This window comes from Centroberyx affinis, unplaced genomic scaffold (genome assembly GCF_046629955.1).
Source record: "Centroberyx affinis isolate AG114_WGS23_722 - 3 ecotype Tasmania unplaced genomic scaffold, CSIRO-AGI_Caff_v1 ptg001249l_1, whole genome shotgun sequence".
In the NCBI taxonomy this organism is placed as follows: Eukaryota; Metazoa; Chordata; class Actinopteri; order Beryciformes; family Berycidae; genus Centroberyx; species Centroberyx affinis.
In genome coordinates, this window is record NW_027279760.1 from 254,866 (window position 1) to 316,480 (window position 61,615).

At 40.3% G+C, this 61,615-nt stretch overlaps 4 protein-coding genes across 4 annotated transcripts in view; 2 read left to right on the forward strand and 2 right to left on the reverse strand.

Moving 5' to 3' along the window:
* LOC139648712 (SWI/SNF complex subunit SMARCC1-like) overlaps positions 1-4,373 on the reverse strand; it is a 33,023-nt gene extending 28,650 nt beyond the window's left edge. The window contains exons 1-5 of the mRNA XM_071524921.1: positions 4,152-4,373; positions 1,977-2,096; positions 1,687-1,772; positions 1,012-1,093; positions 366-458 (exon numbers count right to left, since the gene is read on the reverse strand). Of these exons, the coding sequence (XP_071381022.1) occupies positions 366-458; positions 1,012-1,093; positions 1,687-1,772; positions 1,977-2,096; positions 4,152-4,337 (567 nt within the window). The 5' untranslated portion in view covers positions 4,338-4,373. The remainder of the gene's footprint in view (positions 1-365; positions 459-1,011; positions 1,094-1,686; positions 1,773-1,976; positions 2,097-4,151) is intronic.
* Positions 4,374-19,841: 15,468 nt separating this feature from the next.
* On the forward strand, positions 19,842-25,629 carry LOC139648716 (fucolectin-1-like). Its single transcript, XM_071524926.1, has 5 exons — positions 19,842-19,908; positions 21,278-21,572; positions 23,962-24,116; positions 24,566-24,845; positions 25,479-25,629. The coding sequence occupies exons 1-5, from the start codon at positions 19,842-19,844 to the stop codon at positions 25,627-25,629; spliced, it is 948 nt and encodes a 315-aa protein (XP_071381027.1).
* An 11,106-nt stretch (positions 25,630-36,735) lies between these two features.
* LOC139648715 (uncharacterized) lies at positions 36,736-43,117 on the forward strand. The gene is made up of 5 exons (XM_071524925.1): positions 36,736-36,802; positions 38,275-38,569; positions 40,097-40,251; positions 40,700-40,979; positions 42,967-43,117. Exons 1-5 carry the CDS (start codon positions 36,736-36,738, stop codon positions 43,115-43,117), a joined length of 948 nt encoding a protein of 315 aa, XP_071381026.1.
* Positions 43,118-47,126: 4,009 nt separating this feature from the next.
* Positions 47,127-60,412, reverse strand: LOC139648717 (protein C-mannosyl-transferase DPY19L1-like; the record flags this gene model as incomplete). The annotated part of the gene is made up of 13 exons (XM_071524927.1): positions 47,127-49,958; positions 50,142-50,267; positions 50,964-51,063; positions 51,217-51,391; positions 52,018-52,137; positions 53,225-53,249; positions 54,245-54,324; positions 55,934-56,005; positions 56,534-56,635; positions 57,521-57,601; positions 58,061-58,120; positions 58,482-58,568; positions 60,302-60,412. Coding segments are annotated over 13 exons (1,317 nt in total), but the record flags the coding sequence as incomplete, so codon positions are not given.
* Between the last annotated feature and the right edge of the window lie 1,203 nt (positions 60,413-61,615).

Below are 61,615 nucleotides of genomic sequence, written 5' to 3' on the forward strand. Positions count from 1 at the left end.
CAAACTGAGCGGAGCGGAGCGGGGGGCTTGAGCGAGCGCAGTGACGAGTGACACACGTCAGGCAGGGTCGTCCGCGCACGCTCACCTCTGCCTCTGGGCTGGGTTGCCAGGTACCACGACACATATCCCCCACAGAAACTGAGAAACACCCATTTGATTTGTATCACTATGGAATCGGGAGATTAACGGGAGAAATTACCAATCGGGAGAACAGCGGGAGAAAGGGTTAAAAATAGGGAGACTCCCGCGAAAATCGGGAGTGTTGGCAGGTATGGTTTACAGTGACAGACAAGCCTGCTCTACTTGAATGACAGCAGAGACAAATCCTGTCATTGGCCAGTCTGTCCTAGCAGGGCGGGACTCACCTGGTGCCTCTTGATGATGTCTTTGAGCTTATTGGCCTGTTTCTGCTCGATGTCCGCTGACAGGAAGACAGTGGGCCGAGTCAGACAGTTATTCTGGAAACAAAGAAACATTAGGTCAGACTGGGCCACAGGTAGCATTTCACCCCAAGGATTAATAAAAAATGTTGCCTAGGACTTTACATTTAAAATATATACATTTAACCTTTTACCACACAGGTGTATTATATCGATACGATATATTGAAATTCAATATATCGCAATACAAAAATGTATCATGGGTCAGAAAAATAAATTGCAATATTAGCTACATTTTATTCTGGTGTAGTAATCACAAATGAGATGATTTGGCCATCACAATTTCACAAACTCTCCATCCAAATTAGATTATCTGTACTTTGTAATGACATTTTTAAATTGTTGTTTACAATCTGGTAAGTCAATCTGGCTCAGAAATAAACACAATTCTGCACAATAAGATTATGTTGTCTTTGAAGTTTTATTTATTACATCATATCATGGTTGTCTCGAATCATGAACCCCATATCACATATCGAATCATATTGTGAGATAAGCATATCGTCCCACCCCTAACTAAAGGTTATATAATGCTGAAAATAGAACTTAAGTGTATTTTGCAGATTCATACCTGGACCAGGGTCTTCTCTACATTTAAGAACATCTCAACGTTCCGGTCCATCCTGGACGGGTTCTGGAGGTCGAACCGACGCCTGGGGATGGAGGAGAGAAAGCAAACGCTCAGATGTGGTTGCAGGTTTCTGCTGATCAAATCCCATGGCGTTCCCACAACTTTAAGCAAAATTTCCATCACCAGTACTTGCAAGCATCTGTGTTTAAATGTTCAATTTTTGGTAATTTGGTAATAATGGAATTTAAGATGCCAAGTCTTGTTTTGGCTTGTTACAACTATCATTTGGGACCGACATAATCAGGAAAATTATTATTTAGGTTATTATTCTTTCCAAGCCAGACCTGACAACATAAATAAAAAGTATTATTACTACTAATATTATTACCACTACTGCTACCACTACTATAAAAATTCTGAACAAACTTCTATGACATTTCCAAAATGTTTTGGATATTTTTTCATTATTTTCCAGAACCATTCCTGGCGTGAATACCAAAGTCTTCAAATTCTATGACTTTTCCTGGTTTTATAAGAGCGTGACAACTCTGTAGCAAGAGGAGCAGCTACTGAGCCGTGACAGAGCCTGTTTGTTGACATGTCAGGAGTGTGTGAGGGAGTAAGTGAATGCCAACACCAGCCCTGTCTACGCAAGTTAAACACAACCCGACTCACCAGCCCTGCTCGCTCTTGAACTTGTAGACCGACCCCAGGATGTGACAGAGAGCACCTCCTGCCTTGAAATCCAGGAAACTCTTGGCCTGAGGAGAGGAAAGGGAACATCAAGCATTCAGTGTAAAAAATAATTTAACTAATTATGAAAAGGTGTACAAGCGATAAGTTTCAATGAAAATCAGAAAGTATAAATGTTGTAGAGGACAAACACCACAAACCAAGACATTTCTAAATACTGTTATGATGTGTGTGCGTGTGTGTGTGTATGTGTGTGTATCTAATGTCCTTACAGGTAGCTTGGTGAGAGCAGGGTTGTTGACCCTGCGTCCGAAGGCGTCCTCCTGGAACTGAAGCAGCTGTACCACCAGCCCACCCAGGGACTTACTGGAGGGGGAGTCGTTCTGGACATACTGGGACCAGACAGAGAGAACAGCATTAACACAGAGCAATGAACACAGTTACACACACATCTAGTCTGGGGCTGCCTTTTAATTAGTCCGATTTATCACAATTTTAGTTTGCACAACTGAAGGAAAGTTTGATCTACACTGTTAGATACCATCAATTAATGATATTCAAAGCATTCCGGGAGTTATTTTGTGGTGAAGCGTTATTTACTTTTTTGGTGAACTCACTTTCAACGCAACCTCTGCTTCTACTTCAGTTAGTGACTTTCTGCGTTTCTCAGAAAGACTTTCGCCAACCCCGAGACAATGGGCCTGAACTTGCTGCATTCAGCTGTGTGTTTTACGTGTAGGTAGAGATGGCAAAATAGTGATGGCAGTAGCACAGGAAGACCAAGAGAGCGAGAGGTTTTCCAGCGGAGAAAAGGTCGGCCACGGTCCTCACTCAAACCACAACACTGTGTTACAGCTGCACTGCATTATGGTCTATTGAAGCTACTGTTGGTGGAGGAATTTGGTATCTCTGCCTCTTCAACGATGGATTTCTCCCTCTATGATTATTGAACATCAGTTCAAAATCACAGGAATAAGAAAAATACGCCACCAAACAACAGAATGGACCCACTTTTTTAGGGTGGATTTTTCCTTGAATGTTGGCGTTATTGGCAATACTGAAGCATTTCATTTAGGCTGTCTGCTGTAGCTGAAATTAATCCCCCAAGCCCCTTCCACAGGGAGGTCAGAGGTCAGGGCCAGCTACAGAACAGCACCCCTGGAGCTGGTAGGGTCTTGCTCAAGGACACTTCAGCAGGACGGATGCTTGCTGTCGCAAGGCCTTTCAGTTGAAGGACCATCTCCCTGATCACTACACCACCCTGCTTCCCAATGATAATTTGACAATGGCTGCAGATAATTTTTCCTCCTCCTCTGGCACAGAGCTAGAATAACGTAAGTCTGGCTATGTGAAAATAGAACAGGCCACACTGAGGAAAAAAGGCTCACACACTAGATAGTCTATTTATAACAAGGACAATGTCAAGGAGACCCACTTCTAGCCTTGAACACACCCACACACAAACACACACACCTCTTACTGAAAGAATAAAAGGTTCACACACACAGTTAGCGCCCTTCCAGCCACATGGCTTGATTCTATTTATATCCAGCCTCAGTAACTGAAACAGCTAGCCATGCTGGATAGGTAAACAATATACTTCCTAATTCCATCCAAGACACAGCGTTTATGCTAATTTTATTATAATTGATTACAGTCTCTTTTCTTCAACGTCACTTATACGAACATTAACGGACAGACAGAGGGCCAAAGTGTTTCAGAGACTTTGTAGTGAGAATGAAAACACAGTTAGCCAAGGATCATTCTTTGTTTGGCTAGTGGGCGAGAGTAGGCTGCACACTGTCTGGTATGCTGCTGTGTTGACAATACTCAACATTGCCTACTCCTCAGCAAAAATACACACTCCCCTTGCAAAACACACAGAGTTACGGTTTTTTTTAATACGAACGGGACTGTAAACAGAAGCTATATATATTATAATAGTCGTTTAACTGCTTGGTGTCTCGTGACTAACGTTAAGCTACATCCATGGATTTTCCCTGGCCTCGGGCAATGCTAATAACTTAACCCACAGGGAAATTTCGCTGAAATTGTGCGCATTAAATAATGTTAAAATCTTTTATGTTGGATAACTACAGCCACTCTGAGCTGGCCCGCTCGTTTGTAAACATTACCCTAACATGTATTGGTGTCCTCGGCCCGTAACGTTACTGAATGGGCAGCTAGCTAACAGTTAGCCGACTGCTAGCTAACCAGGTTCACCCCGGTGATGTTTGAGCCCTTCAATTTTGTGATATTTCTTTACATGGATATGCACTTGCTTCATATCAGCGATCCCCCACAAACAAAACCACCCGTCTGAACCAACAACCAAGACATATAATTTGATTTGGCTAGCTGAGGCTAGCTAAGATAACAGCGCTCCATTGTGCCAGGGGACGCGGGCCTTCATAGAAATCAATGGAGGACCAGTGCTGCTTGCTAACCTTTTTGTAGTGCTTCCCGATCCACAACCGCACCGTCTCCAGTTGAGATACCGTTTCTGAACTCTCCCAGAATTTCGAGGACGGGCCCCCGTCTTTCTTGCGTCCCACTGCGGTACCGGCACCGACTGGGCCGGTTGCCGGTCCGCCTGAGCCCGTTCCGCCTGCTGTAGTCGCCGCTGTCGCCATTGTGTTTTGTCCGCTGCGTTTTCTTTCTCCTCAACGGCGTCCCTCACCGTGCAAGTTTTCGAATGATATTGCGCAGCCGCAAATGTGTTGATATTTTTCAACTCTCGCGATAAAAATGTGCTTATGGGAAATGTAGTCTCTGTAGTCTCTAAAACAACCTTGCTCTAAGCTCATCAAGCAAACCAAAGTAACCAAAGTAAGTTTTGTCATGTCTTTAATATTTCTACCTTCCACATTCTCGCCCTCTTTTTTCTCTGAACACACACATATGCACACACCCTCCCACTTATGTTTTTGTTATTTATGTTTTTATTGCTCTGTGCTCTTCTGAGGGAGTTTCTGAGGGATTTTTTCCCCAATTCACATCTCTCTTTGTCATCTTGATTTTGTTTTTGTTCTTAGACATTTTCATAAGCCTCTTGCAGTTTCTTTGTGTCATTCCACAGTTTGTAGTTTCTAGGTTTCTTATGTCCTTTTAAGCGTTTTATACTGTATCTGGATGTGCAAGTGAACTAAATCTATTAAACCTCTGGGCAGAGGGCAAGGTGTGGCAGCTGCAGCAGATTCATCCGGTGGGTCAGGTGTCAAATCTGTTGTATCTGTTTGTTGGCACTATTCACTCATCCTGGCTCAGTTCCACTGGGCTGCTTGCATCCAGTGATTGTCCTCATCTGGCTCCACACTTCATTAATGTTGTGCTGATGTGTTTTCCTTTTCAGCTTCATTGGTACATTCCTCAGTAGCCTCTGTCCTTGTCAGTGTCCCTGAAGGCTATTTATGCTTTATGCAGTGTCTGCACAATATGTCAAGGCCTTTGTATGAAGGGTTACAGTGCATGTCTGATAAAAAAAAAACAACAAACAAACATCTAAAACATTTCTAGTTCCTGGTTGGCACGTCCTTTTCAGGAAATATAAATAACATTATTGTAGGTTCCCCACACTGTATCATTTATTGGGGCAATATTTATCATTGAAATTTCATAGGTTATCTTTAAGCGGATTAGGATCTAATATGTTCAGAAAGGGCATGTCATTGGGTCTATCTAATATAAACTGCACAGTTAACTACTTTCTTGGAATGACCTGAGCAACTCATGCAGCTTGTATGTGTTATTCGTCTTCATAATTATTGTGTGAATATTATCAGCTGGCGGTGACACAAGGATATTGATTTTTTACCCATAATTCTTTCAACTAAGCATCAGTTGCAATAAAATGTAATGTTAGATGATCATAGGTAACTGAAAAGTTCCAGCAAGACTGACGAAACAACATGGTTCGAGCAATGGAAATTATTTAGAACAATGGAAATAATACCAAAAATGCTAGGGGTAAAGGTATTATGCACAGTATTGCATGGGTAATATCAAAAACAGTGTGCTCAAGACTGAATAAGGTGTGTACCACTGTATATAGAAAATCAATAGAAAAACTGAAAGATGTCTGACACTCACTCTTGTTACTGCAGAATATTTAATTGCTCAGCATGAGGTTACAGATGTTTCAGCCTAAAGCTTTCAGTGTAAAGGTGAGAAGAGGCAACAACCTCTATGTGTAGAATCAGTTACACTCCTGATAATTGCCAGTCAGTGGAATAATGTATTGCATTGACTGATCCGGCAATCGTTGCATTTTTGGTTGCTACATGCCGCCATGTTGGAAGAGTGACAACAAAACAAAAGACAACAAAACTCCTTGAAAAACAAAGAATTATTGTTAGCATTGTTGGATTGTTTTTAGCATTGTACCATCACACAGAAATTAGATATTTTCTTTGGTCAGGGATATGATTTACCTGGCACCTTATCATGCTCAGGTAATATACTATTCTCTATAATCTATCATAGTTTATCTTTATGATTATTGGGTGATCCGATCAGGAAGTGCATTGTGAAATGACTTGAGGATTTTAAACACTGAGTCTTATCTGTTGCCAACAACAGTCAGCACGTGAGACACGTTTCTCCAAACAAGAATAACACAAAAATAGCAGCCGTTTGCATGCTCAACTAACCTTACCTGTATAAATAAAGGTTTGCACACAGTGAAATGTTATTATTTAGTAAGGCTCACTTCTAACATACACAACCAAATAATATTTCTTGTTTCCTGGAGTCATATTTTGGTTTTGGAACTACAGTCTGTGTCAATGCTGGTAAACTGACAACCTCAGATTCATACCTACAACCTCACAGAAGTATTCAAAAAGTTAGTGTGATTCTGGGTAGTGACAGAAATGATCTGCAAATTTCTAATACATACAGCGCATGTAAAACAAAAACCACAAATTGTTTTGACTTTGGCAACACTGCTGAAAACAGCAAAGAAATGTATCCGTGCTAATTCTTGTAATTATTTCCTTTTGGCAGGAGAGAACCTGGCACTCCAAGGAAAAACCACACAAGGGAGTCGTGTCAGCAAATGGGCACGGGCCTCCTGCACTCACACACAAAGTGACAACAACCCCTGGTGGGGACTGGACCTGCGCAAAACCCATAACGTGTTTTCCATTTGCATAACAAACATTGCTGTTGCACCACAACAACTCAATGGATCTGAGATCCGCATTGGAAATTCCCTTGAAAACAATGGCAACACCAATCCCAGGTAGTTTATGGGTTTACACTGTCTATGTTTACACTACATAGACATGTGAGACATCAAAACGTGCGGCTTATTGAGGGGAAGTGTGCTATTACTTTTCTAAGAGATTCGTCATGTAGTTTTTGCGATATTCGCGATTAAGTGCAATATTTTTGCCCCATTGACTTACATGGGATTTTGCATAAAAGTAGCTGTAGCTCAGAAACCATAAGAGCTACAGTTCCCAAACTGGGTAGATAGGTAAGTATCCCCTTCTACTCTGGTCTAAAAAACTACACCAGTTGACCTAATGGTGGCGCTATAACAGCCGTCTTTATGTTTTGGTCCATAACTTTTGAACCGTAGTGTGTAGAATCAAAATTCCAATCAAAATTTTCCCTGGATTCCCTGGGTCATTACGCATCTACTCATATAGGCCATGCCCATTTCCGCCCAACTAGATTTTCCGCCATTTAGAATTTTGTCCAAAACAGTTTTTTCGCTACTCTTCCTACAAATCTTGTCCAATCTTCACCAAATGTGCCACACAGCATGGCTGGATCATCCTGCACAAATGTGCCGATTTGTTTTTTGATATTCCGTAACCGTTTTGATGTTATTGGCTTCCAAAATTTGATCAAAAGTTGTAGGCGGGGCCTATGTTTTAAAAAATTGGTATAACTCATGAACGCATTATGCTATCCCATCTAAATTTGGTACAATTGTGCACGTGTCATGTCTCAGCCAACGTGTAAAATTTGGTGTCATTTTGCCAATTGGGGGCGCTACAGCAACCTTTTAAAATATAGCCGAAAGCGGCAATTGCGGGGTCCAAGCACAATTTGAAAAGACAGACAAAACAGAAGGTAGAAAGACACACAAAAGCTGACAGGTTGTGAAGATCGGACACACTATTAGTTAAGGCTTAGCACCAGCTTTTGTGTTGGCCTGTGACTTACGTAAAATTCATCATTTCATTGCAACCACATTGTTGAAGTTATTCACAATGGCCAGACTTTCTATTAGAACACATACCGCTTGTTCTTGACAACTAATGACTTCAGAAAGGACAAGCCCACAACTTTGAGCCCACAACTTTCCACACAAGAGGCAGACACTTTACCTACTGAGCTAATCTCCTGTTACAGGGTTACTGAGGAGAAAATAACTAAAGGGAGTGATAAAGTATTGTGATACTGCAGCCTATGATTGACAGCGCCTATCACTTTATAAAACATTGTAGTACTCTCCATTAACGAATAAAAGAATACAAAGTCACATGGGCCAGAAAGCCGCTGTTGCACTGATCTCTATGGGTTGAAAGGTCTGGCCACACCCCAATCAGTGATGCCAATCAGGTATCTTTTTTCAGTCAAGGCGAGTTGAGCCGGTACCACGCGGTGGAAAAGCGGCATTTGTCAACGCCTACACTCTCAAAATAAAAGTGACACAAGTACTCCTCTGTGGTGCATTAATGTTCCTCACAGTACAACTTGAGTTGTTTATGGATCAATAAGCAAAACTAGATAACTGTGTTCACTTACCCATAGTTAAACCCTAGTACACACAGCAGGACAGGCCAACCGGACGAATAATAACCGAGGTGCTGTAGCAGTTTAAACTGCCGAGCTGCAACTGGACCGCAACAAGTCCGGATACGCAAACGGAGCGCGTGCTGCGGAGCTCTGGGGTGACTGTGCTGTCTGTCCAGCAGAGGAGTGACCAAGTCAACTTTGCTCAACTCCCAAGTCGACTCTCATGTTTTGAGGCACAAGTCTCAAGTCAAGTCCCAAGTCTAAATGTAGATTACCAAGTCAAGTCCAAGTCAAATCCATGTCATTAATGTCAAGTCTCAAGTCTAAATGTAGAACAGCAAGTCAAGTCAGAACAAAGAGTCCAGTATCAATTTAATATCTTAAAGAAAACTAAATATCTAGGACTTTTCAATGCAATATGGTTTTAATAGGATAAAAACGTGGTAAGAGCATCATGAGTTTGATTTCTATAATCAGTTTCAACTTCAATAAATTCAATCATTCCATACAAATTCAGAACACAGAATTTAAATTCAGTCGTCTGCTGGAACAAATCTCATCACTTTCAATCTAAGTCATTTACACAAACACAAGATCTCAAGTCAAGACTTTAGAAACCTTTTCAAGTCATCAAAGTACAAGTCTACGGAAGAGGATTAGGGCCACATGTGAAAAATGTATTTGAGTTCTGACTTTAATCTCAGAATTCTGACTTTAAGAGTTTAACTCAGAATTCTGACTTTAAACTCAGAATTCTGACTTTAAACTCAGAACTCAAATAAATTTTTCACATGTGGCCCTAATCCTCTTCCGTACAAGTCAGAGTCAAGTCCCAAGTCACCAGAACCCAAGTTAAGTCAAGTCTCAAGTCTTCTCTTCATGCATCAAGTCAAGTCTTAAGCAATTCAAACTATGTGAGTCTGACTTGAGTCCAAGTCGTGTGACTCAAGTCCCCACCTCTGCTGTCCAGGACTTTACATGCCCCGTTTTTCCTGCTAGCTAAAGTTTGCTTCAGCAGCTGAGGCTTGTTGGTGATTTACAGAAAACCCCACCATGCCACTTTGCTGTCAGGCTGCTCTGCACAGGATCGTCTTTTACAGATTTGGGGTGAAAAGTGCTGAGTGGGTGATAATTTGCTGTGATGTAGCTCATCATCTACAGAACACAAACAGTACGGCAAATCTTTAATGCTCAAACATTTCACAGAAGAAAAATCAATGTTGTCCTTTACAGAGATATCAAAATATAAATCATCATTATAAAGGAAACAGATTTGAATGATGAACCTATATGGCTATGCTGCAGGGAGTATGAGTGAGTTAAGGAGTGAGTGTGTGTGTGTACGTGTGTGTGTACATGTTTGTGTGTGTGTGTGTGTTCCAAAAACTGTGCAACATTCTAGCATCTACATTCAAGCAGAGAAATCAAAGATACATGTGATGATGTCATCAGTTAGTTGCAGGGTCCTTCGCTCACGACCGTAACGGGTTCGCCTGTCTCCCTGCAGAGAAATTACACACAACATATATATCAGTTGATGTGGATTCACTACAACTGTGTTTACATGTTATATGTAATGTAATTATGTAATATAATTTAGATATAGTTCAAGTTCAATACTTTATTGCCATTTAAAACACTTAATACACATAGAACACAAAGCCATGAGGTAGAAGCAATACAATACCATAAGCAAAATAAAACACCACGACTAAAATACCATAAAAAGAGAAATATGTACCATGGGGACTAAAACACCCACTATACCCGTCATATTGCACACTCCCTTAGATCTGACAAACCGTCTGTAGTGCCTCAGTAGAAAAGTTCAGGAGGCGGACAGCCTCTGGGTAAGTGCTATTTCGGGGGAGCGTATCTATGTTCCCAGGGTCCTATGTTCCCCAGTTCAATATTCTGTTAACACACATTAACCCTCCTATTGTGTTCAGGTCAAATTTGACAAGTTAAAATATTTCAAAAATATTATCCAGTTTTTTTTATTGGAACAAGGTTTCAAAACAGCTATATAAACACAACAAAACCAATGGTTATCATTTTATTTGATTTTTAAGGTCTCTAACCCTAACCCTAGAACTGGGGAACAGAGGACCCTTTGTCATGTTCCCATTATGTGCCGTATAAATCTGGGGAACATAGGATCCTAGGAACATAGGACCCTGGGAACATAGGAATGACTCCCTATTGGGAAACCTACAAGTTCTGGTCTTAATGCTACTGAGTCTTTTAACCGATTTTTAACCGATAACAGTGTCGCAGGACTTCAGTGCATAGGATTGAATTGAATTGAATTGAATTGAACACGTGCCATGGGTGTGTACAGGATCTGTGCTTGTTGAGCATTGGCCCTGAGTCACACGGGCACAACAGCTCCTCTTGCATGCCCATATATTTATAGGAGGATTGGAATGAAAAAAAAAATCCATTAACACCAAAAACCAAGCCGAGGACACTAAGGACGTTTTCACACCAAGTTTCAGCAGCTTTTCATTTTTTTTTAAACCAGCTTGGCTAAAAGCGGCCTTCACCCCCTCCCACTCCTGAAAAAACCTCTCATAATGGCGATGAAGCTACCTTGTGAGTGAGAGCAGTGAATGATCTTAGTTATATCTAAGAGTTATATCTATCAGAAGAGAGTTAATAGAAAGCTCAGGATATTCTTCAGGACCCCCTGCACCTTCTCTTCTCTTCTCTCTCCCTGCTTCAGGTTCAGGTTCAGGCTCCCTAAACGTTGCAGTAACAGATTTCGGCGCTCTTTTATCCCTGAGGCAAATTCAGATTACATCTGTAACTGCAGTTTGGTGTGTGGAACAAGGGCCTGTTCCCTGCTTATGCATACTGAGGGGGAGGATGTAGGCCTACAGCTTTTTGTTGGATATAAACTGATATTGTGTGATACTGTCTGTGTTTTGTAATATGTGGATATGTTCCCTTGATGTTTCCGTGTATTGTAACTGCTTGCTGCGAATGGAATTGCCCCATTGGGGATAATAAAGATTTCTCTACTCTACACTTCTGCTGGACCAGCTTTGTCCGCTCAGCCTAGTCTTGTCCACTCTGGTCCATCATCCAAAATGCTCCAACATCCATTTCTCTTGGAGGCAGGAGTCTGTTTGAGTCTGCATGGAGTTTTTAGGCGAAAGAATTTAAGATGAACAATGGACTTTTCTATGTAAACAGTGTGGATTTGTTTACATTCATAATTTCACTTGTACAGACAGAATGTATGTTGTTAGACCCCAGTGACTCTGATGAATACATTTATTACCATCAAAAAAGTTCAGAAAGTCTTCATTTTTAATGTTTACAAGGCTACAATGTTTACATTACAGTGCAGCGGCTTGGAGAGGAAGCTCCACCTTTTCATTTGATTGACAGTCAAAGTTGCAGCGTTTCAGGTAAACATACCAGCTGCTTCACCCATCAGCATCATTTACTAGAATTTCCAGCTCAATGTAGTAACATTGCTAGACTAGCTAGCAAGCTAACGTACCAGTTGAGTAAAAAAATGCTACAGAATATTTCCTCTGACTTCACTTTTCTCCACCGATCCAAAGCTTCTCCATTATTATACACTCTCCTTTATCCAGGAGTTTTCTCCACTCAACGTTACCATCGGGTTTTCCTTTCTCAGCTGTGTCTCTTTCTTCTGCCACTTCACCAGCTCTACTGGTGGCCAAAAACTCTGTTGTTCATTTTTAAGGATTTATCTAAGATTCTTCTTTGCTAAGAGTGAGCAATATGAACCGAATTATCACTGTAATGTTCCTTCATCTTCTCATGATTTCCCCTCAAATTTGGTTAATTCTAGTGGTCAGTTACTACTCAGTTGTATTCCCAGTCTCAGTAGTATACTTCCAGAACCAATTATCTGTCAGACTGAACCCTGCTCATTTTCCTAACCATTAACCATCTTACTGCTGTAACAGTAGTTGAAATGCTCTCTGTATTTGGTTTGGCTGCTCTACACAGGATCATGTTTTACAGATTTGGGGTGAAAAGTGCTGAGTGGGTGATAATCTGCTGTGATGTAGCTCATCATCTACAGAACACAAACAGTACGGCAAATCTTTAATGCTCAAAGATTTCACAGAAGAAAAATCAATATTGTCCTTTACAGAGATATCAAAAAATAAATCATTATATAAAGGAAATAGATTTCACTTATGAACCTATATGGCTATGCTGCAGTGAATATGAGTGAGTTAACAAGTGAGTGTGTATGTGTACATGTTCAGGTGTGTGTGTGTGTGTGTTCCACAAACCGCACTACATTCTAACATCTACATTCAAACAGAGAAATCAAAGATACATGTGATGATGTCATCAGCAATCCTCACAGGGTCCCTCTCTCACGATGGTAACATCGTTCCCCCTGCAGAGAAATTATACACAACATATCAGTTCTAAACAAGTTACAACAGGTCACAACGTCGAAGGACAGTGCAATGTTTTCTGTTGCTGGAGTGGAGTTTTTGGAGCCACACCCCACCAGGAGCCTCTGACCCCCAGGAGCCTCTGACCACCAGGAGCCCCTGACCCCCACAAGCCACTGACCACCAGGAGCCTCTGACCCCCCAGGAGCCTCTGACCCCCAGAAGCCTCTGACCCCCAGGAGCTTCTGACCCCCATGAGCCTCTGACCACCAGGGGCCTCTGACCCCCATGAGCCTCTGACCCCCAGGAGCCTCTGACCCCAGGGTCCACCGGGTCTCGCCCTCGGCCCCTGGGCACCGGGCAAATATGACTTATCTAAAATGCATGTGTATACAGTATGTAGCACTTGAATGAATGAAAGCACAAAGTGAAATAAATAAGGAATGTTGGGCTTGGTTCAGGCCGCGAAGCGTAGCTTGCTTCCTTTCGAGCCGTGTTAATGTTAACTGGACTGTTCACACCGATCCGCATTCTGCATCAATAGTTTCGGCGTCTTGTCTATTTTCGCCGCACCCAAATTTCAGGGGAAAACACCATGGAAATACACTGTAGAAGATGGCCAAATCTCCATTACATCACCACAGAAGCACAAAAATTAAATGATCAATTTACCAGTGTTGTACCACTGTTGTTCTTGATTAATCCATGAGCACTGATGCAAGTTTTAAATGCAACTTTATCTTATCTAGTTTTCAATTATCACTTGCTTTTTGAAAATTGGGTTTGTTATTGAATTGACACAAAAATAAGCAATAATACATGTTTAGGTTTGTTTATTTATAGGCTATGTAATTTATTTAAATAGAGAGAGAGAGTCCTATAGGTCCCATAGGCTCTCCTAACAATTGCCTGATCACAAGTCATGACTTTGTGAAGAAAGACAAAGTGAAGAAGATGGACGATAGAAAGTTAAGTTAGGGACTACAGATGTGAATTAGCTTGCAGCTATAATCTGGTACGGTGCATCAAATGGTGACATTTATGTTTGAACTGTACATTGTCCCTTTTAAATAAATAAAATAAATAAATAATCCCTGATGTGGAAACCTCAGCATTGTGTCTACATGGATAACAGTAAAACAGATGAGGTTTGGGATGTTGGAGCACAATGTTAGTAGCCTACAGCCTGTTTCCACTGGGTATTTCTTGGGAGGGGAGGGGAGGGGAGGCTCAGTGGTCCAAGGCGTGACATCCTGGGTTCGAATCCGGCCTGGGACCTTTGTCACATGTCATCCCCCTCTCTCTCTCCCAGTCTTTCTATACTTTCATCTGTCAAATAAAGGCAAATATGCAAAAAAAAAAAAAAATCTTTATTCACTTGCTCTGCCCAGATTTCCCCGGCTGGTCAGGGCTACAAACCGGTGACTTTCTGGTCGAGGGCCAGTTCTTGAACCTGCAGGCTGCCAACAGCCCATTGATCTGTCTGATGATAAGCACATACAGGTATGATTTCAGGTGCAGATGAATATAATATCCTGCTTGTACTCACTGGTTCTGGGCATTCAGATGACATGTGTTGGAGTAGGTGACTCCGTCGCTGCCGCACACCGGCTCGTAGAAGTCAGGGCAGAAAATGGCGGAGGGCTAGAAAACAACCAGTTACAATACACTCTCTATTACTGCAGTCACAACATTCAAGTTACCATAAATCAACAGATTCCACATGAATGTTCAACTTTGCAGATGAACTGCACTAGAAAGACATTTGTATGAAGGTTTCTTACCTCCATGTCCTCTGCAGCTGCAAGAGTGAGAGTAAAGTGTTAAAGGTCAGAGGAGCTCACCATAAACACTAATGCATTTCACTGTTATATCTGACAGTAGGATTCAGTGCGGAGCTTACCCACAGAGAGGAAAACCGCCACACACAGCAGCAGAACAGTCTTCCCAGTCATGCTGAGAGAAGCGGAGTTCAAAGCAGAGAGAAGAGAAGAGGCTGAAGTCTGCCGGTGTGTTTCTGCTCGGGCTGCGAAGCGTCTTGTGTCCTGTGTGTCTGTGCTGCCGCTCGGCGCTGTGGCGTCCTCATATACTGTAGAGGACGGAGCCCCTATTGTCGTCTCAAATAATGTGACCCTGATATCAATACAGCAGTTTTTTTTGGCTGTGATTTTGGCCGGGTCGCTCTATTGTTTCTTTCATAGGATCTCCCGACAGTGATCAACAGACTGCGGTCATATTCCATCACACAGCACTGGGCAACATGAGGAGATTTTGTGAAGAAGGAATCTGTTTACAGCCTCATTGTGACACAATTTAGTATCACTGAGAGGAAAGAACACTGTGTCTATCTATCTTTCTAGCTATCTATTTCAATTCAAAGGGGCTTTATTGGCATGGGAAACATACTATGAAGGTATTATTGGAGCAAAACAACTGAGCACCCGTGACAGTGGAATCACACGTGTATCAGTAAATTTGAAGTCACAGAGAAAAATGCTTTAGGAGTTGCAAACTTGTAGAATTTTTTTCTCTCCCACAAACACAACACAACAGTCTTCTCAAATTCTTCATATACAGGTGCACAAATCCTATTCTACAAATCACAAATTAAGAAACCCATACGCTCACATTTTTGCTACAGTTGCTGCAGTGAATACGGTGCAAAACACATTCACACACCCGTAATGTGAAGTCATGGACAAAATTTGCACATCCGCAAATCAGTATGTGAATTCATGCAATGAGAGCTGCACACCTGTAAAACTACTTTTCTTGGATATTTTTCTAGCACAAACACAAGTCAGTAACTACAACTACTTGAATCTGCCGCTACGAGTCTCAAATGTTGTTTTTTTGCTCACAAATGACAAGTTCTGTGCGCTCTGACTTTTGCACCATATATCTCAGTGAAATTTGGATTCGTACCTGTAGAGCCAGGGGCGGGCACTGTTCAGAGAGCACAGAACCCTTTTGGCCAATCAAAGGAGCTCGTTTGGGCACCTGCGCAGTAGTGTCTTTCTTGGCCCCGCCTGGCCCACATGAACGAGTCTTTTTTTTTTTTTTTCCACTTTCTTTATTGTACACAAGTTAATATACAAAGGTACAAACAGGTACATAGACAATAGAGACAAAGATCAAAAAAAATAATAATAACAAAAAAAACCCAACACATTTTACATTTTACAATGCCAGAGTTTATGTTATTATATTCGCTTATATTATATTATATTCGCTTAATAACTTTAAGGTCTTAATGGATTTTTTGTTTTTAACATTAGATAAAATGGTGCTATATTGTTTAAATTCATTACAGTTTTTTCTGAATGCTTAAACACTAACAGTGATTCTTGAAGCACTATCTCTGAAACCATTAACACTTGTAGCCAATACATTTACCAAGTGTGCCAAACTGAATACACATTCTCTGCTTTACACTCAGTTTGTAAATTTATAACACACTTTTTGCAAAACTGTAAACACAACTCACTGTTTTACACTCAGTTTGCAATTTACAGTAATAACACACTTCTAGCAACACTGTAAACTTATGGCCAGACCCACAAAGAAGGCGATATTTAGCCTATTTTTTTTCTGTTCTTTTTTTTTCTAGCACAAATGTTGTTTTCTTCTACTGTGCTTTTGTTGTTTGAGGAGTGTTACTGTAGAACATTTTGAGATAACTTTTCCCCTTATTTGTATTGACAGTGGCTATGTTTGGAATACACATCCATACTTTACACATTTGGATAGCTGTGTGTATGTGTGTTTACAGTTTTTTCTGAATGCTTACACACTAACAGTGATTCTTGAAGCACTATCTCTGAAACCATTAACACTTGTAGCCAATGCATTTACCAAGTGTGCCAAACTGAATGCACGTTCTCTGCTTTACACTCAGTTTGTAATTTTATAACACACTTTTTGCAAAACTGTAAACACAACTCACTGCTTTACACTCAGTTTGCAATTTACACACTTCTAGCAACACTGTAAACTTATGGCCAGATAGCCTATTTTTTTCTGTTCTGTTTCTAGCACAAATGTTTTTGTTTTCTTCTACTGCGCTTTTGTTGTTTGAGGAGTGTTACTGTAGAACTGTTTCTCACAGGGAGTCAAGATCATGCCACACATCGCTAGCCAGGTCCATGTCAAGGGTTTACTCGTGCTTAACCAGGTGAGGAGATTTATTTTGAACTTAATTTAGAGCATTTTCGGTGTGAGATGGTTCACATCGGTCACAGATAGTAATGACTTGGTAGCACCTTTTTCACCTCTACTGGAGCCAGTGCTTCACAAATTAAGTACTTTTCACCCTGTGCTGTAATCATCATCATGATGTATGCTAACTGTTTTCTGTAAGACACTGAGCCACAGAGACTTACTGCAGTTTCTTCTGTTACAGAAACTCCTGCTCTTCAAGAACCACTGACACTTCTCTGAAACTTCTTCATTTTTTTTTTTAGGTAAAACACTACATGCTATTTACAATTTCCTGAGCTATGAATACTATTTCATTTAACAGGGAGCCAACAATGGTAGTGATAATAATGCTGTGCATGTATACAGTAGCCTTCTTGTGTTTGTTTGATTTATGTTTTTGTTCTGATGCTGCTGTCAAGTTGTCTTTTGATTAAGTTGACGATTTCTGTTTTTAATATTGAGCTTATCATTGTTCCTACACACTGTCTGCTGCGCAATAGTATTTCATCTTCGCTGAAATAAAATACAGTCATTAAAAGAGCCCGCCATGTTGTCCTTTTCATATCATATTGGTCTGGATCATAAATTGGAGCCATGTTTTTATTTCAATAATGATCTAAAAGAGCTGCAGATTTGCTTTAAATCTACAGTAGTTTGAATCTTTCACAATTACTGATTGAAAGGTTAACACTGCACAAGACTGAATAAGGTGTATACCACTGTACAGAATGAAAATCTTGGTAAAAATAAAGGCTTTGCACACTAAAAGATGACTGACTATTGTGATTGAAGAATATTGATCAGCATGAGGGTGAGAAGAGCCAATATATATTCTATGTGTAGAATCTAGTGTTACATTATTATTACTACGTCTGAGGATGTTATTACATTATCCAGCAACAATTATATTAACAGGTTTATTTAAATTTGAACTCCTTTAGAGGGAGATTGTATTACATTTTGACTGATTATTACATTCCCTGACTATTATAACATTTTTGGTTGCTACATGCCACCATGTTGGAAGAGTGACAACAAAGCAAAAGACAACAAAACTCTTTCAAAAACAAAGAAAATGAACTAATTTTATGTGCAGTGCTGTGCTGGGTATTCATTGTAATGCTCCTCTTCCCTCTTTTATAGCATTGTTTTTAGCATTGTACCATCACACAGGGATGTACCTGGCACCTAATCATGTTCAGGTAATATTACTACTCTCAATCATAACTTATCTTTATGATTATTGGGTGATCTGATCAGGAAGTGCATTCTGAAATTACTTTTTTTACTACTTCAGATTTTCAATACTGAGTCTTATCTGTTGTCACCAACAGCACGTGAGACACGTTTCTCCAAACAGGAAGTATAAAGCAAAAATACATTTCACATACAGACATATTGAAAGTGTTTGTACCTTATATTGTTGCACTGTACATTGTACCAATGCCATATTGTACTGTGGGCAGAATAGCTTTCCTCTCGTTTGCTTGAGATGATGTAGGACAAAAGATTGTTCTGCCTATTACAAAACTAACTGATGGTCTTTGTTTCAAAAAAACATGTTGTCACGTCATGTTGCAAGACACTTTCTTCTTACAGTGAATAGTAGAAATAATTTTGTAAATGTAAAAGTAGCCCACTCTGTAAATAGAAGGCCTACATTTTATTCAATAAAATTATATTCAAGAGTATTTTGAATTGAGTCATTGTATTGGCAGTGGTAGCTGAAAGGTGAATGACGTAGAGGTTGAATTGGTTTGAATCCCAAAATGGCTGTCAAAATCTCAGAGGGTAAAGTGAATAAGAAATGGTTTCCCCTCCCTCAGCAATTAATGTGGTGAGATGCCCTTGAGCAAGGCACTCCACCTCCCAGTCTCCACAGCCATTCCTTTAGTATTTGTTGTTGAGAGTGATGGTGAGGTTGGAAATTACTGGGTGAGGAATAAGTGTAAACCTGAGTGTAAGTAGTTGCAGTACAGTATAGTGTACAGTAGTGTGGTGTAATGTAGTGTAATGCAGTGTAATTTAAGTGTAAGTCGAGTGGTTTATTCAAACTCTGGAGTGGTTACTCCTTTAGTTCAGTTTGTTTGGCCACGTGAGAACAATACCACTCAAACTCAGAGTTCTGGGATTTACTGTTGAGCCTTCTGGCGGTGTTGTGGACTCAGTTTATGATCTGTCTCACTATCATCAAAGTTGCCCATCCTTCATCTGGTTAATAACCAAAGTATGCCTTATCTAAATGCAGATAAAGCTCTCTGCTTTAATAAACAGCAGACGTCATGATGAGACTTGTGCATAAATACTCTTTGTGGTTGACATGGTTTGTCAAATTGTATTCATCAGGCTAAACAGTGGTCCTTACTCTTCTTAGAGTTCATTCATCGTGTCAAGGTAAGTGGTTGTAGCCTCGGGAATAGTTGCTTTCAAAACCACAATCTGGAGTTTTTTGTGCCTATTAGTTATAGCTACATACCCGTAGATTGTTGTTTCTTGATGACCACTAGTTTGTAGTTCTTCACCTCAACAACTACTGCTGGGATGCCCCTGAGCAAGGCACTAAACAAAATGTTAAAACAACTGGCTTCAGTACTTACTCAGTAGTTACTGGATCTACGATCTTAGTTTAACCAGTTAATTTTCAATTTTTACTGATAATGTTGTAATTGACATTTGTGGTACCTATTTGCTAGTTTCTAGTAATTGTTTTCATTACAATAATAGATGAAAGTAAGTCAGTACTGTCTGTTACTGTGCTGACCCTCTGCCTTGTCTGTCTCAACTAGAATAATGAAACACAACACAGTTTTCATTTTGCTGCTTCTCCTGGGAACATGCATGGCTTCCATCACTTTAAGTAAGTTTGATCTTTTAATATGGTGTCTTTGCTATAAAATATCACCTGGTATAGCTTTCAGTACCAGAGAGCTCTAATCATGGCATGTGATTGATTAAAAAATACTATTATACCACTATGACATGGTATGCAGTTGCGTAAATCTCCTAGCAACTACAACTGGTGCTGTCATGGAGGTCAGTTACAGAATTGCCTGTGTGCAAATAATGGATAAATATATAATATGTAGGTTAGAAAAAGAGAGGGATATGATAAAGATTGTTGTGGGGTGGATGTAGGTCCATTCTGTCATGTTATAAGTAAAAGTGAAAGTCTATTAAGTAGAACCAAATTTTCCAAATTTAGGTTACTGTGGCCCAGTAAACTGTAACCCTAACCCATCTTTAGCTCTAGCCTGTAGGCCCTACACCAAAACTCTGAGTATTGGAGGAGGGTCGATTCCAAAAGACTCAACTCTTAGTCTCCAACAAGCTGAAGAGTTGGGTCAGCTCTCAACCAATAAGTCTGTCGAAAATAAGCATACTCGACTCTTGGTATCTGCTGATACTACTTTTTTAATTTGTCAAGACACGTACCACTTGACCAATTATTCAGCTGCTTTAACATGAAGACGGGACAAGTCACGGTTTAGCCTTTTGGGTCGATGAGTCGATTCCAATAAGTCCCACAATTAGAATCAGAGTCAGAATCAAAATTTGGGAATCACGCACCACAAAGTTTGATTTTAGCTTGAGAAGAGTTGGCTCAGTTAACCTGAAAACTGTTTTTTTGGCTTTGTTAGCTAGCTAACTACCAAGCAAGCTAATTAAGCAAAGCATGTTAATGTTAATGCAACTAGCACTACTACTAGCCATGTAATGTTTGCTATTGTGCAAATGAGATGTGTTAACAATAAAACTGTGAGTTTGTGTTAGGTGACAGATACTACTTTGATTAGCTAGATAGCTAACAAGCGGACATTATCTATACATAAAATTGATCAGATTTAAGCAGGATGAAGCAGGATCACCTTAGTGATCACAGTGCCCTAAGCAGCAGCTTATATTGTTTATCAGGCATCACCAACTATGGCAATCTATGGAAAAAATGGTACTAAGGCAAATTATTTGTTGAAACACCCTTTTAATGATGTTAGAGTGAGAGTGCTGAAAGCTAAAACTGTAATATCCTGTTAGTCAAAGGAAGACAGCTTCCGCACAATTTATTATGGCTAAACCTTAATAATAATCATCAAGCTTTTGGTCTTAGACCAAGTTTTACAATTATAAAGTGTGCTGAAGCTGTCATCCTTTGACTAACAAGCATCTTAACTCAGAAAACAACCTTCCATTACTTTTTTATGTGTATTTCAACTCTGTCTCATTCACAGGAAATGTGGCCTTGCGTGGAAGAGCAACCCAGTCAGACCTCATCAATGAACCATGGGCAGCCTATGGTGCTGCCTCCAATGCCATTGATGGAAACCGTGAATCTAATTACTTGGCTGGATCATGCAGCTGTACTGACCAACAGACAAACCCCTGGTGGAGAGTGGACCTGCTGGACACCTACGTTGTCACCTCCATCACCATCACCAACAGAAGAGACTGCTGTGAGGAAAGGATCAACGGGGCAGAGGTCCACGTGGGGAACTCTTTATTCCAAAATGGTGCCGCAAACCCAGTGTAAGTGGATATGAAGACTTATGAGATATCCAGCATTTGAAAAAAGTGACAGCTATTCTTTAAAGTTTTTTTTTGCTTTATTTATCCAGGGAAAGTTGACTGAGCTTAATTATCTTTTCTAGCAATGCCCTGACTCACATTCACACCTGGCAGCTGCCCAGCACAACCTTAGTCTTCTGCTGAGCAGCTCCATAGTATAATTTGGCAGTAAAATTTGAGACAGTCGTAGTATTTTGTAATCAAAATAGTCTAAATGATTAAAATGACAATCATTGTAACCCTTAATGTGTTTTACTTTCATGGCAGCAATAATTTGAGAATATGTGCTAATTTGTGAGCCTTGTGGTTGTGAATCTAGAACATTATTGATGTTGTTTGCTAAGACCAGGGTCCTCAATGTAATGTCTTCAGGGATCTGAGGTAGCACAGCTAGTGCTGTTATACAATAAGTGGCTAAGGAGCTATTCTCCGTTGTGCATCCATACATGTTCATTTTCAGCTCCGCCCTGCTCCATATTCATACAGATCCATACATTCACACCTGGGAGCCACACTTTATAACCTCAGTTTTCCACTGGAACTATTGAGGTCTTTGTGTTTTGCTCATGTGTACAATGGCAGCTGTGGAGGAAGGAGAGACTGTTACTCATTCACGTTTCCTGTCCAGGTTTTCACAGTTTGTCTGAGGAATCAAACCTACAACCTTCCAGTCAAAACCCTGTTTCTTTAAAGGAATAGTTCACCCAAAAATGCAAATTTTGTCATTCTCTACTCACCCTTATGTCAGTTGGAACACTAGTGAAGTCTGTATGTCAATATAACGCACAGGGAGTTTGCTAGTGCTGCTCCGTTGCAGCATTCTCCAAAACAACAGTGAGTGAATGGAGGCAGTTTCTGTACAGTTCCAAAAAGGGCAAAAATGACCATAAAATTAAGCAGCATAATCCAAGTGTTCTGAAGCCAAAAGATTGCACTGTAGGTCCAAAAGTCCAATATTTACCTCATTAGCCTATCTTCTAGATTTTCCACACTTGTTCTGCACCAAGCCAACCAGCACTACAGTAGTATACAGATGTTGTCTTCAAATGCTGTCAGAAATATTGTAATTATGGGTAAATTGTGCTTGAATGAGCCAATAAATACAAATGGGAAAGTCAAATTTTACGTGATACCCAAGATGCCAAGCGATGACATTTGCACTCTTTGTTAAACTTTTCGGTACCACACAACTTTAGCCAATAAACCAGAGGTATTCAACTAAAATTCAAGGAGGTCCAGTCACTAAAATTTCTTCCCATCAAAGGTCCTTAGTATCATAATGTCTAACTTGTGCTATGATTCAGAGGCCTATATGTAGTTGTTGTAGGCTATGACTTTCTATCAAATAAAATAAACAATGTAGGCTACATTTTGTTTCATAGTGGCGCCACTTTTTCCCACAGCGCAGCCGAGGGCATCATGAGGCAAATTCAGGTCAGTCAGTCAGTCAGTCAGGTAACGCTTAGTGAGATGATGCACTTCGTCAGATGGCCTCTAGAGGGCATTTTTGACTGTGAGATGTTTCCCATACAGAGGCACAAAATCAAAAGTTGGTAAATGTAGAAATGAAAGCATATGAAGTGAATGAAGGCATATTGGTCTGTCCATTCATCCTTGAAAGCTTGATTTTCTGCATCTACTTTTCTTACTTTGGAGCAAGACATGCTGTCATCTCTCTCTGTGTAGCTTTCGTCTCTCTCTCGCTCTCTGTGTGTTTCCCTAGCGATCTCTCCATGCACCGTAAACAATCGCTTTGATTGGTGAAGTAGGCACATGTGACTGGTCTGTGACCTCCTAGCTCCGCTGAACGATTGCCATATGAGCTGAAATACCTGCGCCTAAGGTCTACAGCTGCGCCCATGGAAAAAAACGATCAGAAATGGGTCGCAGTCCGCACAGAACCGTCACTGGGTCCAGATCAAGCCAGGAGTCCGCCAGTTAGTGATGCCTGCAATAAACTATAAAATAAAATATAAATTACAAAGCTGATGCGAATATTCTGCTCTTCACTGTGCTGTTGTAGCACAAAGTAGCTCTGTACCACTTGGTTTCTAAAATAGCCACCAAAAAAGCTTATATTGATGACTGTAAAACTTGGAAGTACGAGCTGACGAGGAGCACATGAAGGCAGCGAGACTCTTCCACCAGATCGCTGTAGGGTCACCAGAGCTCTGCAAGTGGGGAAATCTAGGAGATAATGAGGTATATATTGGACTTTTGGACCCACAGTGCAATCGTTTGGCTTCAGAACACTTGGATTATGCTGTTTGATTTTGCTGTTTGGCCCCCCCCCAAATATACTGCAGGTATAACATTATTTCATGGACTGCTTCCTCTCTCTCCCTTTTAGGGTTGGTGTTATTTCTCAAATCCCAGCAGGCAGGTCTTTGACTCTGACTTGGAGCAGAGGTGTGGAGGGGCGTTATGTGACTGTGGTTCTGCCTGGTTTAAACAGGACGCTTACCCTCTGTGAAGTGGAGGTCTATGGGTACCGTGCCCCAACTGGTGAGAATTTGAACTGTAACATGTATGGACTGTTAGTTAATGCAATTAGTATTGATTTTCTCCCAATCAGTAGATATAGATATAGAAGTCATAAGATGAAGTTATACAACTGAATCACAGTCAACTTTCATTCAAAATTTCATTTGTATTAGAAATTGTAGTTAATCCTACCTTTACTCTGCATCCTACATTATTATTGCAGGTGCAAAAGAAGCAAAATTTCTCCTTAAATGATTCATAGGAGGAATGAATTGCCATAGTGTAACTAAAAAATTGTATCACCCTTCTATAGGAAATTAAAAGTTACTGGATTCTGGAGAGCAACAGAAAAGGATTTGCAAGTTTCTAATACATACAGTGCATTTAAAAAGAAAATGCACAAACTGTCACGACTGCAAAGAAAACTATATATTTGTGCTGATTTTTTTGTAACTATTTCCTTTGTGCAGGAGAGAACCTGGCACTCCAAGGAAAAGCCACACAGTCATCATTGCATTCAATTGGCATTCCATATAATGCCATAGACGGGAATCGTGCCAGCAACTGGGGACGGGGCTCCTGCACTCACACAGGAGCCGACTTGAACCCCTGGTGGCGACTGGACCTGCGCAAAACCCATAAGGTGTTTTCTGTTAGTATAACCAACAGAGATGCTGCACCACAACGACTCAATGGAGCTGAGATCCGCATTGGAAATTCCCTTGAAAACAATGGCAACAACAATCCCAGGTAGATTATGGGTGAATATATAATTAATGGACATATGTCACTGGACATAGCTAATGGCTATACAAATAAATTGTATTATTATTGTTAGGAGTTTAGAAGCAAATTTAGAAACCAGAGAAGCCAAACAAGACCCATTCAATCAATCAAAACTAAAGTATTTACATGTTATATATTCGTTACAAACAGGGATGTAACTGAAAATAACTTCAGCTGGCAACAGGTCATTCCTGTTGCTAAACACAACTGAAAAACTTAAATGCCTATTTAGTTTAAGGACCAAGTTTAGGTTGATGACTAACCTGTCGGGCTCCTAATCTCTCCTCTTACGGGGGCGGGGGTGCGTGTCACTGTGTGTGTGTGTTTTAGCACCACTGCACCGTGATCTCACCTCCAAACGCTATGCGCGCTACACGCCTGCAAGTTCCAGTAGGACAGGACTAAACCATTTCACAGAAATGCACGTGCACACACACCTGTTATTAATGTATATTCTGTTGAAAAGTAGCACAATGTGTGTTGTGCCAAATTAGGCACATAGGTGTGCTGAAAATTAGACATATTTCTTTTAGAGTGTCCATTTATTCAACTGACCTATTGCTGAGTTGACTAAGTGATTTCTGCTTCCTCCGGTAGGTGTGCTGTCATCTCGCACATCGCTGCAGGTTTTACCGACACCTTCCAGTGTTATGGGATGGAGGGTCGCTACGTCAACATAGTCATTCCAGGAAGAAGAGAGCACCTGACCTTGTGTGAGGTGGAGGTGTACGGCTCAAGTCTGGATTAGATATGAGGAGCTTCAGACATGTATTTAAGTATGTATGTAAGGCAATTGTATTTTTACAGTTTGTAGCAAGAGCGTTAGGCTTCATAATATTAGCTTCCTCCTCTTTTACCTTTTGCATTTTTCACTGGGCTTCAATATAACATTACTTGACCAGAAAAACTGTGGTTCTTTGGCTCCGCCCATTGAAGTTTGACTCAACCAATCAGATTATTTCTGCTTCCAGAGCAGCTCTGCAACTAAAACTGCAATCTGGCCAGAGTGATCATGTATGATATAGAAGGGATTGGTAAAAGAAATATGAGCCAGGGAGATTTCTTTTTTTTTTTTTTAGGTAAACCACTAAATAATATTTATAATTTGTTCTATTTGTAAATAGAATACTATTTTAACAGGGAGCCAACAATGGTATAGTGATAATGATGCTGTGCATGTACATACTGTATGTCTACTTGTGTTTTGCATTTGTTTGGTTTATGCTTTATTTTATAATGCTGCTGTAGAGTTGGCTTTTGATTCAGTTGAAGATTTCTGTTTTTAATATTGAACTTATTGTTCCTACACACTGTCTAGTGTTCAGTAATATTTCATCTTCGCTGAAATAAAATACAATCATTAAAAGAGCCTGCCATGTTGTCCTTTTTTTGTATCATCCTTATTGGTCTGGATCGTAACATGAATTGGAGCCATGTTATTTATGTCCTCAATAATGATTGTGCTTTATCTAAGAGCTGCAGATTTGCTTTAAATCTACAGTAGTTTGAATCCTTCACAATTACTGATTGAAAGGTTAACACTGCACAAGACTGAATAAGGTTTGTACCACTCACTGTACATAATGGAAAATCGTGGGAAAAACGAAAGGCTTTGCACACTGAAAGATGACTGACATCAATATTGAGTGATTGACGAATATTTAAAGCCCCTATGTGTAGAATTTGTATCTGATTGTATCATCCTCATATTAATTCTGATACCATAAAGGTTTGTCAGTAGAAATATGAGACCATCGCGGAGAAAATTGGTTTAGTCTATGTGTTGCTTTCAGTCTGTTCATTCTCTGCGTCCCCAGACCCGGCAACTAGCCGTACTGACTTACGGCAGAAAGATGGCACTTCAGCCAAACCAGGTTAATATAGAACCTCCTTGAAGAAGAAGCAGTTTGAATGCAGACTAGTTGCTTAGATTAGTACCCATTCCCAGCATCCTGGGTCGGGTTCATGTGTCCTGGATTCTGCCAGCTTGATCAGCCGTAATCACCACATTTAATACAACTCCATACTCAATGCGTGTACCTTCGTATCAAACGTTTTACTCATTTAAATGCAGTAAATAAAAAGGCGATCTTACTGCCGTTTTGCTTTTGTATTTGACTTGACACCACAGAAAAGGAAAGAGCGATGTGCAGTTTTCCTTTTTGCTTTTAGTTTGTCAATGCAGAAAAGGAGTGAAGTGTTGGGAGGTGTGGACAGGACACATTATACTCCTATTACGTTACTCGATTTGTGGTTTAGTCTAGTTTGTTAGCGGTAGCGTTTTCTATTAGCTGCAGCTCGTAGCATCAGAATAGTAAATGTTGGATAGGCTGTTCACAACGACAGCGATCCCCCAAACATCTGTTACCTCGAATTGTCACAATTGCAAACTACTTCATAGTACAATGCTGTGATGAACTAATGTTTGAGCTACAGTTATCTGCAGCAGTATTTTGTTTACATATTCTACCTGTATGAAGCGGAGTAGCCTAGTGCAAACGCTGCTAAGAGGTTGCAAAGATGTTTGCGACAGACAGTGTTGTTTTTTGGCACTACCACAAGGAGTCGCCAAATTCAACACTTTTCAAATCCTACTTTAATTGATCAGCATGAGGATATTCTATGTACAGAATCCAGTGTTACACTCCTGTAATTGCCAGTCAATGCAATAATGTATTGCATTATTATTACAAAATCAGTCTGAAGATGTTATTACATTATCCTGCAACATATTATATTGATAGGTCTATTTAAATTTGAACTAATTTAGAGGGAGATTGTATTATATTTTCACAGGATTATTACATTATCTGACAGTTATTACATTTTTGGTTTCTACGTGCCACCATGCTGGAAAAGCAAAATATTGCACTGTTATCTTTGCTTCCTCCTTGAAAAACAAAGAAAATGCCTAATTTTCTGTGCAGTGCTGTGCAATGTACCACCACACAGAAATTTTCTTTGGTCAGGGACATATGGTCTAATATGATTTACCTGGCACCTGGCCATGCTCAGGTAATATACTATTTTCTATAATCAATCATAGCTTATCTTTATGATTATTGGGTGATACATTCTGAAATTACTTGGGGACTTTAAACACTGAGTCTTATCTGTTGCCAACAACAGTTGAGACACGTTTCTCCAAAGAAGAAGTAAAACAAAATAGTGTTTGCATGCAACTAACCTTCCCTGTATAAATAAAGGTTTGCACACAATGAAATTTGATCATTTAGTATGGATCAGTTTCTAATAACATACACAACCAAATATTTCTTTTTTCCTGGAGTCATGTTTTGGTTTTGCAACTACAGTCTGGGTCAGTGCTGGTAAACTGACAACTTCACAAATCCAAGGCCTACATGAATTTATTTTCTTTTGGACACTAATAGGCTCCAGCACTGAAACCAGTATTGGCTGCAATTTCAGGACCATAATAAACTTTCCATACATGTTTTTGATATTACTGGAAAAGTACCAGTCTCTGAAAAGGTTCCAATTGTTAGCACAACACCGTTTGTACTGCATTGTAGTGTAGTGTAATGTAGTGTGTAGTGTTATATAGTGTAGTATAGTGTAGTGTAATGTAGATTAGTGTAATGTAGTGTGTAGTGTAGTGTAATATAATCTAGTATAGTGTAGTGTAATGTAGTGTGTAGTATAATGTAGTGTAGGCCAGTGTAATGTAATGTAGTGTATCATCAGTTCAACCTTGCAACAGCAACTATTTTCTTAAAATTTCTCTAACAAATTTGCCTTCTCACCAAATTTTACACACAGCATATTTCAACCAATCGACCAAATCCTCAGGTGATTTTTGAAGCCAATAAGGAAGTGGTGGTAGGTGACAATTCCTCTACCGTCCACTAGGGGCCGGCTCCAAAAAGACTCCAAATCCTGCCCAACTCAAGTCAATGGAACCACAACCCAACTTCTCGCTCAAAATATATATTTTTTATATATATATGTATAACTCAATACATTTTTTCGACAAAAGGTTATGGTCTCAGTAGCTAATTTCACTTCTTCTAATGTGTGCCCTTATGGTGATTTTCAAAATAACTGTGTCAGTAATGGGACATAACAGATTTTAAACGGGGTTGTTTTCCTGGTGATTGCCAGGTTGCCTGTCCCGTGATCGACAGGTCACCGATTATGGGCCAATAGTAGGCGACACTGCAGCTCTGCAGACGACCCTCAGCCTTGCTTTGGCTGCACTGGCTCCAAAAAATGTCAATATGGCAGCGACTATAAACCCAATTAATTTATTGATTCATTTGTCAATTAATTTACGCCGTAGGCTTGGACTCCAATAGTAATAATCCTAAATAAATAAATAATCCTATCCTGAGTTAATCATGTGAACATCCTGTTTCTCTGTTTCACTTGCATTTATGATATCTAGGATTACTGTTCCCACCAAAATTATGTTTGTTGTTTTTGCAAAGATAACTGATAGAACTTAAATCTTTGGCCTCAGAGAGAGGAGAGGGCGTTGAGATCAGATCCTGTTTACATGACAAGACCAGCATAAAGTTCTGCCAGAGTAGGCTTTGCAAAATCTGATTGTCCATGTCTGTTCTCCCTCGATCGTTGTAATAAAGGTGCTGGTAAATATTGGCAGAGGTTCCCAAATGGTAGTGAGCAAAACAAAGTGAACAGCCACTGCACACGCGCTGCGGAGATTTTTGCATTGAAAAACACAGGAGCGGGCCGAGGCTAATATTTTTGTTGTTGTTTGAAGGCCTTCCTACCACGCCACGTTCCGTTCAAAAATCTGGGAATTTGTTTTTGCCTTAATTATCGGTAAAAACACACATCGGAAAATATAATTTGAGACTTTATTACTAATCGGAAGGGTGTTCTGGTAAATTTGGCATGTATATGATCCTCCAAACAGCTCGAATTTTAACGGCCCGGCCTATTTATGCGCCGGGATGTGGTGTTACTTCACACAAAATATGACTCCTTACCTCCTATGTTCCAAAAATCCACAGACAACATGAATCATAGTAATGTTAGTATGCTAATCATGCCAAGCGTCAATTGGACAAAAAAAAAGCGCTAACTCAGTGAAATAATGATAGAACGGTCATTGTTGATTCTGAAACAGTCCAACTGGCACCACCATGCTGATGACGGTCTCGCTCTACGGAGGGCAGAGTGTTGCTGCAATGACAACGCAAACAAATGGCCGTTAAGGCTAGTGGTCAAGTAAGTTATAGCATGCAATGCACCGCACATAAATAAGTGTCCACAAAGTAAGGCATAGCCCTAGCTCCGCCCACTGGCAGTCTACAGCCCCCCAGCAGCCCAGATCCTCTTTAGCCTATAATTAAAGAACTAGACATACAACAGACAAACGCAGCGCCCCCCTCCACCTGACGGCAGCGCTGGCAGGCACGACTGTCCTCCTGGCTCCTTGGCAGCCCGACAGGGAGGCAGGGACAGGACAGCTGTGCACAAAGTTCATTAAAGGCCCGAGCAACAACGGGCACCGTGTATGGCAATGTTCATCATGCAGCTACAGTTCACACGGGACACATTCGCCCCGAGTACGCAGCTGTTACAGCAGTCAGCTTTCGGCGGCAGTGGCGAGCCAGACGATCTGCAGGGGGGAAAGAAGCACTCCTAAACAGAATCCCCACTAACTAACTATCCCAGCTCGCAGCCTAACTACTTATCTTCATCGCCGGCGGTCTTAGTGGCCGCAAACGACACCCTCCCCCCAGGATGAGTGCACAGACCACGATGTGAACAGGCTACCTGCCCCAAACTCAGCAAAGCTCCACTCCCCTGCAACAACCTGTGTGAGCTCTCGGCTCTGACTTAGGGCGTTTTCACACCTATAGTTTGTTTGCTCTGGTCCGAATCAGTTGATGAGTTTGTAAACTTGCAGCGTTTTCCCCTTGGTTCGGTTTCTTTTCACGCAGAGAAAAATCCAAGCGAACCAAAATGCATCACTACAAACAACGTGAGAATGTTCACTCTGCTTATTGGTCAGATGTGTCTGGGGCGGGAGCAAGAAAGTAAATACAGGAAGAAGGTCCTGAAGGTCCTCTGGACTAGTGCACATTGCTATGCAACATGGAGCAACGGCAGAGTTGGCATTTGCTCATAACTGTTTTATTAGTATCTGGGCAATATACCAGGCAAAACTGTACCAGCAGAAATCCGAATGCACTTCGAGGAAACGTCTTGAAAATGCTATACTGGCTATACCTGGCTATACCTGGCTACAGGAGCCGTTTAGCTCAAACCTGCGGGGTAAATTGAGTACACCTGGTAGTCGGGTCGGATCGAGGTCGGATCACGTTCCCACCACAAACGAACCGCTCCAGAGTTCGTTTGGGACTGGACCGAGACCACCTCCTCTAAAGGGTCTCGGTGCGGTTGTTTTGGTCCGCACCTGAGTGCGATTACTGTGTTCACACCTGCCCAAAGGAATCGCACCAAGGGGGGGAAACGAACCAGAGTCAGATTTAACCGGACTAAAAGCGCAGGTGTGAAAACGCCCTTAGAATTCCCTCCCAGAGTCCAGACAGAGTCAATAAAATACAGGTGAGAGCAATCAATTCACTGTTCGACAGCATTCCTCCTGTGAGGCAAGGCAGTCCCCAGCTATTCACATCACAGTACTTACAAGCCACATTTGCATTTAAGTAACTTTATGGTAAAAAGTTACTTGGATGCAAATTCAAGTAAGTATTCAAAAAGTTACTGGGATTCTGGATAGTGACAGAAATTATTTGCAAATTTCTAATACATACAGCACATTTTAAAAAAGCCACAAATTGTTTTGACTTTGGCAACACTGCTGAAAACAGCAAAGAAATGTATCCATGCTAATTTTTGTAATTATTTCCTTTTGGCAGGAGAGAACCTGGCACTCCAAGGAAAAACCACACAGTCATCATTGTATTCAGTTGGCATTCCACATAATGTCACTGAAGGGAGTCGTGTCAGCAAATGGGCACGGGCCTCCTGCACTCACACACAAAGTGACGACAACCCCTGGTGGTGACTGGACCTGCGCAAAACCCATAACGTGTTTCCCATTAGCATAACCAACAATGCTGTTGCACCACAACAACTCAATGGATCTGAGATCCGCATTGGAAATTCCCTTGAAAACAATGGCAACACCAATCCCAGGTAGTTTATGGGTGAATCAATAACTACTCACTTGCATTTTGTGTATGAAAAAAAGTTTATTAGCCTAACTTGCTCTTTGATAACATGTCATGGCTGATAATGGAAGTTACCCTTGACATTTGTTTTCATAGTTTATAAAATGACAAAATGACAAACTTGGCTTTCATTTGTGCTTCTTTTCAACACAACATATCTTCATCATTCAAAATGGCGACGTCCTGGTCACAAGCCCCACTTCCCTAACTTATAGGCGACTGCCGATTGTAGAAAATGTAAACAAATTGCATTTCCCTTTTTATTGTTAACCTCAAGGGTACCATGCCCCAACATTAAAATCACAAAACACCTCAATTCAAAAGTCTAGAACAGCATTTTAGAGATTGAGATATATGGTGTTACTAATGAATGCTGTGTTGAAAAGTAACACAACTGTGTGTTGTGCCAAATTACACACACGGGTGTGTTGAAAATGAGACATCTGCTGTCCATTTATTCAACTAACCTATTAATGAGTGATTTCTGCGTCCTCCGGTAGGTGTGTTGTGATGTCACACATCGCTGCAGATTTTACCAACACCTTCGAGTGTAATGGGATGGAAGGTTGTTATGTCAATATAGTCATGCCAGGAGGAGAAGAACAGGCTTGCCTGACCCTGTATGAGGTGGAGATGTACAGCTCAAGCCTGGAGCCTGGTCTGAGGAGGTTCAGAAATGTATTACAATCACATTTTACATTGTACGTATTTAGCTGATGCTCTTATATAGACACTCACACTAATTACAATACTAGATTAAACTTCAATTCCTAGATTGTCAACATTAGAAACAGTCAATAATAAGGAGTGTGACGGTCAGAGCACCTTGACAGTAGATGTATGGTGTAGTATGGCTAGTTTGAACTTGGAAGGTAGCTAGGCTAACTCAACCAATCACATCTTCTCTGCTGCCAGAGCAGCTCTGCCACCGAGAAATATTTGTAGTACTAAAACCCCAATCTGCCCAGTGTGATCATATATGATATAGAAGGGATAGGGAAAAGAAATATGAGCCATAAAACCACATGTATACAGTAGCCTACTTGTGTTTTGCATTTGTTTGGTTTATGTTTTTTGTGTTCTAATACTGTTGTTGAGTTGTCTTTTGATTCAGTTGAAGATTTTTGTTTTTAATATTGAACTTATTGTTTCTACACACTGACTGCTGCTCAGTAATATTTATTAGCTGAAATAAAATACAATCATTGAAAGAGCCTGCCATGTTATCATAATTATTGGTCTGGGTCATTGGAGCCATGTTTTTTTTATGTCCTCAATCAACCTGGGTAATGATTGAGCTTTCTAAGAGAGCTGTAGATTTGCTTTAAATCTACAGTAGTTTAAATCCTTCAAAATTACTATTTGAAAGGTTAACATTGTGCACAGGACTGAATAAGGTGTGGATCACTGTATATACAATGAAAATCTTGGAAAAAAGAAAGGCTTGGCACACTGAAAGATGACTGACACTCACTATTGTGATTGAGGAATATTTAACTGATCAGCATGAGGATACAGATGTTTCAGCATAAAGCTTTCATCAGTGTAAAGGTGAGAAGAGGCAACAACCTCTATGTATAGAAGCTAGTGTTACACTCCTAATTGCCAGTCAGTGCAATAATGTATTGCATTATTACAAAATCTGAAGATGTTATTACATTATACTTATTATGTTAACAGTTTTTATTTTCTTTTGGACTAATTTAGAGGGAGATTTATTACATTTTGACGGATTATTATATTATACGGCAATCATTACATTTTTGGTTGCTACATGCCGCAATGTTGGAAGAGAGACAACAAAGCAAAAGATTGCAATGTTATCTTTGCTTCCTCCTTGAAAAAATGAAGAAAATGCCTATTTTTCTGTGCAGTGCTGTGTTGGGTATTCATTGAAATGATCCTCTTCCCTCTTTTATAGCATTGTTTTTAGCATTGTACCATCACACAGAAATTATACATTTTCTTTGGTCAGGGACATATTGTGTAATATGATTTGCCTGGCACCTTATCATGTTATCATGTTCCGGTAATACACTATTCTCTATAATCAATCATAGCTTATCTTTATGATTATTGGTTGATCCGATCAGGAAGTGCATTCTGAAATTTCTTGGAGATTTTCAATACTGAGTCTTATCTGTTGTCAACAACAGCACGTGAGACATGTTTCTCCAAACAAGAAGTATAAGGCAAAAATAAATTTCACATACAGACATATTGAAAGTGTTTGCACCATATGTATTACATTTTGATGGATTATTATATTATAAGGCAATCACTAGATTTTTGGTTGCTACATGTTGGAAGAGACAAAACAAAAATAAAGAATAAAGTTATCTTTTCTTCCTCCTTGAAAAAATGAAGAAAATGCCTAATTTTCTGTGCAGTGCTGTGCTAGGTATTCATTGAAATGATCCTCTTCCCTCTTTTATAGCATTGTTTTTAGCATTGTATCATCACACAGAAATTATACATTTTCTTTGGTCAAGGATACAGGGCCTTATATGATTTACCTGGCACCTAATCATGTTTAGGTAATATTACTACTCTCTTATCAATCATAGCTTATCTTTATGATTACTGGGTGATCTGATCAGGAAGTGCATTCTGAAATTACTCGGGAATCTGTTGTCAACAGCAGCACGTGAGACACGTTTCTCCAAACAGGAAGTATAAAGCAAAAATAAATTTGACATAAAGACATATTGAAAGTGTTTGTACCTTATATTGTTGCAATGTACCTTGTACCAATGCCATATTGTACTGTGGGCAGAATAGCTTTCCTCTCTTGTTTGCTTGTGATGATATAGGACAAAAGATTGTTCTGCCTATTACAAAACTAACTGATGGTACTGACTGGTCTTTGTTTCAAAACACTGTCATGTTGCAAGACACTTTCTTCTTACAGTGAATAGTAGAAATAATTTTGTTCATGTAAAAGTAGCCCACTTTGTAAATAGAAGGCCTAGGTTTTATTCTATAAAATGTTATTCCAGAGTATTTTGAATTGAGTCATTGTATTGGCAGTGGTAGCTGAAAGGTTAATGACGGAGAGGTTGAATTGGTTTGAATCCCAGAACGGCTGTCAAAGTCCCTTGAGCAAGGCATTCAGCCTCCCAATGCTGCACAGTGGATTTACTGGTGTGAGTCTAAAGCAGGAGTCTGCATGCTCAACTAACCATCCCTGTATAAATAAAGCTTTGCACACAATGAAATTGCATCATTTAGTATGGATCAGTATACTAACATCTACAACTAAATAATATTTCTTGTTTCCTGGAGTCATGTTTTGATTTTGCAACAACCCCTCAGCCCTTAAATGTCATACCTTTAGCCTTTGTTGTTGAGAGTGATGGTGAGGTTGGAAATTACTGGGTGAGGAATAAGTGTAAGCCTGAGTGTAAGTAGTTGCAGTGTCATTTAGTGTACAGTAGTGTGGTGTAATGTAGTGTAATGCAGTGAATTTAAGTATAAATGGAGTGGTTTATTCAAACTCTGGAGCGGTTACTCCTTTAGTTTGGTTTGTTTGGCCACGTGAGAACAATACCACTCAAACTCAGAGTTCTGGGATTTACTGTTGAGCCTTCGGGCGGTGTTGTGGACTCAATTTATGATCTGTCTCACTATCATCAAAGTTGCCTATCCCTCATCTGGTTAACAACCAAAGTATGCCTTATCTAAATGCAGATAAAGCTCTCTGTCGTCATGATGAGACTTGCGCATAAATACTCTTTGTGGTTGACATGGTTTGTCAAATTGTATTCATCAGGCTAAACAGTGGTCCTTACTCTTCTTAGAGTTCATTCAGCGTGTCAAGGTAAGTGTTTGTAGCCTTGGGAATAGTTTTGTCTGAACTTGCTTTCAAAACCACAATCTGGAGGTTTTTGTGCCTATTAGTTATAGCTACATACCCGTAGATTGTTGTTCCTTGTTGACCAGTAGATTGTAGTTCTTTACATCAACAACTACTGCTGGGATGCCCCTGAGCAAGGCACTAAACAAAGGTTAAAACAACTCAGTAGTTACTGGATCTATATCTTACTTTAACCAGTCAATTTTCTATTTTTACAGATAATGTTGTAATTGACATTTATGGTACCTATTCGCTAGTTTCTCGTAATTGTTTTTATTTACACTAAGAGATATAAGTAAGTCAGTGCTGTCTGTTAACTGTGTTGTTCTGCTACCCAAAGTATTAGTGCCATATGCAATGCTGGGAAAACAAGCACTCAGTATCACTACAAATCACTATATATCCATTAACAAATTCTTACCTGAAGTTCATCATTCAATATAGCCATTAGCCAATATATAGAGGATCCAATGCTGAGACCCGTAAGCTTTATATATACTGTATATACTGTATATGATTAGGTTTGTGCTGTAAAAAAAAAAGTATGATTTAATTTTCGAATCTAAACTGTCATTCATTTTGCAGCAGTAGGCCTATGTGTCTTTTTTTTTTTTTTTTTTTTTTTTTCATTTTCATGCCCTTTGGACATCTGATTTTTGGAACAACACCTTATTGATGAGAGGAACCATTAGTCCCCAGATGTGTTGCTAACCCAGGATAAATTTAACACGCTATAATGATTACAATGTAAATTTCTTCAGTGTAAGTCTTCTAATGACCCTCTGCCTTGTCTGTCTCAACCAGAATAATGAAACACACCACAGCTTTCGTTTTGCTGCTTCTCCTGGGAACATGCATGGGTTCCATCAGTTCAAGTAAGTATGATCTTGTAATATTTATGATGTCTTTGCTATAAAATATCACCTTGTGTAGCTTTCAGTACCAGAGAGCTCTAATCATGGCATGTGATTGATTAAAAAATACTATTATTACAGGTTAGAAAAAGAGAGGGATATGATAAAGATTGTTGTGGTGTGGATGTAGGTCCATTCTGTCATGTTATAAGTAAAAGTGAATGTCTGATATGGTAGAACTGTTTCCAGTAAACTGTCTTTAGCTCTAGCCTGTACTCCAAAACTCTTTGAGTATTGGTGGGGGGACTGGACTGCCCATTGCTCCGACGGCCCATTATTCCGAAACCCCAATAGTCCGAAAAATGTCCACCCCATTGGACCGAAAGCCCATTTGTCTGACAGCCCATTATCCCGGAGGTGGTTGGGTTGAGGCATGGGGTCATTGAGGTTAGGGTTAGAGCAAGCTTATGGTCAAGGCTGTCAGAAGCCACGGTTGTGGATGGAGCCAGGCATGGAGTTTTTGGGGTTTCGGAATAATGGGCCATCGGAACAATGGCATGGCACCATTGGTGAAGGGTCGCTTCCAGAAGACTTGACACTTAAGACTCCAACAAGCTCAAAAGTCGGGTCGCCTCTAAACCAATAACAAAAATAAGCAAACTCGAATCTTGGCATCTGTTGATACTACTTTTTAGACATAATATTTTTGTCTGTGTCACATATTCCTCATGCCTTTATTGGTAGACAAAGTTGAATTTATTTAGAAATGAAAAAGAAATTAAAAAAAATCTGCGGGTTCTGTCTAAAAAAGAAACAGCCCCTCGAGTAGGGATGGAATCAGTACATCACTTTGAGCATTAGCTGGTCTTCAGATGAAAGCATGAGGTGTGTAGGATGTGTTTGTGAACCTCCATGTGTCTGGTAGCTATCTCTTGTCTTGAATTTTGATTTCTTTTGCCAGTCATAAATTTTGCCTTCCTTGTAGTCACGGATGTCCCTTTCATATTTCTTTCGCTGTACTCACTGAGATGATTTCTGAAGTTATCAATTGAGGAGGCAAGTTTAGCTTGCAGCTGGGCATACTCATCAGTTTACTCATTCTCATCAGAGAGCCCTTGTGACTAACTACTAAAAACAGTATATTAAGAAAAACTTGCGCTGTGGCCAATTTTAAAAATTCCAACGGATTTGTGCTAGCTATTACTCTTATTCTAGCTATTACTTTGAGTGCTCCAAAGGAAATTTTTGATTTCCGCGGATATTAATGGGTTAAGGATCTTAGTGGGAGTGCTGAAAGCTAAAACTGTAATATCCTGTTAGTCAAAGGAAGACCACTTCCACACACTTTATTATGGCAAAACTTGGTCTTACACCAAGTTTTACAATTATAAAGTGTGCTGAAGCAGTCTTCCTTTGACTAACAAGCATCTTAACTCAGAAAACAACCTTCCATTACTTTTTTACGTGTATTTCAACTTATGTCTCATTCACAGGAAATGTGGCCTTGCGTGGAAGAGCAACCCAGTCAGACCTCATCAATGAACCATGGGCAGCTTATGGTGCTGCCTCCAATGCCATTGATGGAAACCGTGAATCTAATTACTTGGCTGGATCATGCAGCTGTACTGACCAACAGACCGACCCCTGGTGGAGAGTGGACCTGCTGGACACCTACGTTGTCACCTCCATCACCATCACCAACAGAAGAGACTGCTGTGAGGAAAGGATCAACGGGGCAGAGGTCCACGTAGGGAACTCTTTATTCGCAAATGGTGCCGCAAACCCAGTGTAAGTGGATATGAAGACTTATGAGATATCCAGCATTTGAAAAAAGTGATAGCTACTCTTCAAAGTTTTTTTTTTTACCTTTATTTATCCAGGGAAAGTTGACTGAGCATCATTATCTTTTCTAGCAATGCCCTGACCCACATTCACACCTGGCCAGTACAACCGTCTGCTGCTGAGCAGCTCCATAGTATAAATGACTAAAATGACAATCATTGTAACCCTTAATGTGTTTTACTTTCATGGCAGCAATAATTTGAGAATATGTGCTAATTTTTGAGCCTTGTGGTTGTGAATCTAGAACATTATTGATGTTGTCTGCTTAGATCTGCTTTGGGGATCTGAGGTAGCACAGCTAGTGCTGTTATACAATAAGTGGCTAAGGAGCTATTCTCCGTTCATCCATACATGTTCATTTTCAACTCCGCCCTGCTCCATATTCATACAGATCCATACACTCACACCTGGGAGCTGCCCAGTATAACCTCAGTTTTCCACTGGAACTATTGAGGTCTTTGTGTTTTGCTCATGGGTACAATGGCACCTGTGGAGGAAGGAGAGACTGTTACTCACATTTCCTGTCCAGGTTTTCACAGTTCGTCTGAGGAATCAAACCTACAACCTTCCCGTCAAAACCCTGTTTCTTTAAAGGAAGTTCACCCAAAAATGCACATTTTGTCATTCTCTACTCACCCTCATGTCAGTTGGAACACTAGTGAAGTCTGTATGTCAATATAACGCACAGGGAGTTTGCTAGTGCTGCTCTGTAGCAGCATTCTCCAAAACAACCGTGATTGGAGACAGTTTCTGTACAGTTCCAAAAAGGGCAAAAATGACCATAAAATTAAGCAGCATAATCCAAGTGTTTTGAAGCCAAAAGATTGCACTGTAGGTCCAAAAGTCAAATATTTACCTCATTAGCCTATCTCCTAGATTTTCCACAATTGTTCTACACCATGCCAACCAGCACTACAGTAGTATACAGATATTGTTTTCAAATGCTGTCAGAAATATTGTAATTACAGGTAAATTGTGCTCGAATTACCCAATAAATACAAATGGGAAAGTCAAATTTTACGTGATGCCCAAGATGCCAAGCGGTGACATTCTCATCTTTCTTTGACCTGTCGGTGCCACGCAACTTTAGCCAATAAACTATAAATTAAAATATCAATTACAAAGCTCTCCAAGTGGGGAAATCTAGGAGATAATGAGGTATATATTGGACTTTTGGACCCACAGTGCAATCGTTTGGCTTCAGAACACTTGGATTATGCTGTTTGATTTTGCTGTTTGTTTATGGTCATTTTTTGCTCTTTTTGGAACTCTACTCCACTCCAGGAGTTTTGGAGAAGGCTGGTACAGAGCTGTGCCACTTAACTCGCTAAGCTATACTGACAACAAAATTCACCCGTGTTTCAACTGGCATAAAGGTGAGTAGATAATGACAACCTTTTGACGACTGTTGACCCCCCAAGTACTGCAGGTATAACATTAATTCATGGACTGCTTCCTCTCTCTCTCTTTTAGGGTTGGTGTTATTTCTCAAATCCCAGCAGGCAGGTCTTTGACTCTGACTTGGAGCAGAGGTGTGGAGGGGCGTTATGTGACTGTGGTTCTGCCTGGTTTAAACAGGATGCTTACCCTCTGTGAAGTGGAGGTCTATGGATACCGTGCCCCAACTGGTGAGAATTTGAACTGTAACATGTATAGACTATTAGTTAATGCAATTAGTATTGATTTTCTGCCAATCAGTAGATATAGATATAGAAGTCATAAGATGAAGTTATACAACTGAATCACAGTCAACTTTCATTCAAAATTTCATTTGTATTAGAAATTGTAGTTAATCCTACCTTTACTCTGCATCCTACATTATTATTGCAGGTGCAAAAGAAGCAAAATTTCTCCTTAAATGATTCATAGGAGAAATGAATTGCCATAGTGTAACTAAAAAATTGTATCACCCTTCTATAGGAAATCAAAAGTTACTGGGATTCTGGAGAGCAACAGAAAAGGATTTGCAAGTTTCTAATACATACAGTGCATTTAAAAAGAAAATGCACAAACTGTCACGACTGCAAAGAAAACTATGTATTTGTGCTGATTTTTGTAACTATTTCCTTTGTGCAGGAGAGAACCTGGCACTCCAAGGAAAAGCCACACAGTCATCATTGCATTCAATTGGCATTCCATATAATGCCATAGACGGGAATCGTGCCAGCAGCTGGGGACGGGGCTCCTGCACTCACACAGGAGCCGACTTGAACCCCTGGTGGCGACTGGACCTGCGCAAAACCCATAAGGTGTTTTCTGTCAGCATAACCAACATGGATTCTTCATCACAACGACTCAATGGAGCTGAGATCCGCATTGGAAATTCCCTTGAAAACAATGGCAACAACAATCTCAGGTATGGGTGAATATATAATGAATGGACTCATGTCACTTGTTTTTTGTGTGTGAAAAAAAAGTTAATTAGCCTAACTTGCTCTTTGATAACATGTCAAGGCCGATAATGAAGTTACCCTTGACATTTGTTTTCAAGACATAGTTTACAAAATGCCTATCACATTTTTAACACACCTGTGTGTCTAGTTTGGGACAACACATCTGTGCTACTTTTCAATACAACATATCTCAATGATAACATGTATAGACATCTGAAATACTCACAGTCACAGGGTTAAGTGCTTACTGAAGAGCACCCCAACTGTTAAGGGAGGGGAGAACTCTTTTACTTTTTCCTCCCAAATTTTCCCAGCCAGTGTGAGGATTCAAAATGGCGACGTCCTGGTAACAACAGTACTTCTCTGACCTCTAAGCTACTGCCAACTGCACAAAATGCAAATTGTAGTACTTTAAAAAAAAACAAAAAAAACAACAACTTTACTTTTCATTGTTAACCTCAAGTCTACTCCACCCCAACATTAAAATCACAAAACACAGAGGAACATTTTAGAGAATAAAACCTATAGGCCTTTCAAACATAATGTTGTTATCAGGGCCGTGCACAGACTTTTAGGAGGGCAGGTGCCCAACTGTGATAAAAAAAAAGAAAAAAAAAGGGCACCCCTCTTCTGCCCCCCGGAAAAAAATCCACCACAAGTATCAACTCAATTTAACTTATTATTTTAGAACTTTCTAAACGTTCACAAAAACTGAATTTAGATTAAATAAAATGAAAGATGCCTTCATCCTCCCATTTCTCTCTGACTCTCATCCTCCTCTCTTCTACTGCTGGTGATCCAGCTAGATAATGTTCTGCTGCCTCTTGCTGAAGCCTGAAGTTCCCTTCCTTTCTGCCTTTTTATTCTTTCTTTTCTTGGCATACTGTGACCAGAAAATAAGTGAATGTCAGATTAAATCATTTTTATTATGCAACAAGCCACATGCAACATCCTGTATGAAGCTAACTATCTAACAATGTTTCAGTTTTACTGACATCCATCCACCCATGTATTCATTAATTTCAGCACCTTGAGATTACATTGTATTTAAATTTTTTTGGATCTACAAATAAAATTAGTTATTATTATCATCATCATTATTATTATTATTATTATTATTATTATTATTATTATTAGGTATTTAGCTATGTATTCATGTGACAGGGATAATGTAGAGTAGGCCTACTAGTTCTATTTTAACGTTTGGCATGTTTGCTAATGGCTATACAAATAAATTGTATTATTATTGAAACCAGAGAAGCCCAATAAGACCCATTCAGTCAATCAAAACTAAAGTATTTACATGTTATATATTCGTTACAAACAGGGATGTAACTGAAAATAACTTAAAGTTACTTTCAGTTGCTTTTCAGCTGGCAACAGGTAATTCTGGTCTGTTGCTAAACAAAATAAAGTTAATTGAAAACTAGGGCTGAACAATTAATCAAAAATTTTATCGAAATTGCAATATGGCCTAGTACAATTTTTAAATCGCAGGAGGCGCAATATTTGTGAAAGGCGAAATGTATGTCAAAATACCATTATAAAATAAGATCCCTGCAAAAATCACACCATAATCATTTTAATATGTTTTTCAATGAAAATGAGAATAATGATGTAAAAATACGCTATGCGCCCGCAAGTTCGAGTAGGAAAGGACCAAACCATTTCACAGAAATAGGAGGGGGGGCTGTCTGGGTGATTACTTTTATTTTTTTACATAAGCAGTTTTGAACTGACAGCTATGCCAGTGTTTTTTGTGTCAAGGGCTGGCTGGGGGCACAAACTTAAAATTTAGACTTGGCCAAAAAGGGCAGTTGCAATGGAAACCACAAGGGGAGGTGCCCAAGCCCTTGAGCAACCCCCCCCCCACATCTTTCTTTTAGAGTGTCTATTTATTCAACTGACCTATTGCTGAGTTGACTAAGTGATTTCTGCTTCCTCCGGTAGGTGTGCTGTCATCTCACACATCACTGCAGGTTTTACCAACACCTTCCAGTGTAATGGGATGGAGGGTCGCTACGTCAACATAGTCATTCCAGGAAGACACGAGTACCTGCACCTGTGTGAGGTGGAGGTGTACGGCTCAAGTCTGGATTAGATATTAGGAGGTTCAGAAATGTATTTAAGTATGTATGTAAGGCAATTTCAGCTCTGCCTGTGAGAAATGTTTGTAGAATTAAATTCCAATCTGTCCAGAGTGATCATGTATGATATAGAAGGGATCGTTTTTTTTGTTTTTTTTGTAGATAAACCACTAAATAATATTTGCAATTTGTTCTGTTTAAGTAGAATACTATTTTATTCAACAGGGAGCCAACAATGGTATAGTGATAATGATGCTGTGCATGTACATACTGTATGTCTACTTGTGTTTTGTATTTGTTTGGTTTATACCTTATTTTATAATGCTGCTGTAGAGTTGGCTTTTGATTCAGTTGAAGATTTCTGTTTTTAATATTGAACTTATTGTTCCTACACTTCTGTTGCTCAGTAATATTTTATTTTTGCTGAAATAAAATACAATCATTAAAAGAGCCTGCCATGTTTTCCTTTTCGTATCATCCTTATTGGTCTGGATCGTAACATGAATTGGAGCCATGTTTTTTATGTCCTCAATAATGATTGTGCTTTATCTAAGAGAGCTGCGGATTTGCTTTAAATCTACAGTAGTTTGAATCCTTCACAATTACTGATTGAAAGGTTAACACTGCACAAGACTGAATAAGGTGTGTACCACTGTACAGAATGGAAAATCGTGGGGAAAAAAGAAAGGTTAATCTAACACGACTGAAGTAAAGTGTATGAACAGGACACAGTCAAGGATGTGTTATTTTCAACATATTTGTGTGTGCGTCATCCACCATATCTGTCTCCACAGCTGACACCATACTGAATTCCATGCTGGCTGACAGCACATTGTGACTGAATACTGAATTCATATTAGTAGTTAATTTGTATAAGTAGACACGGGTTATGATTGTAACGTTAACGCCTCTTCCTCTCTGATCTTTTCCCCCTCTTTTATAACTTGATTTGTACAGAAAAGATGCATTTAATGTGTTTACTTGGCATCGACTTGGAGGAAGGGCTGATAACATTGCAATATTTCCTTATAAGCTTATCCTACTGTTACATTTATCCCAAGTCACTCTGGAGGAGAGTGCCAGCAAAATGCCTTAGAAGGTAAATATAAAGTGTAAAATCTGCAGCCACACTTCCCTCCAACCCACATTGGATTAACACTGAGACAAAACCAATTTTTTCCAACCTCATGTCATCATATCTTTTCACTGGTGGATTAAGAAAAAAACAAAACATCTGGGTCACATATTGATAAAGGAAAATTCTTTTGGTGATGGAGGTTTCCTGTGTGAAAGCTTCTACACTGAGGACGGCCTCAGTGCAAAATGATTATGCAGAGTTTAGAATCCACATGTTCATATGTCAGACTTTAGGATATTGATCAAATCACTGTTGAACTGCACATCTGATTTGCAAAGGATTTGCAAGTTTTATATACCTCTCTTTCTGTAAAGGATTCACTTTCATGATGTGTTAAAATGGTAAAGATTAACTACAGCAATGGACTGTACAATGTCTAACGATAATACAAATTTGTCATTTATTTGCATGATTTCATGATAAAAAATAAAGAGGAATTATCTTTATTCCCTGTACTTGATATTGATAAGGAATCATGGGTAGTTCTACACAGAGAAACTCCTTGGGACTGATTGTGTTGGGATTGATGTTGTGACTGTGGTTGAGATAGTGTGAACAAGTTTAAGATTTTGTATATTTTTTGGATTGTACATTGGGATGGTTATCTGATGAGGTAAGCACTTGAATATGGGAACCATGTTGTCTTATGTTTGTTTTTCTAATAGATATAGTCACTGGTCAAAAATGGCTTTGGCTTGGATAGATTTGCAACACTGTGTGAGTAGAAATATGTTACTTGATTAGTTGGTATTCATATTCATTGGTATTCAGTAGTAGTTGTAACAATTGGTTGTAGTAGCAGGCTAGTAGTAGCAACAGCAGCAGGTAATAGTAGCAGCAGAAATAGTAGTAGTAGTAGAAGTAGTAATAGTAATAGAAGCTGTAGAAACAGCAACACAAACAATTCAGTTCACATAGGCACAAGACAGGCCTTTTAGAACAACACAGACAGTATGACACAACAGTGTTTCAGCAGCATCACCACAAATGAACAGCGACCAACGAAACAGAATATGGTCTAGTATAGACAAGGTGGTCATTGTACCATGCACAAGTAGGCCTACAGGTACAACGAAACTTGGACTTGCGAGGTCCCAAGAGTACAATGCACAGGTAAAGAAAATAGGCATGTAGAATAACAGAATATATACCAAATAGACAAATAGTATTCACCACCATCAAATAGCATCACCCTGTAGCAGTAGCTCGCCCATGTAGCTAACGTTATATGTGTGAATGGAAACTTGAATACTAATTTAATGATAAAACACTGATCTGATAACAAGCTAGCGATGCTCAGGGGTGAATTAACTGGCAAATCGGGAAGTGGTCAGCGTTGTTCAATGCTATATTATGCTATATTAACACAGCTGTGAAGAATGTAGCTAGGAGTACTTCTCAGTTGTTTAGGTAACATTAGCTAGCTAGCAGCTAATGTTAACAAGCTAGCTAAGTTAGTTGCCTCCAGTTAAAGCCACATAGCTAGCTAAGTGAATGGAAACTTCAATGGTAATGTTACCATCAATGGTTTGACTAATTAGCTAGATAGCTTAAGCTAGCCCGTTTGCCATGTAACTCAAAAACACTATAATTTGATCAGTAACTAATATTTAACAGATCCACGCAATATAATGCTATATAACAAATCACATCAATAGTTAGGTAACAGTTCAGGTTACATTGGCGTAACGTTATATAACTAATCACAGTTCGCTAACAGTTAAGGTTACATTGAAGATACTATCAATGTTTTGACTAGTTAGCTAGCTAGCGTTAGTTTGCCAGGTAACTCAAAAACACTATCATTTGATCTGTAACGTTAACTCCAATTTAACAGATAATGTGTAATGTAATAATGCCGTGTAATAGCTAATCACATCACTAGTTAGCTAGCTAACAGGCAACTGAAAAGCAACAAACATTTATTTTTCTTTTTTTTTATCTGATAATGTGATGCTCAGCTAGCGCGACACCGTTATTGGTTAAACTTCCACTAACAATACTTAAATACCACAAGGTAATAACATTACCTACCGTTAACGTGTGTAGGGCAGCAGATGTGGATGTTTGTAAATTAACAGCAGAGAATGGGACTCGTGTGTGGGAGTCAGTGTGGCATTTAGCCTATTCATAGTATTCCCATGATGTCACATGCATTTCCTACCAATATGGCGCTTTACAATACATACAGCTCATTGTGTTTGTCATTTGATAATCACCTGTTATTTTCCTACCAAGATGGCCGTGTAGTGATGTAACAGAATAGGTGAGAGGCATCGCAGCCAAAGACGCCCCCTACAGGCCATCTCATTTAAGCTCTATTAACAAAGTTGGATAGGCTAATTTCTGGAATACACTTGCAGGATACAGTATGTGATAGGTGAGATGCCCTCTTGAGTAAGTGTTGATGACCGACTGCCTCCCTGTCTGACCTAAATGAGCCCTGGGAAAAAGACTGTAAACACAGCACAAATGCTCAAACAAAGCACAAAAAGGTAAACATGTCTTACCCATAGACTGTAGGTCTTAACCTTTACCTTTAGCTATAAAGTGTTACTTACTTAAGATCCATTGGTCTTCACCTTGGCTAGGGCTAGGGCATGGTAAGCTAACGCTAGAGCTAGCCAACTGCTATTAAACATAGTTTTATTTTTAAGCTTTAATGATATCATTAAAGAATTGAAATATAATGGGTGTGACGGCAGCCTAAAAGGTAGCAAAACGTTCTCTGGATAAATAAGTTAAAAATCACTACAATTCCTCTTCAAGACAATTCAAGACAAAATATGCTACGCTGCTGATAAGAAACTTTTATTTTATAATTTTTTTAAAATACAGACAAAATAGACAAATATTATAAAAGACATCTGAAACAAAGCTAGGTCTGCCACAGGAATAAACTATTTACGTCAAAATGTATCAGGAAGTGTGGCTACAGCCCCACTCCTTAAAAACGGGCACTTGACTTTCAAGAACACTTCGACACCACAGATCCCCCAGTAATCATACCAGTGGTACATAACATAAACAGCTCCGAAATGGAATGCACAAAATATAAATGATTTATACATGAACACAAACTGTATGATTTGTTCAACAGCTCGCTCTGGCACATTTGATATTCTCTCAGGTTACTAACATGTCGACCATGCTTATAGTGAATGAGTATAAACCTTAAAGAAAGACAGTAATCATCTCATTCTACAGCCCATCAATGAGATCACCACTAAGCTGTGCTCTACCTCCATGTCATTTACAACCTGTCAGAAGTTCACACACAACAAAAGAAAATTAACCTCAAGAGTAAACTTGCAGCATTTACAGAATCGAAGCGCATCACAGAATATTGGATCAGTGGTCACCAGTGATCAAGAGGCCCTGCCGCCATGTTGGAGGAGTCAGCATGCAAGAGAAGATTCGTTAACATCTCTTTGACAAATAAACTGACAAATGAGTGTAGTGGTGTTGAGTTCAATTTACACTGTAATGGGAGGGAAAGGGATCAGTGAGGAGGTGGTGATGTTACAGTCTGTCCTGTTGGTGTCACTCCTGCAACATGGTGGCATCTCTCTCTTAAAGTCAGGTAACTATTCAAAACAATCTATGACAAACCTCTATTGGCTCATTCTGGTCATTGCAGAGCCGTGGTGTGAACCATATGAGTGATGAATCCCTTAAATACAAAAAACATCCTGTGTGCTGTAATGCCGACAGCCCAGCTGACCGCTGCCCTCGTTCTGCAGAGTGGCTCAGGGCTTTTGGAGCAGCAGGACTGAAGCAAAGAAAAGTGGTTTGACGTGAGAAGAGCACTGTGTTTTCTGAGCAGATATTTCACATTTAAAACACTGTACATACGAATAAAGCAGGAAGGGAACTGACTGCAAGATCACTGCAATTAAAACAGCCCTGTGGGTCGGATTATTTTAGCTCTAACCGTGACTACAACATGCAGCTATGGTGCCAAAATCCATTGCTAATTTTACCTAGGTGTAAAGGCCACTTTTGGACAGTACAAGCTACAAATTTAAGCAAAAGGGTTCCTCCTTTTTGAAAGAGTGTTGTAACTTTCAAAGTTTATTTAAATTCCAGATCTACCAAAAAATGCCTCCAAACTGAATTTAAATAGTCATCGACGTGGTTTAAAGACTGCTACCAAGAAAATTCACTGCTACCAACAGTTTGGATTGACTGTTTAAAGAACTCCGGTCACAAAACTACCACTGTTTCTCTGACGGCTCTCAATCACTACAAAAACATGTTGCACGTGCTACAGTACCCTGAAATGCGCAGCTTTAATAACAGACTTGCTTTGGCAATAAATAATAATTTAAAGAACAAAAACAACCTTTAAAAGGCTGTACATTGGTGTATTAGAAAATAACTGTTTGCGTACCCACAAAACTGCTGATAATAGGAAATGTAACAGGGCGGAGTTGGGGGCAATCCACTTTCAGTAGGAAGTTGGATTTATTTGAAACTCAAAAACTGTACATCTTCTGCCATAAAAAACCTCTTATATCCAGTTTATGGATAAATTAAGAACAGAGGCTCTGCTATTATGTGAATTGCCATTAAAATTCATATTCTGAATTGAGTGAATTCCATCTTGACCCCAACAGAGAATGATATGTATTGAAAGATTATAAAAAAGCTTCAAAACACAAGAACATAATTTGCCTGTGAGATTCCCAAGACTCTGAAACACCGTTTTCTTCTGAAATAAAAATCAGTTGAAATACCCTTCAGCACAAGTTTGCATAAAAATGCTAACACAAATAAATTATAAAAAATATATTGTACTACTGAAAATCTTTTCAAAGATCAACACTGTGCATAACAATAGAATGAATACAGCTGTTGTCAAGGGCAAAGGGTATTGCTTCACAGTACGTGGACATATTTGATTGGTCCTGGCAGACAAAATTGACTTCTACAGCGAAAGCCAAAGACAATTAGATATATATAGTAATTAAAAAAAATACTGATATCTGAATTCAGCGTCTTGTACAGCTGCATTGCAAACCAAGCAAACATTGTCTTAAAATAAGAATTCCATGTAACAGAACCAAGGCAACGAACTAAACACAGAACTGCGACGCCTCACGGCCTCTGACATCGCTTAGGAATCAACTGGAACAGGAGCGGGAACGTGGAGCGGGAACGTGGCCGGGCGGCGGGAAGCAGCAACAGGGACGATTAGCAAACTGCGGGGACCTTCCTAAAGTTTCCTGAAGTCACAAACACAACAGAGAACCTTGAGGCCGTCATGATTCGTATTTTAGAAACTCGTGGGAAATTATCTTTGCGTCCGACTTATTATTGGTCCACTGCTCAGTGAATCAGAGCACCGCAAGAAAGGGCAGCTGTGAGGGTTTTGGGGAGTAAAAAGCAGCAATGGCAGTGGCTTCTCCAACAGAGAGACTGACCAAAAAACAAGGTAATCCTTTTTAAAAAAAAAAACAAACAAAAACAAAACAAAACAAAACAAAAATGATAGAAATAGCTAGAGGGTTCTGCTAAACCAGTCCGACCCCGGCTGTTATCTGAGATCTTTGGCAACTTTTGCTTTGGGGACTTTGAGAACTTTGTAAATGTTGTTAGAGAACACTGTGGTGAAGTGAGGCCCCGGGTTCCTGGACATGTGGGAGCACAGGGGGATTTTGCCGGCGTTTTGCGGATCCTCCACATCCCAGATCTCTGGCATACTGCATCCTGGCCTGGAAGAGAGAGAGGAGGAAAAGGATGTGTGAGTGAGTGAGAGAGGGAGGACAAATTCATTCAGAATAATAAACTATAAGTACCTAAACAGCTCGCTCTTTTTGGATAAGAGCATCAGCTAAAATGCGTATGTAACCTGTAAATAAGTTTATAAAAGGTAACAGAGTGCGGTGCTGAGTTACCTGGTTCGCCTGGTGCACCAGGAGTCCTCCAGGACGAAGTAGTCCACCCCCAGCTTCATCAGGTTCCTCTTCACCGTCTCTCCAGACATGCGACTGTACATGGAGTACACCAGCTTGGTTCTCTCCCTGGGAGGAAACAACACAACAATGTTTTCACAACATTGTCAGAACGTACAAGGTGGATGACAAGTTTAGTAACATAAACAGAAGCAAAACAATTAAAAAAACAGAGATGATGATAAAACAAAAACAATGCATGCAAATTGCTATTTTGTGCAGATGAGAAAGAAACCCCAAGGGGTTAAAGGAAAAAAAACACAAGAAAAACAGCAACAACATCATCAAGATTACAAGCAAAGAGACAACTGGATTGGATGAACAAAAACAAACAAGTGCCTGAAAACTCTCCGTTTTCTATATGGACCTTTGAAACTGTAAATATTTGGACAGCATCAGCTGGTCCAGAACATGAGTTACCAGAGAAGAGCGTTTGCCGTTTCCTTAGAGAGTCTTTATTTTAAAGGCTCCCTGCATATTTCCCATTTCAAATTTCCACACCTTTTCCAACCTTAATTTGGTGATTTCATCTTAATATTTAGTTTAGTCAGTATTTAATATAACGTATACTGATAGTGTATATGTATTGTAATATTTTATGTCCACTAGGCTACTACACTCTGTTCAGGACTGGAAATTGCCGCCAGCCAAATACTGTTACGTTCTTGATAAAATTCATTCACCAGACTTTTCCCACACCTGCGTGGGAAACCTGATGTTAGTGTAATAGCAGTTCTGCTGCAGTGTGATGGGAGCTCTACTGACCTCAGACCTGCGTCTTCGTAGTGGGGATGGTTGACAATGGGCCGACTGGTGGACAGCTTCACACTGGCCATGGTGGGCATGGCTCCGGCAAACACAGAATCTGCATCACACACACACACACAATCGTATTTGTGATTATAGTTTCCACAATTCATAATTGTAATGTAGTATTTTGGCAGTACTGCATTGTGTCATTTGATTTTGAATGTCTGTTGTGTGTCAGTCGCAGGTTGATGACATCACCACCACTCACTGGGACTGGTGTTCTCGTGGATCCAGTCCAGCAGCTCCTCCTGGGGCAGGTTGCTGAACTCTCCCATGATGCCCCACTGGGCTTGCAGGTTGGCCAGGCCCTGTATGGCCATGACAGCCATGACGACAAACACTGCCATCTGGAGCTTCAACTTCTCCCCTATCCAGCCAAACAACTGACGCACCAACGAGGGTGAGAGAGAGCGAGAGAAAAAGAGAGAGAGGGGAAGAGAGACAGAGTGTGAATGAGACAGAGAGATAAGAGAAACAATAAAACATGACGAAGGTATCAGCTTAGGGAGGGATTACTGTGTGAGTACTACCAAACATTTGAGAACCTAAAATATTGATTTTGTGTAATGCATGGTGATGCGGTGTATCTAGTTATACTTCCTATTGATACTGTATGTATCATTATTGTCTGTGTGACTGTGAAGCAGGGCATTGCTGAAGAACAGCATGCAGGCTCAGCAAACCTTCCCATAGCAAAAAAACTAAACTAAAATTAAACAGGATAAATCAATAGAGAAGTTTAGTAGAGAGAAGTTTCTCTCCAAAATTAGATGCTCACTGTTAAAGGAAAAAAAGCTGATACCTTCTCTTAGAAAATGATTGGTGACATAAAAGTGCAACACCTTATGGACTACTGTCTAGCTATGAGCTAACCTTTGCTTACTAAAATACTAACACAAAATTACTCAATCTTTCCTTGAGAAACACTAACTAATGAGATTCAGTATATACAGTATATAATGTTATGGAATTACACCCTTTACTTGTGCAATAAGACAGACTGCCGGACCTGTTTGGAGCAGATGAGGGAGGCCATGATGCACATGTGGGGCGTGAGGAAGAGCTTCAGACGCATGATGAGGATCGCCAGGACGGCAAACGCCACTAGCTGGAGACTGTGGTACACCAGCTACAGAGAGGGGGAAGTTCACAGAGGGAGTCACAACAGAAGCAACGGGGTGCAGAGGAACAGGAACAGGAGTGAGGAGGTGGGGAGATCAGGCTGGAGAAGTAACACCAGCTACCAGGAGAATCTACCAGCCACTATGACTATAAGAGCAGCATTTTTCTTTAAAATCACACTGTTGCTTCAGTGATCAGGTGAAGTTTGACAGTCAATTAGACTCACTATACATGTTGCTCAACACAGTGTACACCCCCACCAGCTGAGGAACACGCACATCAGACTAGACCATCTGATCCGAAAACTGCATCTGGATTCACTTTACAGGAAGATTGGACAGCTGTGCTCCCTTTGGAGTTCCACGTTATTTTATCTTGTTGCAACATTAATCACTGAATGCAAAGTACTGAAATAAGTGAGAGAATGATAGTTGATTATATTTCTTAGCGGCCCTCCCCTGAATTTAAACTGTTATTACTTCCAAGGGAGCTAAGCTTCCCCTGGCTCCCCTGTAATTCAAACCCTGGCTGGACATATAATGACATTTGTTCAATGCTCTGATCCAAAGTGGAGACATTTTTTTGCATGAGCAGCCCTACGGGGAATGGAGCCCCTCACCCTGGCAGCATTAGTGCCATGCTCTGCCCATTGAGCCATACAGGAACACGAAAGCAATTAAGTGTAAATTTTGGAAGCTCCCAGCCACTGTGGCCGGTGGATGAAACTCTCAAATGTTCCAGCCGTGGGAGAGACAGAAGAGAGAATAACATGAGACGGCTAGGAGGAAGCTGAGAACGGGCAACAGAGTGAGAGAGATTTCATAGCAGAAAGGAAATTGCCTTTCATTTCCCAGTAATGAGGCAGGGGATGAAAATCACTTAGGGACATATTACTGCGCTTGTTGCAGCAGGGGCAGGTGGACATTACGGCACTGGAGGAGGAAAATGAACCCTCCAATCAAATAAAACAGGTTTAGAAAAATGGAATGACAACGTGAAAATGCCCGAGAGTGCACACAGAGGTGTTACTGCGATAATGCTTGTGTATACACTCTGCAATAATGGTAGGGATGTGAAAATGAATGTTTTCTCACCTCTCCTTTCGCTACCATTTCAGGCCTGCAAAATAAAACAGAAATGGCAGTTACAGCAATGTCAAGCTCAGCTGGCGACAAAACAATTTGAGAAAAATATTAAGATGATTAATAAATAACTTAATAAATTAGTATTCATCATTTATTAAGATATTGCTCATTTGAGTTCTGAAAACCTATGATTAGAAAATAAGTCTCATTTGTATGTTAACATTTGAAAAAGATTGTAAAGGGTTCATCTCAAAGCAGGTGAAATTTAAACCTGAAGTTTGACCTATTTATTTAACCAGGCCAGTGACAAAGTACACATTGCTTACAGCCACAAACTGAGGACAAAATAGAGGACTGAATTCAGCCCCTTAATCGCTCATTTTTCTTTCCGTTCTATATTCTCTTGTCCACCACAGCAACAGTTACGAATTTTATGCTTATTTAATGCATCATTTTGTCGTCACTATGACTACTTTGTGGTATGCTGGGCCAGTGCACTCACTTACATCCTCTACATCTATAACCATACTGTATGCCATGCTCAATATACATTTCCATTGTGATATATATGATCTATTGTCTGTTGTACACCTTGCACTGTTGCACTGCATTGTATGCACTGTAGGTTAAGTCCTGTTGTCTCCATTGGGGTGTGTACTGTGCTCTATGTAGCCAAGCTATTGTAGATTTATTGTACTTTGTGAATCACGTGTTTCCTCTGAGGAAAGGAGTGCTGTATTGGATTCACAGCTTGTGGCACGGTTCCTGAACATTTTCCATTTCTAAAATTCCAGATGTTTTCAGCCTAACTTCTTGACTGCATTTGAAGATTTTGGTCAGTGTTCAAAATAATGTACAGTATGCTGCTAGTGGCTGGGCAACAGGAATACAGTCTCAAATGTAGTCTAATCAGAATAATGAATCATCGAATTCAAAATCGTAGGTGAGGTAAACGAGTGAATATGAATAAAACAAAAATGAGCGATGAGACAACCAAGGCCCGGCCACCAGAAGGCCCCGGTCACTCACCCTTCAGCCTCCTCATCATCCTCGGTCTTAACAGACGCCTTCCCTCCTTCCCTCAGGAACCGGACTATATCCTGGACAGTCTAGACAGGAACAAACAGTTACGATGAAATGCAAAGGAATATTCCTTTGGGTATGCATATTGTGGTTTCCAACAGATGGCACACAGTGTACAAAGATTTTTTTAATTTGATTATTTTATACCACACGTACAGCAAGCCATGCTTTGTCAAAATGACTTGTGTCTTCTTAGCTCAGCGTGGGGCAGGCATAATGAGATCAAACTGTCAGGTTTGGACAAACCGGGGGTATTTTTTCACCTTAAATGTTTGGAACAATTCTCCCCAGTCACTTCTGAAAGCTAGCCGTAACAATCTGAACCTGAAGTGTGTGCCTCATGCAGAGCGAATACGACAACTGCAACTTCCAGGCTGACAGACTCTTCCCAGACTTACAAAAGCCTCTTTATACAAATATACATATGTGGGTGTGTGTCTGAGTGTGTGTATGTGTGTGTGCATGTTAGTATGTGTTCAAAAAGGAACATTTGGTACTTCCTCGTTGTAGTTAAAACTGGCAGTTAGTGACTACCACAATGCCAGGTATCAACAGAGCATGACAGACAGGAGGAAGATAGATGACACAACTATTATGATTTCAGGTCAGATTACACACAATCCTCAATAAAAAATAAGGCTAAGAGGCGGTTTTGGTGTCAATTTACACAACGCTGCAGCACTACCATGGTACAGCAGTACAGGAGATAAGTCAGAGATGAAAATCACTCCAGTGAGTTTTAGAGTCTTATGTAGAGGCACTGCGCAATGCGAACTGCACACCTGTAGCCATCCATCTCATGTTTGTGCCAGCAATCAGAGCAGACAGCCTGCCCACTCTGTCTTCCTGCTGCACTGAAGCAGCCTGCCACAAGACTATAAAGTGATTTGGGTCTCATGTTTGACTGCCAACTACATTATTCTGAAGGCTGAGATGAAAAGCTTCGTGCTGCAGGACAACCAATTTATCAACCAACCAACTAATCACACATGCGCCCGTCCGGTGAGGTCCAAAACCACAACTACAGACTGGGCCAAAACATTTGAATTTCCAATTCAACTAAAGCACGCAGAGTTTGAGTGAAAGAAACTAATGTTGTACTGATGGAGACATCAGTACAACATTGTAGCCAGACAACATGTTGTGCATTCATGTGCTATCGGATATATTGGAAAAACAAATTACCAATGAGTTTCAAAATTATGACTCAATGGTGACCTTGACCTTCACTACAAGATAAAAAAAAGTAATCAAGTTCTGTGTCAGTCAACAGTAAGAAAACATACAAATGCACCTTCTTGTCAGCCAGACTAACCTAACATTCGTTTGAATGAAGTTCATCAAAATAGCTTGTTAAGCTGCAGGAGTCCATGTTTATTTATCATTTGTCTTCCGGGTTTGATTCCCCCCCCCAAAAAAGCATATTAATGCAACGCTGTTTAGCAGCCGACTTGGAAGCCCTGGATGTCGCACTTTCCCATCAGCACATGAATGCACAAATACACCTTGGTTAGTTATCATGCTTCTTTTGTTGAATAAATGCTGTTCTGAAATCATACCAAACTGTTACCTTATTGCTGAGGTATGTTAAAAAAAAGGTGTGTATGTGTGTGTGGGATTGTGTGTAAGAGTTACCCGTCCAGCGATGAGAGCAACCACCAGCACGTTGATGGGGAGCAGCAACGTTTTGAGGTAACGTACTGGGGTCTGAGAGAGAGACAGAGAGACTGAGCAGTCATCTAATGCTGTTCAAAACACACACACACACACACACACACACACACACAGACACAGAATAGGCACAAGACTAGACTGCTGTCTAGACCATAACCCGTCCAAAATGAGCTGCCAGCAGGTTGTGCTCATTAGGCCTCTGACCATTTCCCCTCAAACACAGAGCACAGATCTGTGGCTCTCTAAACTCTGTCCTGCTGTGCGCTGATAATAACCACTTTGATACAAAACAGCAGGCATTTTGTTTGAAATCCCTGACATTTTCACAGGAAACCGGGTGACATTTTGAAAGCGAAAGTTTGGTGAGATTTTCACACCGTTCCTCACCACCTAAGACTTTCCTTTTATCACTAAACAAGGTTGCAGCACACAGGTTCACACTCTTCAATTATCGCCATTTTGTGTCTGCTTTGATATGAGGAAGATAAATGTCAACTTTGATGCAAGACCTAATTTTTCAGTTTGTTAAAACAGAAGCCAAAGCGTTCAGCTGAGCCGTACCTCGATCTCCATGAAGTCGAATTCGGCAGCGCATGTGTACATCAGGGTGTGGAAGTCCTTGTAGCTGGTGAACTTAGACTTGATCAGGCCACTGATGTGAGCCTGGAAGAGAAAAAAAGCAGAGTAGACAAACTTTCTATACATTCTGTACTTCAATATTCCATCCTTATTCTTTATTCTAGACATTATTGCTTGACTGCATTTGAGATTGTTGGTCATAGTTCCAATATGACCTATACTGACAGTGGCAGTGGACAATATGACTGTCAGCTAGGTCATAAGACTCTGCAGAATAAGACTGTTTGTCTTGTACTACAAATAGTACAATGTGTGAACTAACACAGGTTCTACATTAAATGTGTAGTCATAGATTTCTGGGGACTGAACAATATTTTTCCAGACTTTTCTGTCTAATTGTCTGTCTAATTACCAAACTTTTCTAGATCTGTAGATCAGTGGTTCTAAACGTGGGGTCCGGGGACCACCAGGGGTCCTTGAGGGAGTTCCAGGGGGTTCCCAGCAAATTGATGAATTGTTAAACTTCAGCATTATTTAATTTATAAGAAGTTGACTCAGTTAGAGAATGTAGAAGAATGACTGTTTTGATCATAGTTTCTCTGTTATCTCTCTACATACAGTACAGATAGTCTTGGAATTCTGGAGTCATATCTAGCAATAAAAATATTCTCAGATTTGGGTCTGAGAGACAAAATCTCATCAAATGGGGGTCCGTGGCTCTAATGTGGACTAAAGTAAGGGTCCTTGATATGAAAAAGGTTGAGAATCACTGCTGTAGATGATCAAATCCCTTTTCCATATGCTTCTAGACTTTTCAGACCTTTTCAGACAGGAGCCCTGTGTAGTCATGAACTTTGATTGATGCCTTAGGCTATTTTACATGCATATCATTTAAACAGATTTCAAACAGAATATTTCAAGTTTTTCCAGATATGAGATTCTCAGAAAGGCGACTTTAGAGTAGCTTACGTCATCGGAGGCACCGAGGATGGTGGACAGCATGAATTTGAGCAGAACTGTGGAGGCGACCCAAGCCAGACCCTGCATGGCCTGAGAGGGAGGAGAGGGAGGTCAGATAAACACAAACCTCAAACAGGAAGCTGCAGTCAAAGCCCTCAGGTGCTGTGGGGCTGGGAGCAAGGCGGATAACTATTCTGTTGACTGGGCACAATGGCCGATTAATCCCAAAATTCATTAGCCGCTTTCACTATTTTACCTCTTTTAGCTCACTAGTATAATAGTAAATCTAAATAATGGTTGGTTACCTGCGAAAGTAGCAGAAGCCAAATTTACAACCTAGGGCTGCATAATTAATCATGTATGATCATATTTACCATTTTGTGATTTCAGTTTCCACAAATAATTGTACAATATTGACATAAAGACAATATAACATTGGATTTCACATAGAATGTCTGCATTTTAGCCACAATCACAGTCAACATTTACCAGCGTTAACATCTCCCCACCCCACACACACATGTGCACGCAAAAACTATTTTTTCATACCCATGTGACGATGCCAGGTTTGAAAGCTTCAGCAAATCGATCCCTCAGCGCGATGATTGCCTGAGAAATGACCAAACCAGAATTTAGAACCAAAAAAAACACAAGATAATCCATACCCACCCCACATGATAAAGCACATTCATACAGTACATCATCTTAACCATGGTTTTCCATTTCCAGTCCATTCCCCACTGCCATTCCAACCAGACCTGGTCCAGTGATATCATTTGCTATTATTTTATACATTATTTGAGCCCTTTGCCCTCAGCCTTTCTGGACTGGCAGCCAAGGTTTGCACTTCTGACGATTTCTTATGTTTTCCAGTCTGTTACACTGACCAATTTATCTTGTCTGGCACATTCAACCCCAGAACATTCAATGAATTCATATCAGATGCTAACTCATCCAAGGTGCAACTCACCCAGATGGAGACGAGGGAGGAGGCGTAGAAGGAAGTTAGCAGCATGGAGTTGCCGAACATCAGGACGAAGCAGACGCCGAGTGTGATCTGCAGGAGGTGGACAGCAAGAGAGGAGGCGTCATTCATCACAATCCTGCTTTCATACTGTGGCTGTGCACTGTGCAGCACAAGCCGCCGGCTGTTTCCCCTTTACAGAGGCGCTGAATCCAGCCGAGTGCCGTGTACAGTAGCTTGATGTGCGTGACCTGTCTGTGTAATTACAGCGATGCTTAGCATGCAGGCTTAGCACTGGGGGTCAGAAAGCCAGTCTTCACAAGTTTCCCGTGGTCACATAAAAGCACTGTTCCCTGCAAGAAAATACAAAATCTCTCTGGTGAGTCAGTCAGTAGTAGGAGGTTGGTCCAGTACAAATTGTATTAAGTGTCAATAATATGTCTTCTGAGTGGCAGTATTGTCAAGTACACTCTAGAGATTAAATGGGGTGTAATAAACTTTGAATACACTGCCACTATCCAACATAATCCTCATTCAGTGGAACTCTTGATGCTTAATCCCGTACTGAAAAGTGAAAATGTGTGTATGAATGCTCCACTCTGCATATGGAGACAGCGCAGTGACCGAAAATGCACATTACTCAGCCCAGAAGCAACAGACCTCACTGAAGCTAATTAACAATGCTGTAGGTCATGGAGGACACACACGCCAGTTTGTGTGTGTATGTATTCTCTTCTCACACACACATACACAAAATCATCTTTGCCAAGAGGTTTGAATTATGCAGAGCCATATGCTCTCCTCTGACACAAATCTCCACCATCTCACCACAAAGGGCCTTCTCCTTATCTGTGGAGCACACAGGCCTTGGCTAACAGCCTGGCATGCTGAGGGGATTAGGGGGAAAGAATGTGGAGGAGAGGGATGGAACGGCCAGAATAACAAACACACACACACACACACACACACACACACACACACACACACAGACAAACACCCCTGCACACCCACACAAACATACTTTTGTCCTTGGCAGAATAAACCAAGTTCCTCCGCATGCCCACCTCTCCTCCCTCTTTCATGCTAAAACAGACTTTGTGAGAGCTTGCGAACACACACACACACACACACGGCACACACACACACATGACACACACACGGCACAATTGTTCATGCTAAAAAAAGCCACCCATATCTCCTCTGGTGTTGTCCTTGCAGCTCGGTGTAAAGACGCATGTGAAATTCCCCCGACTGGAGTGAAGAGGAGGAGAGTGAGATAAGGAGACTGAGGAGTGATGCAGAACACATTACAACTGAGAGGACAGCAGCTGGAAAGCAGGGAATGACTACAGCCTTTCACTTACAACCTGGGTACAACCTGGGTACAACCTGTGGTACGTACACACACACACACACACACACACACACACACGCACACTGAGAGGCAAATTCCACCTGTGCTGCAGTAAACTACAGAGCTAAATGTCTTTTTGTGAAACACCCCAAATCTCCACCATCTTTTCATCTTATTTTTTTTTGTTTCTTTTGAGGTGAGGTGTTTTTATAAGCCGCTCGATTTTTTTTTCCTTTATCTCATCTGCACAACTTTCTAATTTGCATCTCCTCTTTCTGTGTTTTTAAATCACTTTATCACCGTTTCATGTAATCTCTTTGTTTCCGTTTTATCACCGTGCAGCCAAACTAAACTGAAGCAGTGCCGCTGCACGATGCACCGCTGACAAGCAAATCAATAGACCGAGCTGAGAAAAAGAGACATTCTAACATTCTGATGGATTTTTCATGGAGGGTTTAGGAAGGTCGTCTACCATGTGAGTGACCAGGATGGACTGCATCTTGGTGGCACCGAGGTAGCCCAGGATGTACGAAGCAAACAGAGAGGCCACCTGAAATAAAAAAAACAGAACAAACAACTTCAGCTGTAAGCTCCAGACAAATATTGACTCCAAATAATAATGTACAAACAGCTATTCTCCCTCCTGGTTCCCCCAATGGTAAGATGACCCTCCCCATCCTCTGTTGTAGACTGAAAACAACAACAAGCACCTCTCCCCTCTGATTCCCCTCTCCAATATCTAGATTCAGGTCTATACTGCCATTACAGCTGTGGGCCAGTTTCTCACACACACACTGCCTACATCCACAGGTCACCAGAGGCTTCCTGCATATTAACCATTTCATTCCATATTTTTCCAGATCTTAATTTCTTGGTGGGATTTGAAGGTTATGGTTGTGTTCCTAACGGGGATGGGACGATATATAGAAATCCAATATATCACAATACAAAAATGTAAACAATACGTATCATGAGGCAGAAAAATGAATTGTGATATTAGCTACTTTTATTCTGCTGTAGTAATCACAAATGAGACGGCTTGACCATCACAATTTCATAAGCACTTCATCCAAATTATATTATTTACACTTTGTAATGACATTTTTAAATTGTTGTTTAGTCAGACTTTGTTGTCACTGCACTTTTATTCATTACATCGTATCGTGGTTGTATCGAACCGTGAACCCCATATCACGTATTGATTCGTATCGTCAGATAAGCAGATCGTCCCATCTCTAGTTCTTAATATATGATGATAGTTGCTGATAGTGGCTGGGCAGTATGTCCATCAACTAGGTCATGTCACTGTACAGCTGAGGATTATTCTTCACAACAACATATAGCACAATAAGTGAAAAGACAGTCGATCTACAGCTACTTCCAACAGCTAAAAATGTGGAGTCATGTTATTTCAAGACCTGGAATGTATCCAACTTATTTTCCAGACTTTTCCCCACTCCTTCCCACTCCCTGCATATGGGCCCAGTTAGCACTTTGCAAATATTTAAAAATGATCATAGCAGTTTTATTAGCCCCCTTTCTACTGAGGGCCAAACCTGGTGCTTGAACTTAGTTCCAGAGTTCCTGACCCCTTTCCACTGGGTTGGCCTGGGCCAAAACAGGGCTAGTCCAGGAACTCAAGCCCCACTACTTGGGCCTTCCAGATCCTCAGGGCCAAAGCTGTTAGCCCTGATGCTTATACATCATCACATTCTATATGTTTTCAAATAGGGGGTGTTGCTTTGTAACGTCTGTAACTGAGTGCAGCCATTCCTACATTAATGAG

What these genes read in the sequence shown, in the direction of transcription:
- LOC139648716 (XM_071524926.1), top strand. Translation starts at nt 19,842, where the DNA reads ATGAAACACAACACAGTTTTCATTTTGCTGCTTCTCCTGGGAACATGC. An exon ending in CATGGCTTCCATCACTTTAA is followed by an intron (nt 19,909 to 21,277) that starts GTAAGTTTGATC and finishes TCTCATTCACAG; the next exon opens with GAAATGTGGCCTTGCGTGGA. An exon ending in AATGGTGCCGCAAACCCAGT is followed by an intron (nt 21,573 to 23,961) that starts GTAAGTGGATAT and finishes TCTCCCTTTTAG; the next exon opens with GGTTGGTGTTATTTCTCAAA.
- LOC139648715 (XM_071524925.1), top strand. Translation starts at nt 36,736, where the DNA reads ATGAAACACACCACAGCTTTCGTTTTGCTGCTTCTCCTGGGAACATGC. An exon ending in CATGGGTTCCATCAGTTCAA is followed by an intron (nt 36,803 to 38,274) that starts GTAAGTATGATC and finishes TCTCATTCACAG; the next exon opens with GAAATGTGGCCTTGCGTGGA. An exon ending in AATGGCAACAACAATCTCAG is followed by an intron (nt 40,980 to 42,966) that starts GTATGGGTGAAT and finishes TTCCTCCGGTAG; the next exon opens with GTGTGCTGTCATCTCACACA.